Raw genomic sequence first — 53,255 nt, forward strand, 5'->3', positions numbered from 1 at the left:
GAGATTTTTTATCCCTCTAGTTTATTGTTTTGACGACTCAGAATCCAGTTGGTACTTGCTAGAACACCTAAACCCTCATTTGAATGTGTCATGTACTTTGAAGGCTTGTACATTTCGGTTTATGAGGTGTGAAATGTATATAGGTTATTGTGGTGGGGATTAAAGTTATATATTTTGCAACACCAGTTTTTGCTGATTTTGACTTTTATGGTTCTTTTGTTAATTGGGTTTTTTAATTTTGATTTATTTACCTATTTAATTACTGTAAGGAATCCTTTAACTGGTTACTAGAAACCCAAACACTCATTTGAAAGTGTATTGTACTTTAAGGCTTGTACATTGCGCTTGATGTGCGTATTTAGGTTGTTCTTCTAAGGACTGCTTTCCTGATAATAAGCTGTAATTGCTCGGTTTGAATTCACTTTTATTTTGTTAATTTATCTATTTTCATATAATTTATTCGAAATGACTTGCCTTGAAATACGAATTCACTTACTAGAACACCTAAACCCTCATTTGAATTGTCTTGTACTTTGAGGCTTGTACAATTCGGTTGTTATCGTGGGAATTGCTTTCTTGATAAAGGTCTATTTTTGCTACTCTATCTATGTTGAATTTGACTCTTTTTGTTATCTTTTATTTTGATTTTGTTTGATCCATTCAGTTGACTTATTTTGTCTTACTATTATCGGGAATCCAATTACTAGAACACCTAAACACCCATTTCAAAGGGATTGTACTTTGAAGCTTGTACATTGCTCTTGATGTGTTCGTGTTTAGGGTATTCGAGTGATCACTCTCTTGATAATGGTGTTTATGTAGCTGTTTTGTTTTTAATTGATCTTTATTTTGTTTATTTATCTTATTTCGTGATTTTTTTTAGTTCGGCTTTTTTTGTATTTTGATATGTGCTGTGACTTCCAAATAATTTGACTTTTGAACCTTTGACATTATTTTTAAATTACCATTTTGGATATGATAATTCTATTTGTTTTGTAAGCTTCTCATTAGTGGATTTCTTAAGTAACCTATTGGATTTGAGAGCATCATTTGATAACCGATATGGGTTATTCAAATCTGATCATTTCCACAAATAGCATCCGCCAAGTGGGTCAAGAATTCATTTTTATTTTGCAAGCTTCACAGTGATGAATTTGTTTTAGGATTTGAGATCATATTCTTCTATGTTCATTTTGGATTTCTTATGTGCCTACCTTATATTGGATTTGAAATCATCTTTTGATACCTAATATGAGTTCTTCAAATCTGACTCATTTCCACATTTAGCATCCGCCAAGTGGGGTCAAGGATTCATTTTGTTTTTGTAAGCTTCTTAATAATGAATTTGTTTTATTATCTGAGATCTTCTTTTGAAGTTTAATTTGAGTTTGTGGAAATTTGACATATGGTCAACACTCTTTTTGATATGAGATCACCTTTTAATACGCAATTTGAATCATTGGAATTTCACACACTTCCACTATAAGCATCAGTCAAGCAGGGCCAAGAAATCATTTTTCAGAAGAGTTTTATTTTCTTAAAATATTTTGCAAGTTCTTCAAGTCATGGATTTTTTGAAAACTGACCTCATTTCATTATTTTGTTTATATGATTTGTGTATACGTCTTGTTACTTTTAATTTTGTATGTTTTTCAATTTGATTTCTTGGATATTTTGTATACCCCTTTTGGATATGAGTCATTTGATACTGGTTGAAGAGGTCATTTTGTTTTACAAGCTTCTTGGTAGTGGATTTCTTAAATAGCCTTGTGCATTTGAAATCATCTTTTTATATCAATTTTGATTTATTTGCGGAAAGCCTGTTTGGGTTTTGTTCGTTTTCACAGATGTTGGAGTTCATGGTCTATGTGAATGTAATTTGTTTCTTAGCATATCATTGCTGACATTAAAGAGCTGAAAATAACCCCTTAGTTTTAGAGGTCAGTGCGTTGTCAGTACAGTTAATTATCGGTGGAGTTAAGTATTGCTCACATTGCATAAGAAAGACCTTTCTATATAAACCAATTTGGGTTATGGTTTCGTGTAAGAATCTGACAATTTTATTATATATAATATATTTGTAGCGATGTATGCTCAGCCTTATATATATAACAGTGGATACATTGTTATGCGCAGTTGAACTGACAACTTCATTCAATATGACCTTTTGAATTAGGGAAAAGGTAATTCATGTGTGACCCTTTTGAGTTAAAATTTGCGTTTATTTTTATCTCGAGGTTCTTTCTCATTTATATTGTTAAGTGACTCGGATTTGTCATATATATACATCTTTCAATTAGAGGCATGTAAAAGACTTACTTTTAAGGTGAAACTTTGATTGTTAATATAGTTTTATGTGGCTTCTATTTTTAGAATTAATGTGTATGTAATTACGTAGTAATGTGTACTCTCGATATCCAACTTGTAATTTTTAAGTTTCATAAATTGCATCTGCCAAGTATGGGTAAAGAGTTCCTTTTTACAATATTAAGCTCTTTGTGGATTTTCTTGAATACATTTTTTCACTGTTATTACCATTTGATTTGTGAATATTTTACTACTTTTAGTGCTACAGGTTTTTCAATTTGATTTCTCGAGTTTTTTTTAATACCATTTTGGATATAAGAATTCATTTTTGTTTTGCAAGATTATCATTAGTGGATTCTTTAATTACCCTATTGGATTTGAGATCATCTTTTGATACCCGATATGGGTTCTTTTAATCCGACTCATTTCCACAATTAGCATCCGCCAAGTGGGGGGGGGGGGTCATGAATTATTATTATTATTATTATTATTATTATTATTATTATTATTTTTTGCAAGAGTTAAACTTTATACTTGTAAATGTTTTGTATTCTCTTAATATGAGAGTTACACGGATATATATAGATAGCATAATCATCAAAACCTAGAGTCTATTCATATCCCGTGTTTGTTCATATTCAGTCTAATAGCAAGCTTCTCAAGAATGCGTTTGTTTTAGGATTTGAGATCATCTTTTGATGTTCATTTTGTTTATGGAAATTTGACAATTTTTCCGATATAGATTATGCCAAGTAAGGGTAAAAATGTATTTCTCCTTAGGTTTGTTTAATTTTCAAAAATGGATTTATTGATACCCATTTTCATTATTTTGTGTATTAACTATTAAGTGTTACTACTTTTACTTCTGTATGTTTTTTAATTTTGATTCTTGGATTGTCTTCCGAACTATTTTAGTTGTAGATCACCTTTTAATACACAATTTGGATCACTGGATTTCATTCATTTCCACTATTACTATTAGCATCGCCAAGTAGGGTAAATAATTCATTTTGTTTTCCATGCTTCTGAATATAGATTTCTTATGTATCCTTTTGGATTTAAGAGATCATATGTTGATACCAATTTAACTCATTTTCCAATTAGCATCTGCCAAGCGAGGTCAAGAATCCATTTTGTTTTTCAAGCTTCTCAATAATGAATTTGTTTTTGGATTTAAGATCATCTTTTATGCCCATTTTTTTAGTTTGACTTATTTTCCAGAACAGGTTTATTTTCTTTAATAATTTTGTAACTTCTTCAGTTATGGATTTCTTGAATTTACCTCATTTCATTATTTTGTTTTTTTGAGTTGTTTATACGTTTTATTACTTTTCATTTTGTATGTTTTTCAGTTTGATTTCGTGAATACCCTCTTATGTATTTGAGTTTTATTTTCTTTCTCTATCAGTTTTGATTTATTTGGTGAAAGCCTATTTAAGTTTCGTTCATTTTCACAGATCTCAGAGTACATGATATATGTAAGTTTAATTTGTTTCTTAATGTGTCATTGCTGACCTTAAACAGCTGTAAATAACCCTTTAGTTTTAGATTTTTAGAGATCAATGCAGTTAATTATTGATGCAGTTGAGTATTGGTCACATTGCAGCGAATCTGAAAGAAAGACCCTTTCTTAAAGCCCAAATTTGGGTTACTGATTCGTTAAAGAAGTGGAACCACTTTTATTATATTTATTTACTTGTAGCGATGTAGCGCACATCTAGTGTAGTGGTATCATAGTAGCCTCCCACGGTACTGACCGGGGTTCGATTCCCTGGATGTGCACAACTTTATCTCTTTTTGTCGCCCGCTTACCCACCTATTTGTTGTAATTGGATCCTTTTATTTAATATATGAAGAATTATTATAAAAAAAGTTATGGCCTTTTGAATGTAAATTTGCCTTGCTACTTTCAATATGGCCTTTTGAATGTAAATTTGCATTGCTATTTAAGGTTTTTTTTCTCGTTATACAAACATTCTTGTTTTTCCGTTTTTTTTGTTATATGGTTATTTGTCTTTTTTTTTTGAATTAGATGCATTTAAAAGCTTGAACATGTTTGGAATCTGTTGTTGAATTGATATGTCATTTTGGTAAATGTGGATTTATCTGTTTTATATTTACAAATTTGGATATTAGAATATAATCCTCTCTATGATGTATTTCTTTACCTTCTCTATTTAACTTTGTGGCTGACATTTTGTTAGTTATTGTACTTTCTTGTTGACTTCTGGTTAATTTATAAATCTGTTATGTTTACATCGTTATTCTTGATGCTTATAAGTTGCAGTTCATATTGCTATTGGTATTATATCTAAATGTAGATTAGATTTTTTTATTTAGCGAGTTTAATCAGTTTCTTACATATTTGTTTATTTAGTAATAGATTTATTAATGTAAAAATGTTCAGATTTACCAGTATGGTTGTGTATATGTAACAGCACATGTTTAGTTGAACAAGTGATGTTGCTAATTAGTGATTAGATCATGATAATTAGCAAATCATATATGTCTAGATGGCTGCTTGTTTTCAATAATGCTATATGATATATATATCTGATATTTTGATTTTTTTATTCTTTTTTTTGTTTTGATTGTGTCGGATTTGTTATTGATATTGAACTATCATTATATACTCGTTGGTTTGTACGATGACTAGCTACTTCATTCAATACCGCCTTTCGGATTTGGATAAAGGTTATTCATAAAATAAGTTTATATGCAAACATGGTTATATGTATATTATTGTGGCAAAAATATCACTATATTGATATAGTTTCAACATGATTGAAGAATACTTCATATCTTCTCTGGTGAATCCTGAATTGTAAGGTGGTAATCTTTGTACTTTGTGTGCATTTTAATGAGCAATTGATTTTGCATAAGCCACTTACTTTAGTGCGGAACATTGATTGGTCATGTGTAATGAATATATAATTAATGCATAGTGATGTCTGCTTCTATATTCGTTGTATTCTTAAATTATGTCAATTTATTTTAGTCTGTTATAGAGGTGTAAATGTTAATTGTGTCGGATTAGTAAGTTGACGGGTTTAATTCTTTAACCCTAACCTGGCCCATATACTTATTCATGTTGTGTTCGGGTAGACCCACTTAATTGTGTCGAATTGTATATGGTTCATTCCTCTAAAAAAGTATTAAATACATTACCCATTACCCTGGTGACATAATGCTACTTATTTGTTTTCCATTGACTTTTGGTCAACTTGTAAGTGTATTATGCTCACATTACATCATGCATGCTACTTATTTTTTATGCCTATAAGTTACAATTCATTTAAGTGATATGGTTGTGCTAAGTTGAACAAGTGATGTTGCAGATCCTTAGCAAATCATATATAACTAGATTGACATGGTTGATTGTTCTGAATAATGCTATATATTATGTTTTGCCAAAAGCACTCATCTTGAATCTGAACTACTTTGTGCCCACCTTAGCACCAATTGTGGATTTGGTGATATTGAATTACAAGGTCCCAAAACAAAGTCTGTTTTGGAAATTTGACCTTTAGATTTGAATTATAAGGGAACCCAATGACTCAGAGACGAATTGATAACTTACCAAAACATAAACACACGATAATTAATATTGAATAAATCTCAATATATTATAGAGGAAATATAACTAGAAAACCACTAATTACACATAATTCGTGTTTCTCTAGATGAATCATAACTCGGTTACAAACTTACATCTCTTGTGTATGTCTAATGTCGAACAATAACTCGGTTTATATATACCAAATATAATAAAAAAGAATCTTCCGATTGTGAATTAATTGATGCTCACCACTTACTTTGACTTCCTCCCTGGTGCGCCAATGTTAATTAATTGCTCAGAAAACAATTAATTTGTTGTTGAACCAAAAATTACCTCCGATGAACTAAAACACTAACGATGACTTCTATGTTGGTAATACCAATTAACACACTTTGTTGGTGAAGAGGTATGTACCCGCCTCAACACCGAGCGAGGCGGGTCAACCCACGAGATATGGACAAGAGGCTTGAAATCAAGACATTATGAAGGCACAAAGCCAAAACCAATGCGCATGGCGCATATCACATATATGCTCATGCATCACATGCTCAGGCATCAAATGCCCAGGCACCACAGATGCTCAGGCATCACATATGCTCACGCATCATATATGCTCATGCATCACATGCTCATGCATCACATGCTCAGGCATCATATGCCCAGGCATCACATATGCTCACGCATCACATATGCTCACGCATATCACATATGCGCGTGGCGCATCAGCGCGTGGCGCATATCACATGCTTGTGCATATCGCATCTGCGCATGAAACATCTGCGCGTGAGAATAAAGAGAAGACCTCGCGCATCCTCAGGATTGGCGCATATCACACATGCACATAATCAACCTCGTCCTTATCCAAATCAGGATTAGGGCAACCTTGATTGTGCACGTCAGACAACCTTCCAGAAGGTATCTTTTTAAGGAATAAGAATATGCTGATGTTGACAGCTGCCAATGAAAGGTGGACAACTCAGCAAAACCCATGTGCTACCACGTGATTATAACCAATGAAAAAGCACCAGGTGTCCCAAAGGACACGTGGCGCAAAGCAATTGGAGGAGGCCAACAAGGCCCTAATTAGGTCTGAGCCCAATCATGGAAACCCTAACACTATAAATACCACATCAACTCCACAAGGAGAGATCATCAAATATCATCTGAAACAGACAATAACAGAGTATTCAGCTATTAAGCAATACACTCCAAATTCCTTACTCTCACATATTATTATCTTCTCCTACAAACACTTATTCTCACACCGGAGGGTTACCCCAAAGAGGACCCCTCTGTCCCTTTCTGAGGGGTAAGTTTACGGTGCTGTTCATTTTGTAGGTGGAAGATCCATCAGATCCAAGAGAAACCATCGGTGAAATAGCATAATCACACCCGAGGAAAGTAGATCGTCTACCAGTGAGTCGATCCACGTCTCTTCATTGGCGCCATCCACTGTTACAACGGCAACAAGATCTAATCAGATCTCTATAAAAAACAAATTTTCACCATGGTTTCTGGCGTTCGTAACGTTGATCAAGTTCTGGAGGATATTGAACGTGAGGATGTTAATGAGGGACAACAATTTCTGAGGGTGCCGCGTGATTCTACGCGCGCCACCAGTAACCGTCCCTTCATCACAACTCCTCATGGCCAGACTGAAACTCCTCCAGACGATCTCACGTTACAAAATCTTGCCGGCGCGAAACAAAAAGGACCAATGGGTCCAGAAGATGAAACCAGTGACCCCAAAGAATGGCTCATAAACGAGCAACGACGTCTAATGGACAAGTACAATGAGATGGTCAAACACAAAAAGACAGCCGACTTAACGCAACGGCTAGCGTTTGACAAGCAAAACGTTCATGGAACAAAGAGGGCGCGCGCGCCGGAAGAGGGTCATTCTGTTCACACTGCACACACTGAGTTTAGTGATGAAGAAGTGCACAGCATGAGGAAGACGCGAGATACTCATGCAGGAGGCTCACAGCTCCGCGCGCACGTGAACATGGCGCCTGGAGCCAGAGCCGATCTGGATCTGCACGCGCCATACAGCCCACCAGTAAGAGGGCAAGTGGACGTAACCACACCATACAGGCCAGCCATCTTGGTGAAACATTCAAAGTTCACTGAGCGCATCGCGAAGGCCCCCATTCAGCATAAAACCAAGATGCCAAGTGGTTTGGGCAAATATGACGGAACAACAGATCCAGACGATTTCTTACAAGGGTTTTACAACACAGGAAACCTAGAAAGCTGGACGATGCCAACATGGTGTCACATGTTTGCTCGCTGCCTAACGGGCGCGGCGCGTGTCTGGTTCGAGAGCTTGCCGACTGGGCTAATCGATGGGTTCGAGGAGCTATTGGAAAAGTTCCAAGCCCACTTCGTACAGCAGCGCATACACACGCGCGACCCTGATGACATCATGCACTGCGTGCGCAAGAATGATGAAACGATTGAAGACTACATAACTCGTTTCAATCAGGAGTCTCTGGCAATCGGAGGTATCACTGAGCAACTCTTGCGCGTGGCCTTTATTCAAGGCGCGCGCAGTGATCAACTCCGCCGAGCTCTCGTAAGCAGAGATGGCATGCCAACCACTTGGGCCAAACTAATGGAAGCATCGCGAGTCTTCGCGAGAAATGAAAAACAAATTGCCCAAGATAGGGCAAGAGAAAGAGCGCATCAAGCTGAGTCACCGCGCAGCAACGAAAAAAGGGGCAAACAGAACTCTGTATGGTCCAGGTTGCAATCAACCAGTTTTTCTTCCGCAGAAAAACAGGCGCAACCAAGCTCACCTCAGCCCCAAAAAGACGTTCGTAATCGCGGGGAGGGTGAGAAGAGGGAAGGCGGCAGAGATCCTAACAGACCTCTGCCAAGAATATGGACTCCCCTCACTAAAACGCCTTCACAGGTGTTAAGCACTGAGAATGTCCAATTCAAAAGCCCCAAGCCACTACACTACAAGGGACCATCAGACAGTGGCAAATACTGTGAGTTTCACAAGTCCACAGGACACAACACTGATGCATGCCACCACTTGAAGGATGCAATTGAAAAAGATGTGAAATCAGGCAAGCTGGCTCACCTGGTTAAAAACTCAAGACCAGAAAATGAACAATCAGGAGCCTCAGCCAACAAAAAGTACAAAAGAATCTGTGTAGCTGAGGGAGGAAGGCAAGGGCAAATATCATGAAAGAGAAGCGCGCAAATCCAAGGAGATTGGCGCGAGAAACAAGTCATCTTCCCAAGAATCAGGGGAGGCCCTTCCATCAGTAGCCCTCTTGTCATCACTACACACATTGCTCATTATGAAGTGTCAAAAGTCCTGGTGGACACTGGCAGCGAATCAGACATCATGTATGAGCAATGTTTCAGGAAACTGGATCCGGCAGACCAAGCAAGACTTGAGATTGTGAATGCACCGATCTCTGGTGTTTCAAATGAAATCATTCATCCCCTAGGTCAAATACAATTTGAGCTAACCATGGGGGATGAAAAACACAAGCGAGCCGAAGTTGTCAATTTCTTGGTCTTGCCCACCACTTCTTGCCACAAAATGATCTTGGGTAGGGGAACGATTGCCCAATTCAACGCCATACCGTCGCCAGCGCACGACGCGTTAGGGTTCCCAACACCAACAGGTGTAACTTTTGTATACCGGGATCATCTGTGTGCAGTGACAAGTACTCCGCGGGAAGGGAGAATGAAACTTCCAATGGCAGACAACGCGCCAGAGGAATGGATTCTCAACCCAAAATTCCCGGAGCAAAAAATCACAATTGGCGCTACGATATCAGACGACACGAGGTTGAGAATGAAAAGATTGCTCACAGCATATATGTCGGTCTTCGCGTGGCAACACTCTGATATGACTGGGGTTCCGCGAGACCTGGCGCAACATTCTCTCAACACCTTCAAGTCTGTAGAGCCAATTGCTCAAAAGAAGAGAGTCATGGGGGATGAGAAGGCGAAGGCCATGAATGAGCAGGTTGAGGATCTATTGCGCGCAAACATCATCCGCCCGATACGATACCAGACATGGGTAGCCAATCCTGTGATGGTAAAGAAAAGTAACGGGTCGTGGAGGATGTGCATTGACTTCAAGGACCTCAACAAAGCGTGCCCAAAAGATTGTTACCCCCTCCCAAACATCGACGCAAAGGTGGACTCCGTGGCGCCATTCAAGCTCAAATGTTTCCTGGATGCCTACAAGGGCTATCACCAGATTCAAATGGCACCACAAGACGAGGACAAGACCGCCTTCAGAACCGACAAGGGTGTTTTTTGTTACACAAAAATGCCCTTTGGTTTGAAGAATGCGGGAGCCACCTACCAAAGACTTATGGATGCCGTTTTCAGCGAGCAGATTGGAAGAAACCTCGAAGTCTATGTGGATGATTTGGTGATAAAAAGCAGGGAGGAAAAGCAAATGCTCAAAGACATCGAAGAAACCCTTGGGCGCCTAAAGGAAGTTAACATGAAGCTCAATCCGAGCAAATGCACTTTCGGCGTACTAGAGGGAAAATTTCTAGGTGTAATGGTCACCAAGGATGGTTTCAAGGTGAACCCTGAGAAGGTGGAGGCCATCCTTGACATGCCCTCGCCATCCACCATGAAAGAAGTCCAGAAGCTGAATGGTAGATTGGTTTCAACCAACAGGTTCCTAGCGAACCATGCAAGCAAATCTACCCCATTTGTCAACACATTGAGGAATTGCTTAAAGAAAAGCCAATTCAAATGGACTCCTGAGGCCGAGCAAGCTTTCAGTGAGATAAAAGAATGTTTGATAAATCTGCCCGCGCTCACAGCTCCACTTCCTGGTGAAACTTTGACATTGTACTTATCAGCAGGAGAGCGCGCCATCGGCGCAGTATTGTTGGTGGATCGCAAGGGAATCCAAACGCCAATATACTATGTGAGTCGGGTGCTGACAGATCCTGAGACGCGCTACTCCATCATGGAAAAGTTAGTTTTATCACTAACACACGCGTCGCGCAAGCTTCATAGATATTTCAATGGTCATCCCATTGGAGTTCTGACTGGTTACAACATCCAGCAAGTCTTGCGGCGTCCCGCGCTCTCAGGAAGGCTGACAAAGTGGGCGCTGGAATTAGGTGAGCACACGATCGCCTATAAGCCCCGTCCAGCAATAAAGGGACAAGTCTTGGCTAATTTCGTTGCCGAAGTCCCCGAAGGAAAAATTGAAGAGGCTCAGCGCGAGGTAGACCCTCCGCGAGCCAATGATGAAGAAAATGTGTGGAGATTATTCACAGACGGAGCTTCAAACAACGAAGGATCCGGCGCAGGCCTCAAGCTGGTGGATCCAGAGAATCATGAATATACTTACGCCATCAGGTTGGACTTCAAGAGCACCAACAATGAAGCTGAGTATGAAGCCTTGCTGGCTGGCCTGCGCATCGCGCAGAAATTCGGAGTTAAAAAGCTAGAGGCCCATGTTGATTCATACTTGGTAGCAGCACAGGTCAATGGCCTTTATGATGCCAAGGAGAACACCATGCCTCTGTATCTAGAGCAGGCGAAAAAGCTCATCGAGCAATTTGACTGCTTCAGAATCATTCATATTCCGCGCAGTGAAAACAAATCTGCCGACGCGCTGAGCAAGTTGGCATCAACCAGCTTCGATCACTTTGGCAAAGATGTCAGAGTAGAAGTAATGAGCAGCCCGTCGGTGGGAGCGAAGTCTGTCCTTGTAACTCATACAACCCCTTCATCATGGATAACTCCAATAATGGAATTCTTGGAGGGAAAAGTACCAGACGATCGCGCACAGGCGAGGAAGATAAGACACAAGTCGCAGAACTATGAACTGCTTGACGGTACACTATATCGACGCTCTTATCTTGGACCGCTCATGAAATGCCTTGATGCTGAGGAAGCAAGTTATGTGATCAGAGAAATACATGAAGGAATTTGTGGAATACATGCTGGCCCGCGCATGGTGGTTACCAAGGCAATGAGCGCAGGTTATTATTGGCCAGGCATGTACTTGGACGCTTTAAAAGAGATCCAAAAATGCAAAGCATGTCAGAGCTATGCGCCAAACACCATGTGGCCAAAGAACAACTTGATTCCGGTGACCTCTGCATGGCCTTTCCACAAATGGGCAATCGATATTGTGGGTCCCCTACCACAAGCGCAAGGGCGAGTAAAATTTTTGGTAGTGGCAGTAGACTATTTTACAAAATGGGTTGAAGCCAAGCCACTAGCAAAAATCACAGCTGAAGCGATGAAGCAGTTTGTCTGGAGCCACATCATATGCCGTTTTGGCTTGCCCATGGAAATTGTGAGCGATAATGGCAAACAATTCACTGACAGGAAGATATCAAACTGGCTCAAGGAATTGCGCATCAACCAAATCTTCACTTCGGTATACCACCCTCAGGGGAATGGCCAAGTGGAGCGCGCGAATCAAAGTTTGTTAAATGGGCTGAAGAAAAGGTTGGAGGGAGAATCCCATTCTTGGGTCGAAGAACTACCTAATGTCCTGTGGGCACACAAGACATTAAGCAAAACCAGCAATGGCGAATCCCCGTTCAGCCTAACCTATGGAACGGAGGCAATGATTCCAGCAGAAATTGGATGCCCATCCCATAGAGTGCTCATGATGAGCAAGATTGATAACGAGCGCGAAAGAAGGTTGGATCTCAACTTACTTGAAGGGCGCAGAGAGGCGGCTATCATCAGTGAAGCCAAATACAAGAAAAAACTGGAAAAATATTACAACCAGCGTGTGAAAGAATGCCACTTCAAGAAAAATGATTTTGTCCTTCGAAACAATGAAGCTAGCCGCGCGATACCCCCGGGGAAAATGTCCCCCAATTGGGAGGGACCTTATCAAGTCTCGGAAGAATTGGGAAAAGGCGCATACGCTTTAAAAGATTTGAATGGAAAGAAGATCCCGCGCGCATGGAACGCGGCACAGCTTAGAAAATGTTTCATGTAAATGTCAAGTTTGTAATCAAGGCTTTTTAAGCCATTATGAATAATGAAACGCGCTATCTTCTCTCAATGTGGATTCTATTACCTTTTGCATACATGTTTCACACTTCCCTTTATTAATTTTGAGCAATATGATAACATTGTATTGACATCAAAACGAAATAAAACGAAGTAAAACATACATGCGCGAGCTTCAAGCTCAAACGCGTTAACGAGTCTTAACTCTAAAGCGTCAGGGCCTTAGCCCAATTCTATTACCTTATGCATACATGTTTCACACTTCCCTTTATTAATTTTGAGCAATATGACAACATTGTATTGACATCAAAACGAAATAAAACGAAGTAAAACATACATGCGCGAGCTTCAAGCTCAAACGCGTTAACGAGTCTTAACTCTAAAACGTCAGGGCCTTAGCCCAATAATGTGAGCCTTAGCTCAAATCACTCACAACATCCATCCTACATGCTGCGCAGCCTAACCATAAAAATACCTAAACACAACTAAGGCAAAACAAATGCCAAAACATAGTTGTTAAGGTCTCAAGTCGAGGTCGCGCATGCAATTGTAATGGATATCTGAGCAACACATATTGATACATAAAGGCTAAAAACTCATAATTCCATATAATAAATGCGCGATAACGTCGCGCAAAAGAGGAATAATGAAAAAGCCTAGGCACGTGTCAACATAATCAAGATATGGCAAAATCACTTACAATATGACAAGGATTAAGTATAACAATTTCCTTACAACCTTGTTCTTATTTCAACGTGCAAGCATATCTTATATTCAACAAGCAAAATAAAGAGATGAATGGGGAATGCGCAAGATGCGAAGAAGGGAAAAACAAAATTTCATTCCAAAGCATTGAAATTTACAAGTATACAAGATGAAAAGATACAAACTACAAATAAAAATACAAAAAACATGAAGGGCTTCTCAAGTCTCCAAGTCGACGTCAGCCTCTTCATAGTCATCATCATCGCCCTCAGCATCTGGCGCAGCCCGCTCCTCGTCATCTCCAAACTGACCATAGTCAAGTTCTTCGTCTTGAATGGATTCTTCTATCACAATAGTGTCAGGAGCGGATCCTTTGGCCACGCCAGAGCCGCTAGCAACGCCAGCATTCCCCGCGCCATCATCGCCGCCGCCAGCCCCTTCGCACTCGTCAAGTAATTTCTTTAGCGCGGCGAGATCGGGCTGGTCAGCAAGCGCGGATATCTGCAAATCATAAGGAAAAATATGAGTACAAAAAGACTTGGAAAATAAGTCAAGGTAATCTCATTAAGGTTAAAATACATGCGCAAGGATGGGAATGGGAGTATTCATATACTTCTCCCCCATTGCGGCCATGTCCGCGCAGGCAACGTCGCTCTGATAAGGGTACTCGGATGGGTTCTTCTTCAACATGCCATATTCATAGCCATCCGTAAACCCTTCAGCTCGACCCACCAAGCGCGCGCAGCGTTGCAGTCCATCACAAGGGCCTGAAACTCGTCTGAGTATTTCATCGCGTAAGCGCAACGAGTCATGCCCTGTGAGATTAGCCATTGGCGATCCTGCGCGAGGGAAGCAACAGACGTCTCGAGGGCAGGAACCTGAGAGTTTAATAACTCAACAGTTTCCTTAGTCTGTTTCAGCTCCTCTTTGTCGGAAGCTGCTGCCGCCAAGGTTTCTTCTTTTTCCGCTCGCGCAAGGTCGAGTGCTTCCTGGCTAGACGCTGCCGTCGCCAAGGCTTCGTCTTTTTCGGCCTGCGCGGCCGCCAGCTCCCTCTTCAGGCGCGCAACCTCACTCTCCAGCGATGATTTGTCAGTTATAGACTGGACAAGAGCTTGGTCACGCGCCTCCGCGTCCAGCTCCAAGTCGCGCACTCTACGCGCGTACTTGGCCGCGTCCGCCTCGGCCGCCTGCAGCTTCTCCCGCGCAGCCTGGAGCTCATGCCCGCGCTTCACAAACGTGGTGTTGGCACTTGCCCTGTTCTCACTGAGCTCTGCTTGGAGCTTCTCAGCTCTCTCTCGAGCATCAGAAAGATGCCAAGCAGATACTTTAGCCTCTTGCTTGGCCTCCGCAAGAGCATCACGTACCTTTACGTAATCATAGCGAAGCTCTTGGGAGGCAGCAAAGAAAGCCGACCCAGCAAACAGATGGTCTTTCAGCAAGTCATCGCGAGCGCGGGCCTCCTGAGACCTCCTTTCAGCTGGAGGCACAGAATGAGCCCAGAAGTCCTCACACACACCCATGGACTGAAATGAGATGTCCTCAGTAATGTTCCATCTCGGGCGGTAGATGTGATCGGCTTCCTGAAAACACAAAGTAATGATCTAAGTCATCAAAACACTAGTATGAAAGTCCGCGCAGCGGAGAAAAAACAAACTTATACCTGCGGGGACGAAGCAGAAAAGTCAGCGGCAGGCCCACGAGAAGACGGCGACGCGAAACCTCGCGGCGCTGCAGGGCTGGCGCGGCCGCCCTCGGAGTCTTCAGCATGAACCTCCTCATCCTCCTCTGAAATAAGCCTTTTCTCCTGCGACCTAGAATCAAAAACAGTCTCCCTAGGAGGGCTGTGCGCAAGAGGAGGTGAAGGAGGTCTCGACGCCGCCAGATCGGCGCGTAAAACGGCCTCCTGCTCCTTAGTAATCCCGATGAGGGGAGATTCATCGCTTGCAGGAGCAGGAGCAGAGCCAACGGCGCTGGCACCGGCGCCAGGAGTGCCGCTAGCAGCTTGTACGCCAGCTACGACTCCTATGAAAAAATCAACAAAAAGATATGGTTCATGACTTGATCTAAAAGAAAGTCAGAAAATAAGAGCGCAATACGTACCTTGGCGCAACTCCGTTCGCGAAGCAAACATCGCCATGAAGTCCATTCTACCCTTTTTTGAGGGTAAAACAGGGGACTTCGAAGCGACCTCCGGCGCAGCCTCGGCATCTTGTTGCGCTGTCGCCGGCTCTACAAACATTTGAGTGAGCAAAGATTCATTAGTAATTCTATCAGAATCGCGCTCATAGAACAATAAAAGATAAGCAAAGTATACCTGTCGAAGGCGCAACGCCGCTTCCCTTTTCCACCGTGCGAAGGGAGGAGGTAGTAGCACCATACCTGGTGTGGACAGGAGGTCTGCCCACTTTTTGAGGCAGGGAGGACAAGGAAAACTTGGGGGGAAAATCCTGGGTTTTCTCAAATCCCCCCGCCTGAGTAGGAGGATCCTGAGCAACAGGGGCAACATCTTTCTTCTGTTTCTTACTGGCCCCTGCGCCAGTTTTCCCCTTAGCTTTACGCTTCAGTTGGGGCGCCTCCTCCTCCTCCTCCTCTTCCGCGAGCTCCAGCTCGTAGTTTTCGAGCGCATCTACAATACACGCAACAGAAGTGTTAGCAAAATTTGGTATTATAAAGGAAAATCCATAAGTACAAAGGCTTACCAGGCGCATCGCTGTCAAAGACAAATCCCAGATCAACAGGGATGAACATGTCATCAAAGCGATCGTGGAAGCCAACCTCCCCAGCGCCCAGCGCGACGGAGCCACCCTCCATATGCTCATCATAGGCGGCGTGGACATACTCCTTGCTGACTGCACAAAACAAATCAAATGATATCAGCAAAAAGATAAGTATTCGCGCAGAAGTAATGCAATGAGATCAACTTACACAAGCCGTCAACTTGGATCACGGGCTCAGTCGCGCTGTCAGCCCACCTCCTGCTCATACCCACCCCCACCAGCGCCTCCTCACAAATTTTCTTGGCGGGGGATGGTTCAGCAGTCAACTTTTTCACCCAGGCGCCAGTTGGGTTCTTGACGACACCCACATCCGCAGGCGCAGAAGAGATCGCGCGCATGGTCATGCGGATGGGGATCACACCAGCCCTGATGTAAAAAAACCTCTCAGACCAGTCATGAAGGCTCTTGAATGAAACAGTGGAGCACTTGACCTTCTGACTGCGAGGAATAAATGAGAACCAAGAATCTTGGATCTTGGGCTTATAAAAAAATTGAAAGCGCCGAGGGGTGGGCTCCTCGCGCTGAGATTTGCACATGAACTCAAAATGAGTCATGCGCACAAGTCCAAACGGATGGACTTGGGATATATGAATCCCATAGAACCTAAGCAGCGCACCCACAAACCTTGTCATCGGGAGACGAAGGTTGCAGTGAGTGAAAAAATGGCAATACAAGGATATATAGCCGGTAGGCGGGTCCGCCGCCGTTTGCCCGGCCCCAGGCAACATGCAGCCAAACAAAGGAAGAAAACGCTGAGAGGCGATAAGGCTGTCAAGATCGGCCTGCCTCAGTTTGCAGGGGATTTCATTCCACCTCTTCACGGCCTTGGTCCTCCCTACCTCCTCCGATGAGGCCTCAGCAGCCCTCTTCCCCTTGCCGGTCTTCTTCAATGTAGACATCACTAACGATTTCACACGGCAATGGATGGGGGAGATTGTGTTGTCTGAGCTATCAGACATACAACTGTGACAACGAACAAAGGATGCTTCCGGAGAACAGATATCTGGAAGCAGAACAAAGGTAATCGGAATACAAGGAAAGAAAGGAAAGCAGAGAATAAAACAGCAAAGAAGATGAAGAAATAAAACTCTAAGGGCTGGCTTTTATAGGCCCAGGAGAGAGAAATATTGGTGCTGATCGGACTTCACGCGCCCCCACTCGCAGGTATAAGCCAACGCGAGCGCGACACGTGTCCCTGACACTGTGTGAGGGGACACGAAAAGAAACTTTACAGCTGCTGCCAGATTTCACGCGCCACCACTCGCAGGAACGGACCAACGCGAGCGCGACACGTGTCCCTGACAGCATGTGAGGGGACACGAAAGGCAACTGTAGCACCTCGAGCACACGAAAGGTCTGACACGTCTCCATCACTGACGCATGTCAGCAACAACCAACCACGTGCAGGGACGATTCGTTTGCTACAAAAAGGATAGAATTTCGCGCAACGATGAGTAATAAGAGGAAAAAGACAAACCCCTACTAAAAGAGCAAACTGTTAAGTCTAATATCTATCTTGCCTCGCTCGCGCGAGACAAGACACACATTAGACTGGGGGGGCTTGAAGAGGTATGTACCCGCCTCAACACCGAGCGAGGCGGGTCAACCCACGAGATATGGACAAGAGGCTTGAAATCAAGACATTATGAAGGCACAAAGCCAAAACCAATGCGCATGGAGCATATCACATATATGCTCATGCATCACATGCTCAGGCACCACAGATGCTCAGGCACCACAGATGCTCAGGCACCACAGATGCTCAGGCATCACATATGCTCACGCATCATATATGCTCATGCATCACATGCTCAGGCATCATATGCCCAGGCACCACAGATGCTCAGGCATCACATATGCTCACGCATCACATATGCTCACGCATATCACATATGCGCGTGGCGCATCAGCGCGTGGCGCATATCACATGCTTGTGCATATCGCATCTGCGCATGAAACATCTGCGCGTGAGAATAAAGAGAAGACCTCGCGCATCCTCAGGATTGGCGCATATCACACATGCACATAATCAACCTCGTCCTTATCCAAATCAGGATTAGGGCAACCTTGATTGTGCACGTCAGACAACCTTCCAGAAGGTATCTTTTTAAGGAATAAGAATATGCTGATGTTGACAGCTGCCAATGAAAGGTGGACAACTCAGCAAAACCCATGTGCTACCACGTGATTATAACCAATGAAAAAGCACCAGGTGTCCCAAAGGACACGTGGCGCAAAGCAATTGGAGGAGGCCAACAAGGCCCTAATTAGGTCTGAGCCCAATCATGGAAACCCTAGCACTATAAATACCACATCAACTCCACAAGGAGAGATCATCAAATATCATCTGAAACAGACAATAACAGAGTATTCAGCTATTAAGCAATACACTCCAAATTCCTTACTCTCACATATTATTATCTTCTCCTACAAACACTTATTCTCACACCGGAGGGTTACCCCAAAGAGGACCCCTCTGTCCCTTTCTGAGGGGTAAGTTTACGGTGCTGTTCATTTTGTAGGTGGAAGAACCCAGATCCAAGAGAAACCATCGGTGAAATAGCATAATCACACCCGAGGAAAGTAGATCGTCTACCAGTGAGTCGATCCACGTCTCTTCAGTTGGGAATATTAACTAACCTACTTTGTTAATTGCACCTGGGATCTTCACGAACAGCTAAGAAAGAAACTCTCGATGAATTTTCTAAACATAAACAAGAACTCGTGTTTTGTAAACCGAGCTCTGATACCACCTGAAGTTTGGTAACCGGAATGGATGAACACAAAAATGTTTTAGATCATAAATTCGATCTTTACACATTAGCTCGAAAAGGTTCCGTACGACTAGGTTGGGCCAACTGGCAGTGGATTTTTCCCATTAGGTCACCCCGTACGAAATACTTAGTCAATTATCTGTTTGTTGGCCGTTAAAAAAAAAGACACAATCACTATGAACTTTTGGTTATTTAAATAATACTTACAGTTTTATCCCCTCTAAGAAAATATATACCAACTTGAATCTGATCTCTTACGCAATGTAAAGATCAGTGACATGCCCAAGATTACTCTACCAGAGTAGGTGTTTTCGATAATTGAATGCCTCTTAACTCGACGCTTGCACTTTCAGTTAAATCAGATCAAGTCATGTAAATAAGGATAATTTATTGTTGCAACTGGTAAAACTAAGAGTTTTAATGAGGTTATAAGGTAACAAGTAACAAGAATGACACGTAAATGTGATGCACCATTCTGTATTCATTTAGAAATAATAAACGAAAAAGGAATAAATCGATTTTGGAGCTTTTTTTACCTTATTTTTATGAATACATGTTCATAATATATCTATAGCTTGTACGTTAATTTTTCCTTATATGGATATATTATTTTAACAACGTTTGGAGCTACTCTCAATATTTGAGTGAGTTTTTCTGTGACGCGATGTCATCAGTCTATATCAGTTATGATGTTCCATGGCTCACCTCGAAACAATATCAACCCATCCGATGACACCGGATGTTTTTTTTTAAAATACTATCTAAATTGATTGAAAGCAACTACATGTCTACATGCTTAAAAGAGACGATAAAGATATATGCCACTAGCGGTCATCGAATCATTTCGTCTTTGTCGGTGTTAATTTTTCAATCTCATTCCAAAAAAATTATAAAATGACAATAATAGCCACTTTTTTGAATAAGGTGATTCGTTGCAACTTGCAGGTGTACCCTACTACGCAAATTGGTTTATTTTATTGTTTTGCATGGTTGAATAATAATTTATATTATATTATTTATAGATTGAATATAGATACATGAATATTCAATTAATGTATTAATAATTTGATGAAGTTATAAAATATTTATATAAAACAAGCGTACCAGAAATTTTGGTGGGTTAAAGTTATTTTCTTGTTGATTAATATTGAGTAGTTATTTTTAGAGATGTTTAATATAAAAACCAACTTTAAATAGTGAAAAGTGAGAATTAGATAATAGATTTATAAATGGTTTTTGAAAAATATAATGATAATTATATAGAAGGACTATCGCATGACAAGAATACATAATATGGTCGAACTAAAATCCAGAAAGGTGGAATTCTTTGGTTGAAGGCGGCCATGAATAGGCTTCAACAAGTAATGTGCTAGTGAAGAGGGAAACCAACATCGATTGTCTGAAATGCATTTGATGTGGGCACGAGAAGGAATCGATTAGCCACCTATTTCAATCATCTGGTTTAGCCAAATAAGTATGGCCCAAAACTAAACAATGGTGAGGTTTAACGCTTAACACAAACGAGGCGGTAAAAGTTTTCCTCATTTTGCAAATTCCCAACGGGTTGATAAACCAAGAAACAATTATACTGGCAATACTATGATATTTATAGAACACGATAAATGAAAAGGTTTTCAACCATCAAAACTCGGGCATTCGTCAAAAGTCATAGACTAGATAAAGATGAACACATTTGTACGAATAAAAAAGAGGGGAAAACAAAACAAATATCCATTTTGAAGAGGTAGGTCCCAGCAGAGCCCAGTTGGATCCGCAAGACTCACCTTGAAGAGGGACGTCTGCGCAGAAACCAACTGGATCCGCAGGACCCACCATGCTCAGAGACGTGACGTCCTTACGCGCAATACGCAAGCTGTTCCCGCAGGAAATGCCTCCCAATGGTGAAGGACTCCGCCTGTTCCCGCAGCTTCGGATACAAGCCATCAGGGAAAGCCACCCGCGCAGCAAGGCTACACGCACAAGGCACTTAGCTCTCAATCACTCAGTGTCACCTGAAGGAATGAGCAAAGCCGGGAACAATCCCGCACAAGGGCGGGAGGGGGAATACTCCCGCCCAAATAAGCCAGTCCGTACGATACGGGAAGATCTTCTGTACTGTACCTGACGAGGTATGGGCAAAAGATCTGACTAAAGATACGACAGCTTATTGACAACAGTATGGCGAGCAGCATGCTCCTGTACTGTATGTCACTATTAGCCGCTGCCTACTCACCAACTACTGCCATACCACGTGCGTAGCCGGCAGTTGGTGTAAAAGGAATAGTACACAGCAGGCCTGGTCACTATCAGCCGCTGCCTACCCACCAACTACCAGCAGGGCACGTGCGTAGGCCACTGTTGGTGGAACAGGAATACTGTTGCAGCCGGCCACACCTCCTTGGAAACCTACCTTCGGCTATAAATACCACAAATGGTATGATCATCTTATCTTAACACATTACTAACATATCTTATCATATTATACCTGATATCTGCTTTAGCAATCTCTTAATATACATTTATATTTAAAGAGCAATCTAGTCTGATTCTCACGCCGGAGGGTGGTCACAAGGAGGAACCCCCCCCTTCTCAGTGACAAGCTCACGGTGTCTGTTTTGCAGGTTATCAGAAGAACCATCTTCCCTGGGTCTAACCCCTCGTGGGAAACAGCTATCTAACCCCCAGGTTACACGTAATCTGCCCGGGGTCCGGTTAGTGTTTTTTCACATTTGTAATATGTTTTTGATACTAGAAAATTTATTTAAGCTTATTATATATTTGCCCAATACCGAAAGTAAATAAAAAATGTATATATCTTGTAAGAGATAAGTTTTTATATGAGGACCCATACATACATACATACATACCTTCTCCGTTATAATAACTTGATTAATTAAAATATTTCAGTTCATTTGATAGCGCGTAGTCTTTGTCGCCGTAAAATCCAAATAAATGCTCAACAATTTGCCGTAATCATCTGATTGATAATAATATGATGATATCATACAAAACATAAACATCACAATCCCAATTATCAATCAAGATTTCTGCTTCTAATCATATCATCAACCTCTTTCAGTCATATAAGGTACCCTATTTTCTTCAAAGTTCTAATTAAATATTATTAATCGTTGCGATTAATTGATTCATTCCAGATTATATTTTAATGGGGTTTTCTGGGTCGATGCTCAATTATGTTCATTTCATTCTTGAATTTGTTTGCAAGATTTAAAATAATTTCAAAAGGGTTTAATTTTATATTTGACTTTTGGCATAAAAACGCTAACTTGTTTCATACCCAATCTGGGTATCAATCTTTTTAAGGAATTAAGATCAAGTTTCAATTTTTTTCAGCACTATTTATTATTTGTTTTAGGGTTTTATGATTGAAAGGTGAAAGCTTTATGGGTTTTTGAAATATTGTAAAGGGATCATTTACTGAAGATTAACATGTTTTGATATACTTCTGAATGAACAATCTTTTATAAATGTGTTCTTGGTCTGTTGCAGGTGGTGAAGCATATTTGAATCAGTAATCAGTTGAGTAATTCACGCGTATACAGAGAGGGTTTACTGGTCCGCAGAATCATTTAACATTTCTGCGAGCCTCAATTCCTCTCTCAGTTTTGGTATAAAATCTTGTTAGCAGTTAACCTGCATTAAAGCTATCATCATGGGTGCTGTTTGTTGTTGCTTGCATAACGAGTGTGAAGATTATGTTAATCCCAACAGTTCTATATACCGAAACTGCATTTGCCTTCGATGCTTTCTTCAGAATTTCTTATATTTGGTATGTAATAAGTGTATATCCAAAGTCTCTTAATTTGTCATTTTGTGGGATTTATTATATGTTTTTGTTTGAATAATAGTACACATCATTATTTCAAAGAGGGGATGAACATGTGAGGCTTCAAAGCCCTTCATCAATGCAGGGGACAACGTCTTTTAATTCATCAGCATCACTTGATAGCTCATTATCCGGTGTTTATCGGGCCCCACCAAGACCTTTGCCATATGATGTTGACCCGAGATATATTCGTCTTCAAAGAGACGGGCTGGTTTCAAGACGGGAAAAAGGGTCGAGTCGGTCACTGGAAGAAGGCGACCCGTTAAGAGGAAGTGACAGTGATATGGAGACAGATCTGTTATGTGCTGGAAGCAAATGGAATAATAACTTGACTTGTGAAGATGAAACGAAAGGGCCCTACACAAAGTCTTCCATTAAGCTTTTATCTCCAAAAGAGGCAACTGGATTTGCACATATACTTTCACCGTCTGAAGATGAAGACGTGTGTCCAACGTGTCTTGAAGGTAAATTCTGAAATAATTATCTACTTTTTATAATATATACACTTATCGTTGTTTTTTGTATTCTCTATTAAAGAATATACTACAGAAAATCCTAAGATAATTACAAAGTGTTCGCACCATTTTCACCTCGGTTGCATATACGAGTGGATGGAAAGAAGTGAAAACTGCCCTGTTTGTGGCAAGGTAAAGTACATTATATATGTTTATGTGCTTGAATGCAACTATATGTGAGTAAACATGTGTGGATGTTTTGGCTTCTATAGGTGATGGCATTTGACGAAACTATTGAGGCGTAATCTGAGACCCGTAAAGAAACGAATACAATTAAGAGATCAAGAAAACAGCTTGTAAATTCATTGTGAATACCCACATGTTATCAAGTGTTTTTCATGTAAAAAAATTGGAAATTTGCTCGATTTTAGTTCTGTCACAGGCTGTTTTTTCCTATGATGAATACTGTTTCTTTTTGTTATTATATATATAGTATGTTCTCTTCAAAGATGTCCCAAGCTACTCATAAGTTCCTGAAGAAATTTCTTGCATAATACATGCCTGTCGCAGGTAAAATGCGCTTATATTCTTGTGACACATATCAGTTTTGAATTTGCGAAGTAGTTTGTTTTTATATCAATTGTCAAAACAGAACAGAATCCCACGAGTACCAAATTTATTTAAGTGAAGTTTTCAGAAAGTGAATATATCACACACATACACACATATATAATAAGAACAACTTAAATGACTCAGTTAGCAGCTACTTGAAAAGCTTTGAGGAATACTTCTTCAGGCTGGCCACCGCTCAACTTATGCTTTCCATTAATCTGCAACACACAAACAGACATTCAGTTATATAACAATCTGTAACCGAAACCAACTATTACAGTAAATCATATTTTCCTAATTGCATACCACATAATGAGGGACACCCCCTATGTTAGCTGAGTACTTCCCGAGTTCTTCATTAATCTCCTCGAGTCCATTGTTTGGATCTTGAAGAAACTCGTCCGCTCCTTCTATACCAACTTTCCTTGCAGACTCCACAAGAAAGTCCCTGGATTTGAAACAATATTAATAAATTGTGTTTCTTTTTCCTTTTTGGACATAAAATTCATAACATAAAGTGATAAAAATTACCTGTCATTAATAAACTTTCCCTGTGTGAAATACCCACTCATTAACTCCTCCACAAGATTATGCTGCTTATCAAGCCCCTGCTTCCCTGCAAAAAGTATGAGCCTGTGGCTATCCAGGGAACTTCCTCTGTTTCCCAAATAAAACACAATAAATGAGCTCGTTAAAGCAATTATAATTCAGACCGCGATAAGAGAACAACTTACGTTAGGCCAGACACGTCATAATCCAGTCCAATTCCTTTAAAAACCTGCAATATTACAATGTGTGTTAGTTTAACATTTTAACTTTAACCGAACATGAACCAAACACGAACACGCACATATAATCAAACAAATTTTTTGTTCGTTTTCGTTCATTAAGAAAACGGGCATGTTCGTGTTCGTTTAAAACGTAAACGAAAAGTTAACTAACGTAAACGGACATAAACAGACTTAAAGGAACAAAAATAAACACAAATGAACATAATTGACCAAATATAATCGAAAACAAATGAACATGAGTCTTCATTAATGAACACAAATGAACAAGTCTAACACATCACAATTTATCCAAAAAAACATCTAAGTTAGGTTAAATTTACATGATTTATTCAGAATATCAATCATGAATTCATGATTAGTGGTTTAAATGATTTCGTAGTATGCTTGTATATGTGTAAATATAACTACTTATGTATTTATTAAAAAATTAAATGAACATTAACGAATGAACATAAACAGACGTTCACGATAAATGGACGAACAATACGTGTGTTCATGTTCGTTCGTTTAACTAAATAAACAAATATAAACAAACTTCCCGCCAAACAGGTCATGAACGTTCGGTTCGTTTACAGGCTATATATTATCATCCGAATAACTGAAAATTACAAGTGAATAGATGAAAGAGAAGGCAAAGTGAGATACCTGAGTCATACGAGCAAGTATTTGATCAGCACGAGCACCAAACTTGTTTTTGTAGAAATCTTTCTTGTTAATTCCTTCTTTAGGTGCAGAAGGGTCAAGCAAGTAAGGGTGCCAGTTAATCTGCAGAAATGATGGCATAAACGAAACCGAACAAAACAGCTTAAAGTAAGGATTAATGGAGAGAATTCAAACCTCGAAATCGTATTGATCTTTCGATGAAGCTAAAGCTTTGTCTAGATTCTTTTTACCCACAAAACACCACGGGCATACACTGTCTGAAGTCACATCAATCTTGATGAGCTTCTTCTCTGCATTACTTGCTGATTGAGCCATTATTTTGGTGTAATTCTGAACATAAATTATTGGTCAATTAGCATGGCTTGTTTATTAATAATCCCTCATTCCAAACAGATTAATATACAGTTGATTCCACTCGCTTTTTTTACGGACAACGGGTAGTTACAGTTAGGGATGAGCATTTGGTACCATACCGATAAATTCTGTACCCGCTTTTCCAGAAATTCAATATCAGTATCTTCGGTACATGTACCTGTACCGATAGACTCTGCACACACTTTTCTAGATATTATGTATTAGTAGGTACCGGTTCGGTACTGATCTCATCCCTAGTAGTTACAGGAAACCACTTAAATGGAACAAAGGCGAATAATAATATTATCATAAAAGTGAAATATGTAATTGATTATGTCTATCAGCATATGGTGATTATGATAAAGACTAAAGACTGACCTTGAAATATCTTGTGCAGTTGAAAGCTGTTGAGTTGAATACAGAGATTGAAAGGGTTTGGTTGTGGCTGTGGGGTATAAATACGTTCATTTGGGTTTTCATGGAACGCGTTTATTGGTTGCCATTTGTCAACTACCTACCACCATCACCATGGCCGGCCGTGGACTGTGACCCACCAGCAAACTGCCTACAAAAGTCTAGGGGATAAACTTGTATTTTTGTAAATTAGGAGGGGTTAAAAATAAATCTACTTAGCTGGTACCCTTTTCTACCCTAGATATGGGTTTAAACTAGGGATGCGCAAACGGTATCGGTATCAATTTGGTATCAACTTTGTAAGAATTCGGGACTGGTATAATACTGATAGTTAACCAACTTTTTGTTGATTTTTGCCTTTGATATTGGTATCGATCGAGTATTTCCCATACCGACATCCATTTTTAACGGTTTTCGGTACTGATACCGAGCTCAACCCTAGTTTAAACATTATAATACTTGATAAACAAGCATAGCTTGCCCTAGCTGGCTAGCTATCATATGAATACACAAGCATATACCCACCATCACATTGTTTGCCCTTGTAGATCAACAAATCATACATCCTATATAGTTGTGCAACATCAAATCGTTGGGTATTGATTAGTAACGTAGGGAGTCTTTGTATAGCTTCTTCAAAACTACATAAAAAAGCAATAGTCAAAACTAGAAAGTCCATTGTTTTCAAAAGTGTACTATTGGAAAAGGTTTACACTGCATTCTTGAGTTTTTTATTAAAAAGATTAGAAAAAAAAAAGATAAGGAAATTTTTCTTTTTTCATTCTTGAGTTTTTTTACTAAAAGAAAAGAAAGAGAATGAAAAGAAAAGTTAAGCATTTTTTTCTTCAAAACTTTCCTGCCAAATATGGCCGGATTGTGAAGAAAAGTCTATATCTCATTAGCATATTACCAATTTACCATATTTTAATTCTCTTTTCCATATTGCTATGAGGACATAATTGTAAAATTACAATTTTTTCCCTATATTTTCATTCCAATCTAACTCAAGAATGTAATAAACATTTTTTTTAATTTAACTCGAGAATGTCTTTTAAGTATATAATTTCTTTTCATTTATTTCTCTATCTAATCTTATCATATTTTTTCCTTGTATTTTAAACCCGAGAATGCAGTGTTAGGGATTGGTGAAACATTGTTTTGGCCTTTTGGGATGGTCCATGATTGTTACGAAATCTTTGCTTATTGGTTAGGTTCGTGTTAATTTTGGACTTTGTTAGAAAACTAGTTTAACATGTTTATTCAATAAACATCATAGATTATTTAGTTTGTTGACCCACCTGGAATGGTTTAATGCTATTATGTATGGCTTTTATGGAGTCCCAATAAGTTGTTTAAGTGAGGGGCATGACGAGTTCTTACAAACATTTCATCATTTGTTGTTTGTGTGGCAGGCCATGACTTGTTTGGGTCTCATTCTTTCTGTACACATGTTTATCCAGATGTAGCTCGGTTTGTGTTATATATAAATAAGAGACATATGGCAAAAAACGTCCTTTATGTTTACATGGTTTTTCAATGGACGTCCTTTGACAAACTTAATGACAGAAAACATCCTTTATGTTCAAAAAACGTTGCATGGTTCGTCCTTCTCACTAACAAGGGTTAGTTTTTCTCGTTAAATCCAGTCATGTGCATCTCATGTGAGGGCAATTTAGTCTTTTTATCCCTTCAGGGGTTATTTGTGTAATTGACTTAAAATTTGGGGCCTTAAATAAATAAAAGTTTTTTTTCTTTTAAACCATCGTCTTCTTCCCCAGATAATTATAACCCACCATCAACACCATAACCAACCACCACCCATCAACCCCTCAAACTCAACACCGGCAGTCTCCGTCAACAACACTGGCAGGAAGTCGCTAACGCCGTCAACGCCCATCACGGCCATGCCAAGAAAGCTCGCCGGACTGACGTACAGTGCAAGAACCGAATCGAATCGATACTTTGAAGAAGAGGTATAAAGTTGAAAAGGGTTTGGTTTTGCAACTGGGTTCCGATAATTACACCTCGCCGTGGCCGTTTTTCTCGCTGCTCGATTCTGTCATCGAATCTACCTTCAAACCGCCGGCGTTGGCGAAAACCAAAACTCCAGCAACGGCGAAACGGAAACCTATGTCTCCGCCGTCGAAAACCCCCTTCCGCCGCCGCCATCATCGGTTCCAGTGGGATCAAAGCTTTGGCATCTTTAGTGGATTCAATTAGCAGGTTCGTTTTCCAGTGGCCGGTGAGATGGTGGCGGTGGTGGTTTAAATACCCCCAAAAATAGCATAAAGTTAGGGTTTACAAATAAAATTAGAGAGAGAGATGGTGTATGTACAAGTTTGAGTTGTGTGTATATATACAGGGTTGCCGGAGAAGATGGTAGGTGATGGTAATGGTGGTGGTGGTGATGGTGGTGGTGGATGCAGAGAATGAAGATGGAGGGTGGGGATGGATGAGAGAGAGAGAAAACAAAAGATAAAAAGATTTATTATTATTATTATTATTATTATTATTATTTATAAATATTTATTCTTTTAGCTGTATTTATATTAAATAATATTAAAATTACAAAATTACCCTCCATATAACTAGATTTAATAAGAAAAATTAACTGGGTTATGACGAAAGGACGAAACATGATACATATTTTAAACATAAAGAATCTTTGTAAAGGACTACCGATGAAAATTCAAGCAAACATAAAGGACGAGTTTTACCATTTTGTCTAAATAAGAGGTAAGTTATTAAAAAAAATAATAATAATAAAAACTTGCAAATTGGAATTTAAGCTATACACACCTAGTTTAAATGTTGCATTTTAATGTTCTCTAATGTAATACAAATATCATAATATATATTTGGGTATTTAGTTGTAGTGATATATTATTATTTTTGCGATCACTATTTCTTATACAAAAGTTGCTCCTATGTTTAAGGTACAAAGAAAATAAAGGGTATTGGATTTTAATGAGCCAATTTTTGGCCGGCCAATATTAATCTTAACTTAAAATATTCCCTAGATAAATTCCAGCGAGATTTTTGCTACCAAAGTTATAAGACAAAATATATCATTACGCAATAAGCCATAACTAACATATTCTATCTAATAAATATTAGTCTATATTTCATGATACTTAATGCAAGAGTAATGAAATTTATTGCTTTTTAGGAAAAGAAGAACACTAAAAAAACTATTGTTGCCTATACTTCATGGTGCATTATGCATGTTGCATGTGTTTTGTGTAGGTAGGGATGGAAATAGCTATCTGGTAGTTTTCATTAATCTTAGTTTCATATATAATAATAAAAAAAAAACATGATTTATATACGAGCTCATGCTCGTTAAGCATTTATTACTCATTGTCTCTAGGATTCATGTGTATGTCGAAAGGCATCAATATCTCTTTATGATGTTACACGAAAAAATTACCATTAAAAAAGCTCATTGCCTATAATTTAATCTAATCTAATTTTAAGCTCATCTAAAAATCAACTTGAGATATTAAATACTCAATTAAACATTTAGAAATTCCATAACTCTAATAATTTAAACTTTTTAACAACTTCAACATACAACTTTTTTATTTTAAATATTATATAACGTATTAAAAAAATTCAGTCTTCTTATATAGTAAATGAGTTTACTAGTTAGACTTTATCTTGTAATACTATACCCGTGTTAAATACATAGAATTTTTTTGTTACTAGTTTCATACTTGAATACCCGTCTTAAATGTTTTGGGTTTTTTTTTCGGCCGGGTTTCGTGCATCTTCTTTTGCTTCCCAAATACAGGGTTTGAACTAGCATTAATCTAAAGCAGATAGGGTTAAAGTGTAAATAATAAGAGGGATGTGAATATAATATAAACCAAACCCAAAGGGTCTAGAAGATTCTTCGGATTCGAACGGCACACATTATTCCATTCCGATCAAGGATTCATTCATACAAACATTACAATTACAACAACACCAATCGAATCCATTAAACCGTTTATTATTATTATTAATCCCCCAAGGTCTTCGGACCTTCACCATTCATTCTTCGTCAACCCCATTGTTTAAATCTTATCCTTATCTGATCTTCGCAGGTCAAAGGTAATTGCTTTACGCAATCTTTTTTCAAGATTCAATCAGCATAGGCTCAAATTTCATTTTCTGATCATACCCAGTTTGCTTTTTTTGTTGGGGTTAAGAAAATAAGAAAATTTGAGTAGTTTATTGTGAAATCTTGAAAAGGGTATTTAAAAATCCAACCTTTTTGGTTTACAATTTGATAATTGTGTGTTTTAGGTTTTTTTTTTATTTAAAAAATCTGTGTTTATGTTTATGGATTTTGATTTAATCATGAGTAGCAAGAGAATGGGGATGTATGATTGTTAAATAGTTATTATTGCATGTAGATTTTGTGATTTTGTTTATAGTTATTTTTGATCATTTATTCGAGATTCGGTTAGCATAGGTTCAAATTTCATTCTGATCATACCCAGTTTGGTTTTTTTATTGGGGTTAATAAAATTTTAGTAATTTGTTGTGAAATCTTGAAAAGGGTATTTAAAGATCCCATCTTTTTGGTTTACAATTTTATAATTGTGTATTTTAGGTTTTTATTTTATTTTATTTTATTTGCGTTCATTTTTATGGATTTTGATTTAACCATAAGTGACAAGAGAATGGGAATGCATGATTGTAATATGATTATTATTGCTTATATATTTAGTTGTTTTGTTTATGATTATCTTTTATCAAACTCTTGTATAGGGTTTTTTTTTCTGTTGGGGTTAAGAAAATTTGAGTTATTTATTGTGAAATATTGAAAAGGGTATTTCAAAATCCTATCTTTTTGGTTTGCAATTTGATAATGGTGTATTTTAGTTTTTTTATTTTTTATTTGTGTTCGTGTTTATGGCTTTTGATTTGATCATAACTGATAAGAAAGTTGGAATACATGATTGCAAATTTGTAAATGATTATTGTTGCATATGGATTTAGTATTTTGTTTATGGTTAGGTTGATCAGGGGCGGGATTAAAATGGCGATCGATGAAATATTTGGGGAAACTCGACCAGCGCTTGTCCCGAACAAGAGTGCGCTTTATGTTTGGGGTTATAATCAGTCCGGCCAAACGGGGCGGAAGTGTGAAGAACAAAGCTTAAGGATACCGAAACAGCTTCCACCTGAACTTTTCGGGTGTCCTGCAGGAGCCAATTCACGGTGGTTAGATGTGGCTTGTGGTCGAGAGCATACTGCAGCGGTTGCCTCTGACGGGTCTCTCTTTACCTGGGGTTAGAATGTTAGACACTTCTTTACTCTTTTTTTAATATGTTAGCCACCGTAATCATCCTTCAATTTCTCAAAAAAAAAAAAAAATCATCGGTTTGTGGTAACTTTGTAGCATGTTCATGTTCCTTTTATGGTTAACTTGACTTAACTCAGTTACATGGTACATGGTTGGTTAGGAGCAAATGAGTTTGGTCAGTTAGGGGACGGAACCGAAACGAGTAGAAAGCATCCTAAAAAAGTGAAACTATTGCAGAACGAGCGTGTGATATCCGTGTCTTGCGGAGCACATTGTACTGCTGCTATCGCAGAGCCCCGTGAAAGCAATGGGACAAACTCTTCTAAAATACTTTGGGTTTGGGGACAAAATCAGGTCCGTGTTCTGTTTAATCACTAACACGGATCACATAATAATAAAAGGAATTAACTTTTTTTTAAGCCAACCAACATTCTTGCAAATTCGTAAAAAGCTCTATCTTTTAGCATTCTGGATTCGAATAGTTAAAAAGTGAATTACTTTATGGTCCTATATATTATACTTGTAGTTTCATTTTCTTTGAATTTTTTCAGGGATCTAATCATCCACGCGTATTCTGGGGAGCATTTTCTCCCGACACGGTAAACATATACCTACTTAAGCATTACAAATTAGGAAAGTATTTAATTATGTTTTGCTGATATATATATATATATGTTAAATCAATCAGGTTATTCGTCAAGTTTCATGTGGTGCTGTGCATGTTGTGGCACTATCAGAGGACGGTCTACTCCAAGCTTGGGGTATATATAACAACTTTTGAACTTTCTTTTGTTAATTCTGTTATATTGGAACCCTTTTGAAAGTTGTTACACACTGTGATTAATTAGGTTACAATGAATACGGTCAACTTGGGAGAGGTGTTACTTGTGAAGGGCTTCAGAAGGCGCGTGTTATAAACGCATATGCTAAGTTCCTTGATGAAGCCCCCGAGCTTGTCAAGATTACCCAAGTTTCATGTGGTGAGTACCACTCGGCAGCCACTTCGGAGTACGGAGAGGTGTAAGTGCATCAAAATGGAAGTTTTGTTGATAAAAATAGGTTCTATATATGTCACTCAGATAATTAGTTCACTTATTGCAGTTACACTTGGGGATTGGGAAACATGGGCCAACTTGGGCATTATTCACTCCAATCAGAGGACAAAGAGTTGATACCGAGGCGTGTGGTTGCACTTAATGGGATATTTGTGAAGGAGGTAGCCTCGGGCGGTGTGCATACATGTGCTGTGACTGCAAAAGGAGCTTTATACGCTTGGGGTGGTTGTCAAGCTGGTCAACTAGGAGTGGGCCCTCAGACTGGGTACTTTTCATTGGCGACCAGTGACTCTGGAACCATGTTCCGTAACATGCCGGTTTTGGTCCTGCCGTATGGCGTTAAACAGGTGGCTTGTGGCCATTCTCACACTCTGGTTTCGACTCAAGATGGTAGAATCCATGGGTGGGGTTATAATAGCTATGGCCAAGCGGCTAACGAGAAGTGCACTTATGCTTGGTACCCATCTCCAGTTGACTGGTAATATATATACCCCCCTTCTCTTTCTATCTTCTTTGACTTTGACCCTGACCTTGACTTGATGCTTTTTTGAGTTTGAATTAGGTGTGTTGGCGAAGTAAGGAAGCTGGCGGCTGGTGGCGGTCATTCAGCGGTACTTACAGACGCGTGTTCCTTGAAGGAGTTGTGTGAGTTTAGGCTTGCAGACACTGTGACTCCATGGAATGCTTCTATGATTGAAGATGTTGCTTATCGAACTGGTTCTGATGCTCTGGCACGCCTTTGTGAGAGGTTAAGGTATATATACATTATTATACGACATGTCTGACCATAAAAATCAACCTAGTAAGGAACTGTTTTTTCGTTGTAGGGAAGGTCGCCCTAATGGTGGAACTTGTGATTGTTAAACTAAGGAATGAAGCTCCTGTTACGTGTCATATATCATTGGCTAATGTGTTTTGTGGTTATATGTAGTCGTTAATGTTGTACTTCAACATTGGATGACATTAATCTGTATATTTATCATTTAATAACATGCAGAAACATGGATCTGCTGTATTAATGTAGTAGACTCCTAATTATCATGTAAACTGGTTGGTATATTGATATTTAGTATATATAGTAACATTTGTAACATGTATTATAAGATTTTTTTTCTGCAACATTTGGTCGAACATTGACTAATTTGTGTTGTTTTCTTGTTGATACGGCAGTAGAGATAACAACATTGGTAATGGCGCTTATGGGTTAGGCGATTTCAACTTTTCCGATAATCATTAAGCTACTTTCAGTTGTCGCTAGAAAGTTAAGGTTTTGATCTTTAGATGCCATTATTAGACATAGCGATGTTACTAAATCGCCCTGTACATAACCAATCTTCATGGCTAAAAATGCCCTAGACCAAAACTTGTTCGAACGACATTACTGAAAACTCTGTAGACCAAAACTTTCTACAGTAATTTTCTTTGAAATATATGAACACAAACAAGAAAAAGATATGGTTAAGTTGATCAATCAATACCACCTGACATCAAATCTTCTAAAAGAAGACCCATTATAAATAAAAGTATCAAAAACACATTCACGCCACAAGCACAACGATAGAAATGCGACTGATAATATTATTAGCATTGTTGAGGCCATATCGGATGCATATTCCAGAATGGGAGTACAAATCGGCAGTGTTTAAACATATCATATAGTAGAACTGATAGTGTTTGATGTATTTATGTATCAGCAACCAAACATAATAATTGTACAAACCCAAACTTCACCACTTTAAAAACACACTGCCTTTTAGATCTTATTGGTTAATGTGGCGGATCATCCATAGCGGCATCACAGTGGTGGATACCACATGAGTTTGAGCTAATTCCTCCTCTCTCATAGCTGCTCCGATGATCGGTCCACTGGAAAACGCCGAAACTGATTAAAAACTACTATTCCACGTACATAAAAAAGAGAAGAAAGATTATATGTACCTGCTGGTTCCAAAAGAAGGAATAGAATGCGGCTGAGGTAAATCTAACCTTGAGTTTTGTTGCTCACTGTTTTTCTCATTCTCTTTCAACTGTGGCAAGTTCAAACAGTTAGATAATAATTATCTTAATTAGCCTGTAGCCTATAGCTAGTACCTTTTTGGAGAGTGAGTTGTTTCGTTCTTGCAACGTCCTCTCCTGTCGTCAAACATGTTATATATTGTAAATAACTTGCATGTCTTATTACAAATATAAAGATACTATCAAGATGTTTGGCAGAAATGAGTTACCTTTTTATGTAGCTCGGAGATGGACTCATGCATGACTTGGTTCTGCACAAATTAAAGTATGACAAATAACAATTATATGATTGCTTATATACCAGAAAGCATAAGATAAGTAACTTTTTAGTTACCTTCTTTGTTCGTATACGCTTAAGAGCCGTCTCGAGTTGTTGCTCCACATTTTGAAGATCTCTAAGGTTTAATTGCTCTAGTTCTTCCCCAGCATAGTGCCTAAATCATATTTTACAACTTATCATTTGAGAATTACTACTGAAGACATATTAAAGTGACTACCTTATGTTTTTCTCGAGAACTTCTATCTTCGCCTTGAGCTTTGAAGATTCAAGAGTCCAGCTTGCCTGTACACATTTTGTTGGATATGAAATAAATGGATGGTCTATTTATGATTCACAGTATATGAATAAAAACTTATAGCAGAAGTGATGTGTTTATATACCTGTGTTTCGGTTTCAGGAGCAGTAAGCAATTTCTCTGCATATGAATACCTTTCATACCTCTCAAGAATTGACTCCATACTGCATGTTTCAACTATACAATAGTAAGAATCTGTATGCAACTCCATGTAAGATGAACACTTCTACTACTGATTAAATACAAACTTTCACCAACTATAAGCTATTAAACAACTTTCCTGATATATCTCACTATGAGCTATAAACCTTGTGTCAAAATTGGAGCAATAAGATATCTTTTATGTTCGGTCATGGGAATCCTAATGTAGGTTTCTTTGCTTTTGTAATAACAAGATGGCCTTGTGGATCGTGTAACCACTTTCAGATTAAGGTATTTTGTCCGTACAAATCTCTAATCTGACAAGACAGATAGTGTTTCTTAAGATGAGAATTTCCAAGAAAAATAAAGATCCTAAGTTTGCCATAAACTCATAATCATCAAATTCTGATGACCAAAGTTAATACTATTAATGATCATAGTTAATACTGATGATCAAACAACAAATTACCATATCAAGTTCATTCAACTTACCCTTGGACCCCAACAAGGAGGCCGTCCTCGGAACCACCTTTTGGTTTCCCCTAATAAAGTTTAGAGGTTACATGATAGCGTAGTTAGAATAGTCATGATTAATTTACACTTTGCACCTAACTCCTAAGATGACATTGATGACACTAAAATCACCAACACCTTATTCGTCAAGCTAGTGAATCACATTATATATCGAGTGGGCCACATTATTTTGTGGTTTTTTTCATCATCCCCAAACTTCATTATGCTGCAATATGTAATGTTGATGACACAATAGAACAATGACAATGCCTTGTTTGCTTTTTTCCATAAAACTGTAGGAGATGGATTTAAATATACTACAAATTTCACCAAACAAAATCTTTATGAATGAATGTAAAAAACTATCTAAATTTCAAAAGAAATATGTAAAAAAGTAAAGAAATATATAACTTTTTTGATCGAAACAGGTAACAAAGTAAAAAAAAAAATTTTGAACGACTAAACAAACTAACTTTATACACGGAAATATATAACTGGTATGAAAAAAAGACGGTAATTGAAAAATTCATTAACAATGAAATTATAAATATATATATATATATTAATTAGTCCTTATACATTATAAATTAAACTATTTTTCATTTATCTAGACCAACTATATAAAGTGTATTAAAATGAATTTAGTTACATATAACAACATTAACCATCATATGATTCTTGCTTAAGGAAAATGAAGTTTCTAATTAAGACTAAATTTTTAAAGATAGTATAAGATATATTACATGAAACATTTAATGGGGACGATTTTTATGATTAATTGTGATTATGATTGACATGAAACTGATTTGAGATTTAATTAAGATTTTAGAGAAAAACAACAAATATATATATATATTTGATATAAAATAAACAAAACTATGAATACATAACATCTTTTAATAAATAATATAATGCATTATTTAAAATTATGCTTTGAACTCTTAAAGGACTTGAATCCTTAACTAGAACTGCAATAGAATGGGTATCAGCCATCTCAGTCTCATATCGTTTGTAAAACCGTGTTTCATATTCATAGGGTACCCGATTACTCATTACCCTTCGGTATCAAGAATATACGTTAGTTTGTTAAAAATACATTGATATTCAAATTTTGTAAATTTCTACTATTTTAACTTTATATAATTTTATTATCCAAGAAAAGTTAGAAAGAGTAGATCAGTTGATTACATATGTATATGTATATTTCGAGGAATCGGGTTAGATATTACCTAAGTTAATACCATATATGTCTCATACCCATGAACTTTTTTGAAACCTAATCGATCTCATACCCGATCTTATATCGTAACACCCGCCCTAAATGTTTAGGCTTAGGGTTTATCTGAAAGATACTCTTTTTTGGATTCATTTGTCGTCCCTCCCCGATAGAGATTTAAAAGGTTCTTATTTTAAAAGTGGAATTATATAATTTTAAAAATCAAGTAGAGTTAATTATGAACTGGTTTTTTAAATTAAAGCTTCTTATTTAATTTTAAGTAAACTTTCGACACTTATAAAGTGTATAATTATAACAAGTTTGCTTACATTTTATATAATTGTTGCGGCATATTTATCCCAAAACGGGTTTTATGTCATACATATTTTAGTTAAATGTATGAATATGTTTAAAGAATGTACAGAATTGATTGATATTCATGTATAATATAAAGTTTCTTATATCAAAGCAAACTCAAAATAACCAGCCATGTGTGTTGTATATTATTACAAGGAGTATTAATGAAAGGTTACTAATGCATATGTTTCCACAAAAGAAACTAAATTTTCAAATTTAGCTTTTGTTTATGAAATATCTCATTTAAAAAAAATGCATTTTTTAACAGCAAGCAAAAATTGAATGTGTGACAGAACTCTGTCTTCAATTTTATAAAAAAAGAATCTTAGTATAATCTTGTGTAAGTTTGTGAAAAGTGACCGATTAGACTAACATCAAGTACATAGTGTGTTTCAAAAGCAAGTTTAAAGCAAAAACCTAAACATACTTTCTCAATAATCATGTACCAGATACAAATAAATGTTTGTGTGTGATCTTTTATGATGTTTTTTTAATACTTTTTATCCACAACTATTACTACTTTTACCAAACTATTTTATACAACTAAAACTTATTTTCACTTGATAGTTGATAAGCCCCTATTTGGAGATATCTCTAAGATGAACTGGTATAGTGTGGCTGTAAATGAACCGAACGAATACGAACAAGGCCTTGTTCGTGTTCGTTAGTTAAGGAAATAATGTGTTCACAAACGGTTCACGAACACTTACTGAACACTATTTTATGTTCGTGTTTGTTCATTAAGGAAATTAATGTGTTCACGAACGGTTCACGAACACAAACTAACACAAATAAAATCGGCATAGCCTAGAGATTAAGACTGATGTATTCATCAATGTGAATAATGAAATCACGTAAACGAATTGAACGAACACCAAAAAGGGCATGTTCGTGTTTGTTCATTAAACTTTAAATGAACACGAACACTTAATCAAACAAATATTTATGTTCATGTTCGTTTATTTAAACAATGAACATTTGTGTTATGTGTTCGTTTGTTTAAAATCTAAACGAATATAACTGAACAAAAATAAATGAACATATATGAACATAAACAAACAGAACATAAATGAAAACACTTAGGGGGTGTTTGGTAGAGAGATTTGAGGGTGGAGAATTAGGTTTCTCTTGTTTGGGAGAATTAGGCGGAGAATTGGGCGGAGAATTGGTTTTCTCTGAGAATTGGGTGTAGGCAAAAAGTAGAGAAATCCAATTCTCTCCATTTGGAAGAGAAATGGAATTCTCTCTGCTTCTAAATCGCGTCTCTGCTCTACTCCGTTCGCGTATGATGATGATGATGCTCCGACCGGCGATGGTGATGATGATGCCGACGTCCGGCACGGCGGCCGACGCCGCAGCCACGTCCGTTCGCGTCTCTAAGCCAAAACGAAACCCTAAATCGCGAGGCGGTGTTGCGAGGCGGAACCCTAAATCGCGGTGTTGATGTTGCGCGGCGATGATGATGACGCTCTACTCCGTTCGCGGTGTTGCGACGCGTCTCTGAGCCACCATTTCTCCACCATGATGATGCCGAGGCGGAACCCTAATCACGTCTCTGCTCCCGTTTCTCCACCCATTTCTCTATTGTACCAAACAAAGGAAATGATTGTCAATTCTCCACCCATTTCTATTTCTCTCCAATTCCATTTCTCTCCCATTTCTATTTCCATTTCTTCCCATTCTTTTTCTCTGTACCAAACACCCCCTTAAATGAACACAAATTAACAAATATAAAACTTTAAGTAGATAACTCATCCAATTAATATTTAACTATTTATTAATACATAAACAAACATAAATAAGCAGACATAAACAAACATAAATTAACGAGCATAAACGAATGTTCATGAACATAAATGAACGAATGGAACATGTGTTCATGTTCGTTCGTTTAATTAAACGAACACAAACTTTTTGCTCATGTTCGTTCGTTTATTAAATAAACCAACATAAACGAACTTTTCGCCGAACAATTCACGAACATTTTACCGAACGTTCGGTTCGTTTACAGGCCTATATATGTATGATCAATTTCTTAAACACAACTTTCTTCTATGCAATATGGCACTTAACTTTCTCACTCATGATAATGACTTGGAAGTTGGAACATGTTTAGATTCTATAGAAAGTTTGATCAAACTGACTATATATATACCATTAGCATATGAACTAAACAAGGATGTTGAAGTAAGATTCATATGAAGTTATGAACTGTAAAAGACTTCATATGACAATTCTTAAAACAACAAAGTATTTTTAAATGTGTTTTAAGTGAGTAACATGTTATAAAAACTTTTTCTATACATTATTCCACTTAATAATATTACGTTTTCAACTAACATTTTCTTGTTGCATCAAAAGGGGGTTTTATTATGCTTTGATTTGTTCATGTTTGAATGCAATAAGCTAGACAGTTACAGCTAGTCTAAGACACAACCTTTGTGAGTACTAGGTTGTCTTCCTTGCTTACTTATGTACCAACAAAACTAAAGCTGATCATGTTTCCAAAACCTTCAACTCATCAGTTTGAAGAAATTTTAGTACGATAATGTTTTAAGGCTGTCATATGTAAGTAGCCATTAAGTGGTATATCACACAGCTCAAGAAAAATTTCAAGTTCCAACATCACAGCTAATTATCAAATTAAACTTTTTATAAAACCATTTTTTAATAAATAAAACAGTACATTACCCAGAAAATAAAGTTAACAATATCCATCCAAAGTTAAAGGGACCAAGCCACTTATAGTAATATATTATATCATGTGTGGTTGGCATAGATGTTTCAGAATTTGGATACATGCAGAAATTAAGGAGAAGCTAGCGACTGAAGAAATCTAAAGGATTTATGTCACAATAACGAAATAAATAAATAATAATTTAACCCCAAGAAACAACACAAAAATATTATTTTAGATTTAGGGTTTTGAGTCCAAAAGTTAATAAAGTAAAACCAAAAAAGAAGAACATAAATAAATAATATTAAAATAAATCATAAACAGATTTGAGTTAAATAAGAGCCTGATCTTGAAGTTGGTTTTGCATGTATTTTAAGCAAAAAAATTTAAAACAACAAATATATATAAAATTAGAAGAAGAAGATAATTAGTAGTTGACCTGGAGTAAGTTGAGTACTCAAACAATTTTCCTTTAGTAGAAAAAACGATGAGAGCGACATCAGCATCACACAAGACAGAGATCTCATGAGCTTTCTTCAGCAAACCTGTTCTTCGTTTGGAGAATGTTACTTGTCGGCTAATCTTGTTCTCGATCCGCTTCAACTGCACTCTTCCTCGACCCATCTTACACAAACCCTAAAAACAATATAAGGCTACCTTTTAAAGTGGAAAAGAATAATTAAAAAAAGTTAAAGCAAATCTAGGAAGATCTAACAAGATAACGAGTAAGCCACAGGATGAGAATGTTTTTTCCTAGGTTTATTTCTATTTTGATGTATGCATTATGTGTATGTATTATCATCTATCCATCTATAACTTACCATAATAATATGTTTTCTTACCATATATATGTAAGCAACAAAAAGTAGTATTTTATACTTCACTTTTACTAAATGAGTAAATTCTACTAGAAATCGTAAATGTGGTAATTATTATTATTGTTTTTTATAAAGGGTTGGAAAGACAATGACTGTAAAAGATATATAAATTAATAAATAATAATACATTATATGATAAATCATGTTGAATATTATTAAATCAGGAGCTTTTAGCAGACCGATTTGAAACAACATTTTGAGAATACTTTGAATATTAAAATATGTTGGAATATGATTTTTAAGGTGTAAAAAATGGAAGGAGGGTGAAGAATGGAATAAGTAAAGGAGAGGATAGGGAAGGAGAATAGTTGCATTGAAAACATTAAAACCGGTGTAGTTTAAGGTAGATGTGTTGTCAAGTTTTCATTGGTTGGTTTCTTATCTTTGTATTGTTTTGGGACACACATTTTGGGTCACTAGGAATTGGAATTACGGAAACTATTATTATTTATTAAAGAAAGTAGACGGGAAGTTTTTTCAAATAGTTTAAATATATTTTGAATGCGTATGTTGTTTGTTTTATTATAAACATATACGTATTTTCATATGTACGTTTTTCTCATGTAATGCACACACTTAATATTGTATAATACATGATAAAACAGTTAATTCAATCATGTATGGTGTTGCTCTTAAAATGGGCGTGGAGATTCAAGTCTTAACTGGATGTGCTTGGGTTTCATTTTATAAAAAGCTGGGTTTCATTTTATAAAAAGCTCACGTGTAGGTTGAGATTATTCTAGTTCGTTCCCACTAAAAATTAACAACTCGACTATGGGTATTTGGAAGTGCCCTCACACCCGGTTAAACCTTCCACGCCTGCACCCTCACGTCCTCTCACAGTCGTCATCCATTGTGGAAGATGTGAAATATTTAATTATAGTTGAGAAAAAATTAAACAATAACTGCTTCAACAACTGCTAAACTTTTCACAAACACACCCTTATTGCATATGAGATGTGGCTTAACGCCATCTCATACTCTTCATAAGATTAGGGTTGTCATAACATGTCAGACACGACAAGATAAGACACGATGACTAGTTATGCTAAAGACGACACGGTGTCACTTTTTTCAAACACGAACTTGTTTAGTAACATGTTAGCCTGTTAAAACATGTTAAGGGACCTGCTTAAATACACAATGAATAATGCATATATAACGAAACCAGAATTTTCAAAACGGACATAAAAGTCTCAATTAATAGATAATTTATAACATATTTGAAATAAAAAAAACACAAATCCATAACATACTAGAAACAAAAGACGACAAATACATAACATATTTGAAACAAAAAACCATAGATGCAAATTATAACACCATAAAAAAGATAATTTCAGGTTATGGCGGACATTAGTGAAATATCGTTTGTAATTATGACTTTTCGTTTAGGATTTTGGGAGTGTATATATAATTATTTTTCTAAAATAAAAATATGCACAAGTTACTAACACGTTAACATGTTTTTAACCTATTTAAACATGTTTTAAACATGTGACCTGCTTAAGACATGAAACATATTAAACTCAAACCCAAATCTGTTAAAACTCGTACCGTGTCATATTAACATACATGGGTCATAAATTGACAAGCCCTACATAAGATGTATGATGGGACTCCCACAAAACTAGAAAGCCTTCATGTTATCGAGAAACGCCTCAAAAAGACGTTCTTCTACCAAAAAAGAAGTGTTAGTATATTTTAGGATTAAAACAAAAATTGCTTTAGCGATCCCAAACCATCATCATCATGGGTATTGAGTCCTTGGGCCATCATATACATGCCATATACTAATATACACGTGTTGTCTTTTCATTATTTCTTACATTTGACGAATTTTGTTTTGTACTAGAGAAGGGTATGTGTGTTAAATGATTTGATTTGGAGAATTATAAAAACATTGATTTTAATGTCCTAATAATTAGTTGAGTTTTAAAAGTAAAAGGTTGATTAATTTGATAAGGTTGTATTTTAATTATATTCTCTTCTTTCATAACCTTTTATAAACGGCACAAAAACGTATATTTGTTATCTTTATGAATGGTTTTACATAATCGATAAACTTAGTTCACATGCGAATCAACTTCATAGTGGAGCTAAAAAAAATACAATTAGCATCAAAGTCAAAATAACCAAAACTTGTAATTAGCTTCAAATAGAAAGTAAATAATAAAAATATATAATTAACTTCAATATGAAAGTATTTAGCTTTAAAGTTGCGCGCTTCAAACTGCATCACAACTCACAACTCAGAGAAGCAGAACATATGCATTACAGTTAGCTCAAAGCGAAAGTTACTAATATATACTAAAAAGCTCATTATTATCTTAATTCTAACGACTAAATCTACTGGGTTTGCTTTAAATGTCTGAGTTTAAGTTGAATGCATTATGTGTTTATTTAGATGTTGCCATGGTTATGTGCACTGGCTAGTATTCTACGCATTAAGTGTAGCATGTTTTACTAGTCGTTGGATGCCTCTTATACCTTGCATCATCGTATACTTGAACCTTTAATATGAAAAATTTCTACAAAGTAAAACATAGACTCCTCTAGCCATTTTATAAATCTAAAAGCTTATGGAGGGATAAAACCTACAAATTAATGTCCACAAACATGTTTAGTCGCCGACATGTTACGTCCCACAAACACTCATACAATTTCCGCATCATTGCCAACTTGTATGCCAAAAACATTAAAAGATACCCAACCCACATCTGAATTGGTCTACAACCACCCATAGCTTACGAACACCATCATTAAAAAAACCACCTATGGATGTGGCAACATTTTCCTAACGCATTGAAGATAATGATAATGATATGATATAGCCCTGCTTGCGGTGCGCACATATGATGTATATATGTGTGAACCCTCGGGTGGGCAAAAGTGAAATTGCACTAATTTTGACGTTATTTTACTAATCTCGTGAAAATAACGTTAAAAGTGACGGACGGTTAATCAGGCATCATGTAGTGGCGTTGATAGCTGAAAGATAAGGGTACATGCACCGATCAGCTGGTGTCCCGATGATTGAGTGCTATGTGCCTTATGTCCAAGGCTTGATGTAAAACTACTATCGAGCCGGGGGTCTCACCGGAAGCAGCCTCTCTATCCCTATGGGGTAGAGGTAAGGCTGCCTACATCTTACCCTCCTCAGACCCTACCATAGCTTTGCTATTGGTGGGATATACTGAGTACGATGACGATGATGATGATGATGATTGAAGATAATGATATGTAGTGAGAAACGACAAGATAAATAGTTAAGAAAAATGTGTACTAGGTATGTGTTCTCATTTTGAACATTAGTGACATCATATGTAAATTTATATAACGAACATGTGTCGTTGGCCAAGTTTATACCTTGCATCATCGTATACTTGAACCTTTAATATGAAAAATTTCTACAAAGTAAAACATAGACTCCTCTAGCCATTTTATAAATCTAAAAGCTTATGGAGGGATAAAACCTACAAATTAATGTCCACAAACATGTTTAGTCGCCGACATGTTACGTCCCACAAACACTCATACAATTTCCGCATCATTGCCAACTTGTATGCCAAAAACATTAAAAGATACCCAACCCACATCTGAATTGGTCTGCAACCACCCATAGCTTACGAACACCATCATTAAAAAACCACCTATGGATGTGACAACATTTTCCTAAGGCATTGAAGATAATGATATGTAATGAGAAACGACAAGATAAATAGTTAAGAAAAATGTGTACTAGGTATGTGTTATCTCATTTTGAACATTAGTGACATCATATGTAAATTTATATAACGAACATGTGTCGTAGGCCAAGTTTATAGAAAAGTTTTTAGTGTGTAAACAAAGTTGAGTGAATAAATGTTTTTATTGCTGACTGTGATCACCGTGAGGGTAGCCTTTTCTCCCGTGGCTGGGACCAGAAAGAATTTCACTACGACATAAGAAGGTTAGTGTCAATTTTCATAGGGATCAAATGAAATTTTAACATATGTATATCTTTAAAAGATTTTGTAAACTTGGTACGGCCGACCCCTACTCTGATTGTAGTCCACCAACATTTTTGTCAATAAGTATTGTACCTAAGTGGTCCGGCTTTGTTGGTATTTCGAAAAGAAAAAGAAATAAATAATATAAAAATTATATGAAATATTTAATTTCAATTACAACACGTACGTATTAAATACAGGATTTTGTATTTGAATACATTATTTGTTTTTTGAAAATTACAAATAGTTGGTGAGTTGGTGTTTTAATGTGAGGAAAGTTTCAGAATGATCATAAATATCCCTTCTTTTTAGAGATGGTACAATTATAAATAAGTCATTTTAGACTGTTTAACCTTAGTTGATGTGATTGTGATGGAATTTGACGTTGATTCTTTTCAATATGTAGATATGTGGCGATTTCTTTCTTTGTGAGTAAATATCCTAAGTTTTAAATTTTTTTATACCTAAATATCTTACTTAGATCATTATTTTATATCAAGTTAAATTTCCATAATGCAAGATTTGGAGTAGATGACACATGGTTGGGGTGAAGGAGAGACTCTTCTAATTCAGATTTCTCAACGGGTGCGTTAGTGACACTTTCTCTCTTAGACCATGTGTAGTCATAAAGCTTCACTACCAGGTATTATGCGCCACGTGGCGCCTAGTCAGAGTTATGGTTTTTTACAAAAACAGGCTGTAGTCATAACTCTCCACCCCAGGCATTATGTGCCACGTGGCGCCCAGTCATTATTAATTTTATTTGTTTTTTTAAATACTAAATCATTTAAATAAATTAACATAAAATTAAAAAATACATTAAACTTTCAAATAAAAACTAAATTAAAAAAAATACATCAAATTAAAAAAAAAAACATAAATAATACTAATAAAACTAAAACTTATTTATATTTTTCTAAAATTTTCGCTCGTCGAGTGGCTTTTAGAGATTGGACCATCAGGTCGTCTTCGGATAGCTCATTTGATAAAATCTCGATGTCTTTGTCCATTTCATTCATTCTAAGCAGGTCGACGGCGTCCAAATTTACTTGAAGTCGTTGGGTTCCAAGTTCGTGTAAATCTTGGAGTCGAGAGTCCATTAATTTGAATTGGCTTTCCAATTCGGGATTCGAACCCGTTGCCGACGACGAAGCGGCCCCTTTCCCCTTTCCTTTGCCTTTGGTTCTTCTACCCCTCGGCTGAGGCATCTCGGTAGTATTCACGGGGTCATTATCGCTTAAGTTGAAGTTTCGAGCGTCGGAACGGGGCATGTCTGGATCAACCGAAGACGATGTTTTAACTTTTTTTTACTCGGGCCACCGTCGGCTTCGGCTTCGGCATCCAACACCAAGCCCCATTTTGGGTGATGCCTCAATAGGTCTTTCCAAATGCCAAAGTAGTTGAAGGTCCCGCCGACCTTATGTTGAAACTCAACCAACGCGTTTTCCATGACTTCCGAGTCCGAGACACCGCTACTCCTATTTCGATTCATCCGAGAGAAAACCATATGGAAAGCCATGCATTTGGTGTTTATGTCGCCCCATTTCGACAGTAACGAATCTTTTTCTCGACGCGAGTCCCCGACAAGGTTGTGAAACCTCTCTATAATTTTGTGCCAAAATACCCCCGCTTTTTGATAGTTCGCTAAAAAAATAAAAACATTACAAGTTTAATGTTTGTTATAAGAAATTTAAAAAATATATGCATTTTAAAAACCTACCGCATTTGGCATCTTCCGATATCTGGCACCAAGCACGAGCACTTAGTACGCACTCGTCGCTACTCCACGCTATCACCGTCTTTTTAACCCGAGGTTCGCCGGTGGGCTTCTTTGCGTGTTTTCTCGAACGTCCGCGTTGGCTCGAACCGCCTACGGTCTCCGGGACGGGTTGTGTCTCCGGCACGAACTCGACCTCGGGTTGGGTCTCCGGGGCGGGTTGGGAACCCGAACCGGCAAAAATGTTTGTCATTGGGTTTTGGAAACGGGGCACCGCATTTGGCATAGAGTTTTGTAGAAGTGCAAAGTATGCGGCCATTTGCGGGACGCGTACGGTTGGCGTCGAGGCGGTAGATTGGTTCGGTTGTGGATTTTGGTTGCCTTGACGGGCATATTGACCGAAACCGAGAATATTTTGGTTGTTGTTTGGAAACATTTTGGTAGAAATATTTGTGTAAAAGATATAAATTGGCATAAAAGTGGAAGGAGTGTGTTAAAAAAATGAGTTTGGTTTGTTTATATAGTATAAATATAATTAATATAATTTTTTTTAAAAAAAAATTGCCAACGGCTCCAAGACCCACCCCCAACGGCTATTTTTTTTTGATTTGTGGCTATTTTTTTTTGATTTGTGTGCCAATATGCGCGTTTTGTATACAACGCAGCCAAAATCCAACTTCACATAACGCAGGGGGTACACGCATGGGGGAGGGGGGGGCGGTGTACCCCCTGCGTTTTCGTCTACAACGTTGGTGGCAACGTTGTCACTACGGGTGGTCTTACAAGCCAAGAGCAAGATGTAATTACAGGAAAACCCATTATAGGGTACATGGGCTTGAATTTTGTGGACATTCCGACTCAAGGACTTAAGTAGAGGCCACCGTGAGAGAACACAAGTGCATATGCATATGTCAATATTAAGTAGTAGCGGTAGTAGTAAGTTACATCATGACTAAAAAAACTGGTCTAATGTAAGCTTTATATAAAAAAAATGGTTACATTAGATGAAGTTGCGTTCGACATAATGCAACGTCTTCATTACCTATCGCAACTTTTTTCTAAAGAGTTACATCTAGAAAATGTTGCATCTGAAAAATCAGTTGCATTACGTAACAAAAAGATTGCATTAATTAGGTATAATTAATACAACTTCATCAAATACGACTATTATAGTAAAATAAAGGTTGCATTAGGTTATTATTTTTTTTAATTTTTAGTTTATCCAAACCTCTTAAGCATCCATGCCTATATATATAAGTGTCTTCATGGTATATGAAGAGACTGTGTGAGCTACAATAGTGTAGTGGGGAGGTCAAAGAGCCACCACTAATGTGAGTAAATGCCCCCATAGTGTTAGTTGGGAAGTGGGTTGCTCTGTTAATGTGGAGTTGGCCAGTTCGGATTCAAACATGTTGGATCGGGTCTTGTCTTAAGTATACTCTACAAGTTCTAGTATGGGATGGTATGGAGCTAATCATTTTGTACTAAAATCGTAGTCTGTCGCCATTGATGAATAATCATATACCAGTTGTTTATTTCAAGCCAAGTTGCAAAAATACAAGTATTTAGACATCAGAAAGATTGATGGTGTAGTCCGAAGCATTAGGTGTGAACTAGACATCCGAAGAGTGTTCATTACTCGTAAGCTTTTTGCTTGAAGGATCATAATAATATTTTTACTCATGGATAAGACTTTTTGAGTATTTAGGGCCCGTAATACTCGGGGTCCGGCGTGACAGTCGGTTTACTCTAAACCATTTCTAGCACAACCATTAAAGGTGTTTCATGTGAAGAACCAAGACATCCGACCATACAGGACTGTACACATGACATCACAAACCAACGATCAGCAATCAGAAGCTCCAAAAATGATGGCAGAAACAAGCCACTTATCGACTTTCAACATTCTTGTTGAAAACTATTTCAGCAACTCCATTCTTGTTGAAAACTATTTCAGCAACTCCATCATTGGCGCTACGGTTAGGCCACGAATCACACAATTGTGAAGGTAATCGCTGTTGTGTTTTGATTATTGAGAAGTTAATAATAAATGGGATGTGTTATTCATACACACTTTGATTCTTTAGAGAGGGTGTACATAAAAGATAAAATGTGTGTTAAAAGGGTGTATGAATATTAAAAAAGGTGTGTGAATAACCAATGTCTAATAAATCTAAACTCTCAACGGGTACCAAATAGTGAAATAGTGAATATTCTCTTTTCAATTCAACTAATGAAAAACATAATGCAATCATTATATACAATACTTGGTATATTGCTTGTCTAAAGGCTACATGGATTTAATTAAATCCCAAATACACCGCAACTTTTTCAACAAATATTGGTGACCAATTAACCATTGTTTATAATATCCACACCTAGAATTATATGCTCCATTGATATCAATATGATTCCTTCTATCCGCATTAAGTATATATGAATAGCATATGTATCTTATTATATAGGATCAGAAAGATCATATGATATTATATCAAAGAATGTTGTGACAATGGACATAGTTGTATAGGCTGGGTAAAGTAGGCCTAAAGAATAACATTCTAAAACTACGTGGGAACCAAAATCATTGATAGTTGCACATAGAATATATACGGAATAAACAGCATTATGCAATGTATCCAAGCATCGCTATGCACCAAGTGCCAAAGTACTACCACTGTTTCGTTTAAAATAAAGAGGCATGATGTATAGATTTTCAATTTCGTATTCGGTTAGTCAGTTTCTCACTGTGAAGACTGCTTAAATCACTTATTTCTTCTCCTTTGATAAGCGTTGCTTTGTAGAGAACTATTAATAACTTTTGAACCGACTCCATAGTTCCATCAATAGGCAATTTGAGCTACATAAAAATCACCAACCAAACCATCGATCCTTGCAAAGCTAACATTAACTAATAGATCGATTATCAATTGAGGTTTCTAGGGAAAGTCCACATAATCCACAACATTTATACCCTTTGAAACAAGCGCCATTCTCGTTGAAATTCTATTTGAAATTGCCTTCCAAATAAAGAAGTTAACTTTAATAGGGATCGATCCCTTTGTGCTAAAATTTGAAATCGCTCTCTTGAGCTTTTCATCTTAAGAGAATTTCAACAAGAATGCCGTTTGTTCCCATCTTAATAAGTTACTTGTTTTCTTGATTATCATTGAATAAAAGTTAATACTTTCATAAAAATAAAAAAAAATAAAAAAAAAGAAAGAAAAAGGATTGATTTCTTGATTACCATTCTTCCATAGCTATTGGACTTAATAAAATTGTGTTTAAACTCTGTGGCTTAACTTTTTAAAAAAAGGTATATGAAACTTTTGAAATAACAAATCATTTATACTATTATCTATCAATATTATTTTTCTTCAAATAATCAATTTTGATGTTAATAGAAAAATAGAAAAAAGAGAACAGGAATGACAATGGTGGCATCCTCATCCTATGGGCTATGGATGCTGATTCAATGGAAAGTTGCACACCCTATCTCTTGATAGAGTTGACATGCCTTTTGAACATTAATATTTGTTGCATAACGATAATTGATTAAATCTAATTTCTATATAAATGTATCACGTTCAGTCAAACATTATAAATATTTATAAATAAAGTTATGTCTTAATAAGACTATAAGAGAATTCTCAGCTCGTTCCTCATCCCCATCTCTAAAATTACATTACAAAACACTATATTTCTCTCTACTGTTTAATTAAATAATATTTTTATACATTTATTATTACAGTTCTCACTCCTTTACTCACAACCAATTCAACAAATATTAAAAAATAAATAGAGACAAACAAAGTTTTTCCAAATTTACAAAATTCACTACATTTTCTCTCTTCATCCTATAATTTACACTCACAACCGCACTATATAATTTACAAACTCTTCTCACATAAATTCAAGAAATGGATTGAAAATGCTCTAAGTTACATGCAAAATCATTTTACTAAATATTTCTACCTAAGAGAAAATACATGGTGAAATATGGCTGTCTATAAAGTATCTATAACGTTACAATTCATTATTTCCACATGTAGGCCTAATTAGTTAGCATGTTAAACACACATTTTTTTACCCCTAACTAATTTCTAATATTTAATTATATTTCTATTATTGATTCGACAAAAAGAAAAAAGAAAGACAAAAAGATAGTTGCACTTGGGGAAGAATATCGACACTTAGACCATCCAAAATGCTATGGGCCTCCTTAAACGCTTTTAGGTGTCACATCGTATCCTTATAAATCCTTATTTTATCTTCAACTTTATAAATATTCCTACTATTCTTAATTTCCACCTCATCACATACTGTTGGACTTAATTTCCGTCCTCGAGTAAATGAGGCGGGTTGGGCCGACTCATCGAGCCAATGATGAGTTCGTATCGTAGTTATCAAGTTGAGCACGTGACTTGATTTACATGGAATAAATTACTTGGTGAACAACTCGAGCCAATGACTTGGACAACAAGGAATTTATTTATTAATTATTATTTAGATTTGTTTTTACCAATTATTATTTGAATATGATTATGATATCTGTATTCTAGTCTAGTTGGGTTTTGAAATCTAAATTAGTATATATACCCGAGCTTCTGGGTTATATCATTAGGAGTTTTTTTGAGTATTGTAATTTTTCGAGCTAATGAGAATTACAAAGATCGGGCTTATGATCTAAAATTTCATTTTTTTTGTTTGTCGATCCTGGTCACCAAACTTCAATTGGTATCAGAGCTCGGTTTACGGTTTACCAACCACAGGTTCATTGGTATATGTTCAAGATCGACGGAAGATTTTTACCTGTTGTTTGAAGAATAACGTAAAGCAAATTAATTCAAGAGTTTGGAATTAATTCCAATTGGCTGTTCTTGGTGGTGGCATATCTTATTTGCTAACCAACTTAACGCCAACTAATTATTCAACAACAGTTTGCATTAATTGGCGGTGGAAGGCATATCTTATAATTATTAAAAGACTTTTACATTATCAAAAGAAGATGTACGATTGGTTTTTCTATTGCACGAATTTCTATTCAAGAAACAATCTTGGTGTGGTTTCGATCGAACGAGCCCTATTCTTTAATCTGTTTTCTGTTTCAAGATCGATTCAAGATTTCTGCAAACCTACAGTCGAAGACGAACCATGACAAGCCAACCTAACCCTAGTAATCAAACCTCTATTTCACTTCAATGTCCGATGCTTACCAAAACGAATTACACCATGTGGGATGTCCGGATCAAAGCGGTGTTCCGGTACCACGGAATATGGGATGTAATTGAGCCGGGAAGTACGGACGAGAAGAAGAATGGTGCTGCCATCGCTCTTTTCTTTCAATCCATACCGGAAGATCAAGTCATGCAAGTAGCCCAATACGAGTCGGCTAAAGAGGTTTGGAATGCCATAAATGCCCGGTATGTCGGAGCGGAGAGGGTTATAGAAGCACGTCTACATACCCTTATAACTGAATTCGAAGGAACGAAGATGAAGGATTCTGAGTCCATAGACGATTATTCTTGTAGATTATCCGGTTTAGCAACTAAATTTGCAGCACTTGGTTCCGCCCTAGATGAAACAAGATTGGTGAGAAAGTTTTTAATCGGCATGCCTAAAAGATTCATAAATATTGTAGTGTCTATCGAGCAGATGGTAGATCTCAAGACACTTAAGTTTGAAGAAATAGTTGGGCGTCTTAAAGCTTTTGAAGATCGTGTGAACAGTGTTGATGACGAACCCGAGAATAATGGGAAGTTACTGTTCAATAGGGCTAAGGCTAGAAAGTTTAAAGGGAAGGGCAGAGCAGAATATGAAAAATCCCGTGATGACTCAAAAGGTGACCGAAACAAAGAAGGTAATTCGTGAAAGAAAAGGGATTATTCAGGGGTTCAATGTTTTCGTTGTGACGAGATGGGTCACTTCGCCTCGGTATGCCCGGAGAGAAGAGGAAAACGTACCGAAGCAAACGAGCCAACAACAACTAAGGAAGTTTTGATGAAGATTAGTATTAATGATCAAGTCATGTTGAGTGAAGAAAACGTGCATCCTAAGCGGTACGAGTCAGAACCGATGGAGGATGGTTTTTGGTACCTCGATAACGGGGCGAGCAATCATATGACGGGTATGAAATCTTACTTTTCTGAATTAGATGAAACTGTTGTTGGGCAAGTTCGTTTTGGTGATAGTTCGTGTATCGACATCAAGGGAAAATGTTCCATTACAATTACTTGTGATGATGGCATTGAGAGAATTATCTCAAACGTTTATTTTATCCCGAACTTAACGAGCAATATTTTAAGTTTGGGACAAGCAACCGAACGTGGGTGCAAAGTGATTATGGAGGATGATCAACTTTTACTTCTTGATAAATCGAGAAAGGTGATTATGAAGTCGGTTAGATCAAGAAATCAGTTGTACAAGGTTAGGCTTCGGGTTGAAACACCTATCCGGGTTGAAGCATCAATGTGTTTGCTATCAATTACTTCGGTTAAAAAGTTTGATGACCGAAGTACCCCTATGGTTAATCTCGGTACCGAGCCCGGTAAAAAGGGATACCGGAAGTACGAGCCGGTTCATAACC

At 37.4% G+C, this 53,255-nt stretch overlaps 4 protein-coding genes and 1 non-coding gene across 7 annotated transcripts; 3 read left to right on the forward strand and 2 right to left on the reverse strand.

Annotated features, from left to right (window-relative positions):
* The first annotated feature begins 4,018 nt into the window (after positions 1 to 4,018).
* TRNAG-CCC (transfer RNA glycine (anticodon CCC)) lies at positions 4,019 to 4,089 on the forward strand. The gene has a single exon. It is a non-coding gene; the product is annotated as a tRNA-Gly (tRNA).
* A 17,920-nt stretch (positions 4,090 to 22,009) lies between these two features.
* LOC143636010 (E3 ubiquitin-protein ligase At3g02290-like) lies at positions 22,010 to 23,913 on the forward strand. 2 transcript variants are annotated; one of them, XM_077103706.1, is made up of 5 exons: positions 22,010 to 22,191; positions 22,614 to 22,897; positions 22,973 to 23,414; positions 23,488 to 23,597; positions 23,678 to 23,913. In XM_077103706.1, exons 2-5 carry the CDS (start codon positions 22,820 to 22,822, stop codon positions 23,708 to 23,710), a joined length of 663 nt encoding a protein of 220 aa, XP_076959821.1. In that variant the 5' UTR covers positions 22,010 to 22,191; positions 22,614 to 22,819; the 3' UTR covers positions 23,711 to 23,913. The 2 variants fall into 2 exon arrangements, with proteins under 2 accessions (XP_076959821.1, XP_076959820.1); XM_077103705.1 differs by having other exon boundaries at positions 22,015 to 22,191; positions 22,614 to 22,893.
* Positions 23,914 to 24,115: 202 nt separating this feature from the next.
* On the reverse strand, positions 24,116 to 26,305 carry LOC143636012 (uncharacterized). Its single transcript, XM_077103707.1, has 7 exons — positions 26,204 to 26,305; positions 25,646 to 25,801; positions 25,454 to 25,573; positions 24,752 to 24,795; positions 24,549 to 24,674; positions 24,324 to 24,465; positions 24,116 to 24,235 (listed from the first exon to the last, which is right to left on the reverse strand). Exons 1-7 carry the CDS (start codon positions 26,303 to 26,305, stop codon positions 24,158 to 24,160), a joined length of 768 nt encoding a protein of 255 aa, XP_076959822.1. The 3' UTR covers positions 24,116 to 24,157.
* A 3,862-nt stretch (positions 26,306 to 30,167) lies between these two features.
* Positions 30,168 to 33,701, forward strand: LOC143636071 (ultraviolet-B receptor UVR8-like). Of its 2 annotated transcripts, none has more exons than XM_077103754.1 (9): positions 30,168 to 30,334; positions 31,247 to 31,521; positions 31,696 to 31,889; positions 32,087 to 32,134; positions 32,224 to 32,296; positions 32,384 to 32,555; positions 32,637 to 33,068; positions 33,153 to 33,344; positions 33,418 to 33,701. In XM_077103754.1, the coding sequence occupies exons 2-9, from the start codon at positions 31,269 to 31,271 to the stop codon at positions 33,452 to 33,454; spliced, it is 1,401 nt and encodes a 466-aa protein (XP_076959869.1). In that variant the 5' UTR covers positions 30,168 to 30,334; positions 31,247 to 31,268; the 3' UTR covers positions 33,455 to 33,701. The 2 variants fall into 2 exon arrangements, with proteins under 2 accessions (XP_076959869.1, XP_076959870.1); XM_077103755.1 differs by having other exon boundaries at positions 33,423 to 33,701.
* A 588-nt stretch (positions 33,702 to 34,289) lies between these two features.
* LOC143636013 (agamous-like MADS-box protein FUL-L) lies at positions 34,290 to 40,710 on the reverse strand. Its single transcript, XM_077103708.1, has 8 exons — positions 40,525 to 40,710; positions 35,267 to 35,345; positions 35,104 to 35,168; positions 34,941 to 35,040; positions 34,816 to 34,857; positions 34,682 to 34,723; positions 34,529 to 34,617; positions 34,290 to 34,456 (listed from the first exon to the last, which is right to left on the reverse strand). Exons 1-8 carry the CDS (start codon positions 40,707 to 40,709, stop codon positions 34,351 to 34,353), a joined length of 708 nt encoding a protein of 235 aa, XP_076959823.1. The 5' UTR covers position 40,710; the 3' UTR covers positions 34,290 to 34,350.
* Between the last annotated feature and the right edge of the window lie 12,545 nt (positions 40,711 to 53,255).

Source organism: Bidens hawaiensis, unplaced genomic scaffold (genome assembly GCF_021521415.1).
Source record: "Bidens hawaiensis isolate Kalapana, Puna unplaced genomic scaffold, B.hawaiensis_p1.1 tig00007761_1, whole genome shotgun sequence".
NCBI classification, from domain to species: domain Eukaryota; kingdom Viridiplantae; phylum Streptophyta; class Magnoliopsida; order Asterales; family Asteraceae; genus Bidens; species Bidens hawaiensis.

Excerpts from the sequence above, each read along its gene's own strand:
- LOC143636013 (XM_077103708.1), bottom strand. The coding sequence starts at position 40,709 with ATGGGTCGAGGAAGAGTGCAGTTGAAGCGGATCGAGAACAAGATTAGC. Across the intron at positions 35,346-40,524 it reads GAGTACTCAACTTACTCCAG|TATGGAGTCAATTCTTGAGA; the intron begins GTCAACTACTAA and ends TGAAACATGCAG. Across the intron at positions 34,724-34,815 it reads TCTCCGAGCTACATAAAAAG|GAGAGGACGTTGCAAGAACG; the intron begins GTAACTCATTTC and ends GTTTGACGACAG.
- LOC143636012 (XM_077103707.1), bottom strand. The coding sequence starts at position 26,305 with ATGAAAACCCAAATGAACGTATTTATACCCCACAGCCACAACCAAACC. Across the intron at positions 25,574-25,645 it reads AAGATCAATACGATTTCGAG|ATTAACTGGCACCCTTACTT; the intron begins GTTTGAATTCTC and ends TCATTTCTGCAG. Across the intron at positions 24,675-24,751 it reads TATGACGTGTCTGGCCTAAC|AGGAAGTTCCCTGGATAGCC; the intron begins GTAAGTTGTTCT and ends TTTGGGAAACAG.
- LOC143636071 (XM_077103754.1), top strand. The coding sequence starts at position 31,269 with ATGGCGATCGATGAAATATTTGGGGAAACTCGACCAGCGCTTGTCCCG. Across the intron at positions 32,135-32,223 it reads GAGCATTTTCTCCCGACACG|GTTATTCGTCAAGTTTCATG; the intron begins GTAAACATATAC and ends TAAATCAATCAG. Across the intron at positions 33,345-33,417 it reads CGCCTTTGTGAGAGGTTAAG|GGAAGGTCGCCCTAATGGTG; the intron begins GTATATATACAT and ends TTTTCGTTGTAG.
- LOC143636010 (XM_077103705.1), top strand. The coding sequence starts at position 22,777 with ATGGGTGCTGTTTGTTGTTGCTTGCATAACGAGTGTGAAGATTATGTT. Across the intron at positions 22,894-22,972 it reads TTCAGAATTTCTTATATTTG|TACACATCATTATTTCAAAG; the intron begins GTATGTAATAAG and ends TTTGAATAATAG. Across the intron at positions 23,598-23,677 it reads ACTGCCCTGTTTGTGGCAAG|GTGATGGCATTTGACGAAAC; the intron begins GTAAAGTACATT and ends TGGCTTCTATAG.